The sequence below is a fragment of the Tachyglossus aculeatus genome, chromosome 5 (genome assembly GCF_015852505.1).
Source record: "Tachyglossus aculeatus isolate mTacAcu1 chromosome 5, mTacAcu1.pri, whole genome shotgun sequence".
In the NCBI taxonomy this organism is placed as follows: domain Eukaryota; kingdom Metazoa; phylum Chordata; class Mammalia; order Monotremata; family Tachyglossidae; genus Tachyglossus; species Tachyglossus aculeatus.
In genome coordinates, this window is record NC_052070.1 from 92,180,107 (window position 1) to 92,252,195 (window position 72,089).

The window sequence follows — 72,089 nt, forward strand, 5'->3', positions numbered from 1 at the left end:
AGTCGGGATAGGATGAGAGATTGAACCAGCAAGGTGGAGGTTTGGATGGAGAGGAAAGGGCGGATCTTGGCGATGTTGCAGAGGTGAGACCGGCAGGTTTTGGTGACGAATTGGATGTGAGGGGTGAACGAGAGAGCAGAGTCGAGGATGACACCAAGGTTGCAGGCTTGTGAGTTGGGAAGGATGGTAGTGCCGTCTACAGTGACGGAAAAGTCAGGGAGAGGGCAAGGTTTGGGAGGGAAGATAAAGAGTTCAGTCTGTTAAGTTCTTACCATGTGCCAGGCACTGGGGTAGGTACAAGCTAATCAGCTTGGACATACATAGTCCATGTTTTACATGGGGCTCAAGTCTTAATCACAGTTTTACAGATGAGGTAACTGAGGCATGGACAAGCTAAGTAACTTCTCCAAGGTCACACAGCAGACAAGTGGTGGAGCTGGAATTAGAACCCATGTCCTTCTTACTTCCAGGTCTGTGCTTTATTAGGGAGCACTGCTTCTTGTAGTGCGTTCTGCATTCTCTGTCTTAAACTGTGAGAACCAGATGGAATAAGGACTATCTCTAATCTGATTATGTTGTACCAACCCCAGTAATGCTTGGAAAATAGTAAGTGTTCAACACAGACCAATATTATTATTGTCTTATTATCATTGTTGAACAGTGGCTTCAGTTTAGACTATTTCTTCCTCAACATGGCCCAGAAGCTTGATTCTGGATCATGAGAGAGATCCAGTCCAGGAAGTTGATTCACGTGTCCAGTGCTATTTGGGGTGTCAGCCGCAGGAACTGTGAGAGCCATTTTAGCCGGCATTTGAATGGGAGGGATTTGAGTGATATTTCTTATTTTTAAGTCATTTTATTAGATATAAAGGATACCAAACTGATAGTGGGGTAGTGGGGTCAGCAGCTCATCAATCCATCAATGGCATTTATCGAGCACTTATTGTGTGCAAAGGACTGTACTGGGTGCTCAGGAGAGCAGAATAGAGCTAGAGAGCATGAGCCTCTCCCCCCAAGAGCTAACAGCCTATCCTAGACAGAAGGGGCCTGACAGATTCAGTGCTGGAGGCAATTAGTTGATTCCCTTTCCTCCACACCACCTTGCTCTCTCTCTTTCCCCTCCTCCCACTCCCATTCCTCGACTTAAGAATTCAGGGCATCAACTGTTTCTCTTATTTTCTTATTTAGTTCTCTAGTTTTGCTGAATCAGCATGACCTAGTGGGAAGAGCACAGGCCTGGGAGTCAGAGGACCTGGGTTTTAACACGAGCTCTGCTACTTGCCTACTGTGTGACCTTGGGCAAATTACATAACTTCTCTATACTTCTCCATACTCCTCATCTGTAAAAGGAGGATTCAATACTCATCCTCCCTCTTAAACTATGACCCCCATGTGCGACAAGGACTGTGTCTAACCAGATTAACTTGTACTTACCCCAGTGCCTAGAATAGTGCTTGGCACATAGTACATACTAAAGAAATATCATTATATTATTATTATAATTGTTGTGTTTTGCACACAATAAACACTCAATAAATACCATTGATTGGTCCTGAATCCCTACAATCAACTCCACCCAGTTCTTCTATATTAATACACTGCACCCATGAGAATTAGTGAGTTAATCTCGGGAAAAATCAAACCAAGCAAAAGAGACCCCTTCCTGTCTAAGATTGTCTCCCTTCTAAGTGCAACCTATGACAGTTCATTAAGTTATCGGGTCTGGGAAGTTAAGACAACTTTTGAGCTTTCCCTTTCCTGCTAATTCAGCACATGGCCACTTTAAAGCTACAGACCATAAACTTGTTGTGCGCAGGGAATGTGGCAGTTATATTGTAGTGTTGGAGGCGGGTAGGGGGGAAAGACCTACAGTTCCTGCTTCGTGTCACCCCCTCCCCACACTGATGCTTTCCAGGGTGGTGGCCATTTTGGGCTCCATTTTCACAATGTCCCAATAAGCAGCCATCTCTGAATGTACCCTCTAGACTATAAACTTGTTATGGGCAGGGAATATGTCTGCTAATTCTGTTGAATTGTACTCTCCCAAGAGCTTAGTACAGTGCTCTGCACACAGTAATCACTCAATAAATACAACTAATTTATTGATTGATAGGAGACCCAGGCAAGTTGGAGCCCGAGAAAAGGTGCTCTTTTTCAGAAAAGAAGCTACATATCTTAACTAGTCTGACTCATAGCAGGGCCAGATTAAGATTCTGGAAGAGGGAGAAGTCTTGTCCTCCATCCTTCCCATTGGCCAAACCTGTGCTCCCAGGCCACCATGTCAGGTCACAGTGGAGCCAAGAATTAAGGAAAGAATGTGGTAAGCCTCATGAGTCCACTTGGCATTAACGGGTCTTTCTAATCCCTCATGGCTGCAGGAGGCTACACTATGGAAGAGCATCCAAGCCATCATCTCTGTGTCCAGGGATTCGAGCCTAAGGCAGCCAGTTTGTCGGTGTCATATCGGAAGGTCCAGCTTTCAGCAGGCCTGTCTCCTGTCCTGTACTGACATGGCACCAGATACTCTGGGGTCTGATATTTTTTTAAATACCTATCTGCCCACTCCACCCCAGCAACTGCCCTCAAGTTCTGTGGTTCAGAAGTATTTGTAGGAAACCAAGAGGGTAAGAGCATGGGCCTGGGAGACAGAAAGACCAGGTTTTAATCCCGGCTCCACTGCTTGGCTGCTGTGTCACCTTAGGTAAGTCATTTCACTTCTCTGTGCCTCAGTTCTTGCATCTGTAAAATGGGGATTAAACTGTGAGTCCCATGTGGTACAAGTAATTAGCTTGTATCTACCCCGGGGCCTGGAACCTAGTAAGCACTTAACAAATACCATAGAAAAAGAGGAATGTTCCAGGGGTCTCTTTGGGGAGTCACACTCAAGGTTCTGTGGATTTCCCTATAAGGTGTCATCACACTACTTCGTGTAACTTACATAATGTCTGTGACAACTACTTCCAGAGTAGAAAAGGGATGTCTCCTATTTGTGGTCATCCTATTTGACAAGTAGGAGGAGAAACTTTGAAATATACTATTGCTGGAGACCAAAGCTTTTTTGGACACAGTTATAACTGAATACTATCAAGATTGCTGCAAAATTGGCTCCAGGAGGTAAAGTGAAGCCCCACAGATTTTGACCCAGCCCAAATGATTTTGGGATATCGTTTGCTGATTGGCCTGAGAACATTCCTTACATGTCATAGTAGGCAAAAATTCTGTAATCCCAATATAACCCAGATGGTTATGCCAGCTGATAATTCCTTCTTGTCCCTCTACAAGTTCCGGAACTCCACTGTAAACTGTGGGTTTGAGGCTGGTCATTAAAAAAATCCCCATACCATCACCTTTAGGCAGACAACTCTGGGAAAAAGTGACAGAAGTGGGCTGGACCAATGCAAATTCAATAGTTGAAGCAGTAAATTCTAGATTTATCTGAAAGACTCCCCCAGTTGCTCCTCTGCTCATCCTTGGAAGGCAAAAGAGATGTAATAATAATAATAATGGTATTTGTTAAGAACTTACTATGTGCTAGGCACTGTAGTAAGCACTAGGGTGGAATCAAGCAAATAGGTGTGGACACAGTCCCTGTCCCACGTGGGGCTCACAGTCTCAGTCACCATTTTAAAGATGAGGTAACTGAGGCACAGAAAAAGTGAAGTTTCCTGAACTATGGTCAGACAGCAGACAAGTGGCAGGGTTGGGATTAGAACCATGACATTCTGACCCCCAGGCCCGTGCTTTATCCACAACTCCATACTAGGAGCCTATTTCAGCCAAGAGAGGTAAATCATGTACCCAAGGAGGGAGTAGGCCAGAATGGTTAAGGATAGAATCCTCGGTCCAAACTACTTAGATGGTGGACTTGGATCCCAGAGAGAAGGAACTCCCCACCTTCAAAGCATTGCTAAAGTCATAAGGTTCAAGAAGCCTTCCCCGAATAAGCCGCCTTTTCTCTGGCTTGCTCTCCTTTCTGTGTCATCTATGGACTTTACTCTGTGACCTTTGGACACTTGATATTCACCCCCTCCCCAACCCACAGCACTTATGTACATATCTTTATATATTATTAACTATTTGCTCATATTAATGCCTGTCTCCTTTGCTAGACTGTAAGCTTTTTATAGGCAGGGAATGTGTTGCTAATTCTGTTGTACTTTCCCAAGTGCTTAGTATATGTTTTGCACATAGTAAGTGCTCAGTAAGTGCAATTGATTGAGGAGAGGTTAGTCTTTGGAACAAAAGGTCTGTCTGCAGTTATGTGGTGGGTTCACATCCCCAAAGACTGCAGGAGAGGCCGCTGCCATAAAGACTGAAATTTAGGAAACTTAGTTGGCTTTGGTATTTCAGACCCCAGGTTGACCTTTGTTTCCATTCTCTGGTGGTTCACATGATGATGGATGAACAGGTCTAATCTCCTGGCATCAGCAGGAAACATATTCTAGGACTTTGCTTTGAAACACCATTTGGAAAAAAATAGAATAGCTTTTTCTGACCTTGGAAGTTCATCTCCCCAAAAAGTATCATCAAGCATGCATGAGACATTTTAAAATTTATCTGAACTCCAATGATTCAGCTGTAGCTTTATTTTCACAAAAATAATGTGACTAAAAGCATATGAATAAAATTGTACGAGCATTATCAGAGAGATAATATACTAAAGAGAACAAAAAAATTCAAACAGCTGTTTAAGAAAGCAAAATATTTCATTCCATGTTAAATTTGGAGTTATGGCAGAATAAATAGCAAAGTAAATATTGATGAATTATGTGCAAACCTTCTCTTTATATAAGGTATAAAAAGAATAAGCAACTAAACTGTGACATTAAAAAAACAAACAAACCCTGGCTCTCAAAATTAGTTAATGTCCCTATTTTTAAAAATTGTATCATGTAAACTGTGAATTGACAATTACATTGAAAATTACCAGTTTCTCTATGAATTTAATATACATATAGTTAACCACCTGCTTGACTGTTATAGTGAGCAGTTTAAAATGTGCAAATGGTTGTATAAATGTTTTAATGGTTTTGAACCAAACACATTAATTGTCAGTCTGTGTTAATGGAAACATATGAAATGATTCCAATATTCCTTTCAGTTGTAATAAATATGACTGAATCTTTTTCAGATTTCCTATTCAAGTATCAAAAAGAGTCTTTAAAAGATAAGTTAGGAATGGGAGTGGGGACTACAAGAAGACTGAAAGGAAAGGGCTAGAAACCTGACAATGCAGCTGGAATTGCAAATATTCCTGAAAATGATCTATCCCCAAGTTTGGATCTTTGGGAGGCTAACTGCTTCACAATTTAGCTAGCGGTCAAATCTGCAGAGGTACAGTTGTCCACCTACAATGACCATAAACCTGTCTCATTGACTAGTCAGTGATACAGGCATTTGCTACCTGAGATATTTGTCTCAGTACAGCATGGAAGGTAGAGGTCAAACAGATAGGGTTTATTTTTCTTCCAAGATTAGGTCTTGGGGTGTGGTTCCTGATTAGGAAGTCTTTCTCTATCTACATTTGTTTCCTACCTCCTTCCATGACTCCTGTGTTTACCTTTCCCTTCAATTTCATCCTCACTCTCTCCCCAGTCCCTGCCTCTTTCTTTTGATCTCCCCAGTGCTCAGCACATTGTAAATACTTAACAAATTACAGAAATACTAAACATCTGGGAAACTACTATGCTGGTTTGGGGCTGAGGTTGGTTTGGTGGCAATATACAATAGTATTAAGTGCTCACTACGGGACAAGCACTGGGATAGAATCTGCTGAGGTCTGAAGCTTCAACATGCTTTTTCCTCAAATATATGGTTCTATAAGAAAGCATCATAGGAGAACTGGGTATATGTATATGTGTCACCTGCTTTGTTAATGAAGATCATTTTTTCCTCCACAACATTTACAGGATCCACCTCTTCTCCATCCAAAAGGCCACCGCACTGTCCAGACATTTGTCATATCCCAGTTTGACAACTGAATCAGCCACCTCACCTCACTGGTCTTCCAGCTTCATTACTCTCCAATACATACCTCACTCTATACAAACTTTAAATGGTTCTCTACATCAAGCAGAGACTCCTAACCAGGGGATTTAAGGCGTACTCAATCAGCTATCTTCCCATCGATCAATCAGTGGTATTTATTGAGCCTTTACCATATGCAGAGCACTGTACAAAGCACTTGGGAAAGTATACTACAACAGAATCAGTAGGTATGTTCCCTTCCCATCCACTCTCCTCTCTGGCTACACCCCAGCTCACACTCTTCATTCCACTCAAACTAACTATCCTCTGTGCCTTTTTCTCATCAGTCCTACCATCAACCTCTTCATCACACCCTTCCTCCCTATCTGAAATTTCCTCCACCTTCAAATCCGACACACCAAAGCTTCTCCTTTGCTTCAAAGCCCTTCTGAAATCACTTCACCTACAGAGGCCTTCCTCAATTCACTTTTAATTTCCAGTTTGCATCCCAACTGCCACTTATGCATCATCCAAGCACCTACAGACACATATTACTTGTTCTGTTCCTTAAATATTAACTAACATAAATATCCCCCTTTTCCTCTTCCTCCTATTTGTAAAATATTTTAATATCTGTCTCACTGCTGGATTGAAAATACCTTGAGGACAGGTTGATGCAGTAGTCAAACAGAGATATGCAAGTGCCTGGATCAGTGTGGTGGCCTATGGGCGAGAGAAATAGAAAATAAATAATAGGATTTATTAAGTGCTTAACTGGGTGTAGATCACTGTACTAAGTGCTGGGAAAGAATACATGGGTGAGAATTAGCTCCTATCACTCAGGATGCTCATAGTCTTAAAGAAAGGAAGAGTCAGATCCTGAAAATGTTGTGGAGGAAAAAATGATCTCACACACAGTAAATGTTTACTAAATTCCAGATTGATATCAATTCTGCTCAGGGTCTAGTTTTTGGCTTTGCCCCATTAAGGGGCATTAGACTGTGAGCCCCATGTGGCACAGAGATGGGCCTCTAGTACAGTGTACACAGTGGAAATAGTAAGTGCTTAACAAGCATGGCAATCATTATGATCATCTAGGAGTACCAGTGATTCAATGACTTCAAGTGATCTAGCCATCTTCAGCTTCTGTGGGAGGTATTGGGCCTCCTCAGTGGCAACCAAAAGCTCTAAAGAAGTTGTCCTTTCATTTTTTTTTAAATGGTATTCATTGAGTAATCACTATGTGTCAAACACTGGGCTAAGTTCTGGGGAAGGTACAAGCCGGAATTAGAACCCAGGTCCTTCTGACTCCCAGGCCTGTGCTCCTTCCACTAGGCCGTGCTGTACCCAAAGATTTTTAGTTGTCATTCGCAAGGTTTTGTATTGCATTATTTAGTTCTGTCCCTGTTCATCTCTTCTTATAGCCAAATGAAATTCTGGTGTGAAGAGTTTGTGGAGAAAAAGTATTGTATGGATTTAATCAGTGGAGAAAAGAACTATCAAAGAGCAGCATGGCCTACTGGTAAACCACAGACATGGGAGTTAGAAGGACCTTGGTTCTAACTCTGCTCTGTCACTTGTCTGCTGTGTGGCCTTGGGCAAATCACTTAACTTCTCAGGGCCTCAGTTACCTCATCTGTAAAATAGAGACTGTGAGCCTCATGTGGGACAGGGAATGTGTCCAACCTGATTAGCTTGTATCTTCCCCAGTGCTTGGTACAAAGCCTGACAAATAATAAGTGCTTAATAAATACCATTAGAAAAAGAAAGAAGAGCTATCCTCTTTGAACAGTGTGCAAGGAAAACTGATATGGGTTAACAGAACTCAGCTCAATTCTAGTTCCATATAACAAATCATCCTTGGATAGAAATGAGTTAAAACTTGGAAAAAAGATAAATACTGTGCTTATCTGATTCTAAAAGTCTTTAACCTAGTTAACCAGCTGTTACAGTTTTGAAACTTTAGATTTGAAAGATGTGGCATCCCTCGACGGCATGGGAATTTCAGGTTTGGTTTTCAGCTGTTTGGTTATCTCTTTGGGCATCAATCGTCTTACCTGAAGTACCTGAAGCTAGATAGAATGGCCAGATGGTTCAGTGATGGAGAAATTTAAGAATTAACTTTTGGCCTTAGTGGATAGGGTTACTCCCAGGAGGTTTTCCAGTAATCACATATGCTTGCTTTTATCCTGTGATAATCAAGAAATTATACACTCCCTCCTCCCCCAGTTTTTTTGCTCATTTCCTAATTCTCCAATTGGCTTTCCCAAAAAGCACACAGAAAAAGTAGATTGAGACCACATTTGTTCCCACACAGTTCTTCCTTCCCACACAATACAGGATCAGCTGCTTACCCAACCAGATTTAGAAAATGTTTACAATGTGTGAAGATGGCAACAGCATTTAAATAGTCTCCTAAACACCCTTTCTTCTAGAAAAGGTGAGGCTCTGTAAAATACAGAAAGCCTACTAAAATGTAAACTATATCCCAACCATTACAAAAGTAAATAAATCAATGGTATTTATTGAGTGATTATTGTGTACAGAGTCTATATTAAGTGTTTAGGAGAGTACAATACAATTGAGTTGGTAGACAAGGAGTTTGTAATCTGGTGGGAGACACAGACATAAAAATAAATTATGGATTGGGGGAGCAGCCGAGTATATGGATACGTACATAAGAGCTGTGGGGCTGGGGGTGGGGTATCAAAGAATTTAGGGGGCACAGACCCAAGTCCCCAGGAGATGCAGAAGAGAGTGCGAATAGGATTAGGAGGTGAGATTAGTTAGGGAAGGTTTCTTGGAAGAGATTTGATTTTAGTAAATTTATTCATTCATTCATTCAATCGTATTTATTGAGCACTTACTGTATGCAGAGCACTATACTAAGCACTTGGGAAGTGCAAGTTGGCAACATATAGAGACAGTCCCTACCCAACAGTGGTCTCACAGTCTAGAAGGGGGAGACAGAGAACAAAACATATTAACAAAATAAATAGAATAAATATGTACAAATAAAATAGAGTAATAAATACATACAAACATATATACATATATACAGGTGCTGTGGGGAGGAGAAGAAGGTAAGGTAGGGGGGATGAGGAGGGGGAGAGAAAGGAGGGGGCTCAGTCTGGGAAGGCCTCCTGGAGGAGGTGAGCTCTCAGTAGGGCCTTGAAGGGAGGAAGAGAGCTAGCTTGGCGGATGTGGGGAGGGAGGGCATTCCAGGCCAGGGGGATAACGTGGGCCGGGGGTCGATGGCAGGAAAGGAGAGAACGAGGCACGGTGAGAAGATTAGCAGCAGAGGAGCAGAGGGTGCGGCTGGGCTGTAGAAGGAGAGAAGTGAGGTGAGGTAGGAGGGGGCGAGGTAATGGAGAACCTTGAAGCCGAGGGTGAGGAGTTTTTGCCTGATGTGTAGTAAAGCTTTGAAGATGGGAAAGTGGAAGTCTGTTGGATCTGACAGTGGAGGAAAGAAAGAAAAGAGGAAGGTACTGTAAATGATAGTAATAACAGTGGTATTTGTGTTATGTGTCAAGCACTGTTCTAAGCCCTGTGGTAGATACAAGCCATTCAGGTTGGACACAGTCCCTGTCCCACATGGGCCTCACAGTCTTAATCCCCATTTTACAGATGAGGTAACTGAGACATTCATAATTTAAGAGACTTGCCCAAGGTCGCAGAGCTGACAGGGGCTGGAGCTGGAATTAGAACCCAGGACCTTTTGACTCTACCCATTAGGCCATTCTGCTTCAAGTGGGTTGGTTTTAGAGGAGTGAAGTGTGCAGGCTGCACTGTAGTGGATGATGAGTGGATGATAGGTAGGAGGGAAAACTGATTGAGTGCCTTAAAGCCAAATATAAGGGGCTTGTTTGATGTGTAGATGGATGGGCAACCACTGGAGGTTTTTGAGAGGGAAGATGTACACAGACTGATTTGTTTAGAAAAGTGATCCAGGCAGATGGGTGTAGATAAATAATAGAAAGAAGCCCGGAAACAACCCTTGAGGGATCCCCACAGTTAAGGGTTGGGAGGCATTTCCCAAGACAAAGCCCCGCACTTACGTAAGTAGCCTTATACTCTAGTATTTCACCTAATTTAATATCTGTCTCCCTCTGAAGACTAAAAGTTCATTGTGGGCAGGAATCATATATTGTACTTTCTTCAAGTGCTTACTTCAGTGCTCTGCACAAAGTAAGCATTCATTAAAACCATTGATTCAGAAATCAAAAAGTGTTTTGGCTGGATGGCATTATCCTGTTCTGAAGTTAACAAAACAAAAAATAACAATTCCATTACCAAGAAGGGATGGAATTTGGTTCTTCAAGTTGTTCACTGCTCCTGGCAGAGATGTCTGAGAATGACCTGCCAGTCACCTGACAAATGCTCCCAAGGCAATGGTAGAGGCACCTGTCTGACCTGCTTTCCGGGAGTGGGAAGGCATTTGGGTCATGTGACACCTTCCACACCTCTGTTGGCTTAGCTCAGTTACCCAATAGAAACACTTCTTTATTGTAGCTAAAAACTTTGCAACTGCAATTACATAAAGTCAGGTATGTTAGTACAGTAACCAGATAATTAAGGCCTAAAATTACTGGTTGGTCTTAATGATACACAAATTATGTCCCAAAAGCCTCACTTTCACATGAAATAGCCAGATGATGGAAGTTAAACTGCGGTTTGAGTGGGCTGCTGGAGACCCCAGCACACTGTTCGTGTCTGTGACTGAAATCTGCCCTTTGTAAACAAATGGTCCAATTTTAGCCTCTTAACCATGCTCTAATTTTAGTTGTTTTAAAAATTGTTTTTAGTTTTTTGTTTTAGTTGTTAAAATGGAGTGCCTCCAAAAACCACTGGCAGGTCTGAGCTCTGGCAACACTAAATAAGTTGAACTCTTCTGAGCCTAAGGCTACTCTGCAATGATTCCAAAGTCCTACCCGCTCCACACCGCGGTTTGGGGGGAAGGAGGTGAAGCAGTCTTTGAGGAATGCTTACTGGGGCTAAGTAGTGATGTGAGGTTTTTGAACTAAGGAATCTGAAAATGAACAGGCAAGGAAGGAATATGGAAAAACGTTGACTGTTGAAGATTGTCTAGGGCAATGCAGGCCAACATTGGAACTATGCTGGGGTCATTTTGGATGTTGTACTTACGCTGGCACACTCACATTCATTTAGTCATATTTATTGAGTGCTTACTGTGTGCAGAGCACTGTGCTAAGAGCTTGGGAGAGCACAATATAACAGACACAGTCCCTGCCCACAGTGAGCTTATAGTCTAGAGGTCCCTTGCAGGCCCTTGTCCAACTGCTCATTTGTTCATTCACTATGCCGCTGAGAATGTTATTTGCAGGCTTAAGGGAACAGAGTGGTACTATGCTATGCAAATCACTAGCAGTATAAGCAACTCCTTCACACAGGTTCTCAGCCCCAAGCTTGGTTATCTGCCTGCACTATGGCTTTCATTTGTGATGGAAGACTCATCATCCGTGATATAGCACAGTGGTTTACATTTGAAAATGCATCATCTCCATTTTCAGTGGAATAGAATTGTATATAATCTATCAACTTAATTCACCTGCTCAAGGGACCATAAGAAAACTAGAAATTGTTGTTCAAATACGTTTCTGGGACTTCTGGAAAAACCCCAAGATATTTAACAATAATAATGTGAAATCATTCACTTTATTCTAGGATCAACAAGGAAAGGTTTATCTCCACCTTATGGCTCGTTTGCTCCCATCTCTATGAGGTTGAGTCTTAAATCTACACCTCCAGCCCTGATCTATCTCCTTCTCTATGGACTTGTATTTCCTCCTGCCTTCAGGACATCTCTATTTGGATGTCCCACCAATACCTCAAATTTAACATGTTCAAAACAGCACTCCTTATCTTCACACCCAAACCCTGTGTCCCGCATCCCCAACTTTCCCATCACTGTAGACAGCACCACCATCCTCCGCCTCAAAAACCCATAATCTTGGCATGATCCTCGACTCATCTCTTCATATAACCCACATATCCAGTCTATCCCCGAATCCTGTTGGGTTTACCGTCATAACATTGCTAAAATTTTCCCTTTCTTCTCCATTCAAACTGCTAGCATATTATTCCAAGCCCTCATTCTATCCTTTTTTGATTACTGCATTCTCCTCCTTGATCACCTCCCTGCCACCTGCCTCTCCCTACTTCAGCCCATACTTCTCTCTGTTGCCAGATCAGTTTTGTACAAAATTGTTCAGTCTATTTACCCACTCTCCTCAAGAACCTCCAATGGTTGCCCATCCACATCAAATGGAAACTGCTTACCCTTGGCTTTGAAACACACTCAGTCACTTTGCCCCTTCTTACCTTACCTCTCTGATTTCCTACTATAACCTAGCCTACCAACTTTGCTCCTCTAATTCCAACCTTTACTGTACCCACTTGTCTACATCACCTCTGGCCTGGAACTCCCTTCATATCTGACAGACAACTACTCACCCCACCTTTAAAGCCTTATTAAATCACATCAAGAAATCTTTCCTCCTAAGCCCTCATTTCCTCTTCTGCTCTGTCTTACCCTTACATTTAGATTTGTACCCTTTATTCTCCCCACAGAATATATTTACATATTCATTACTTATTTATATTTATGTCCTTCTCCCCAGCTACACTGTTAGATCCTTCATCATCATCATCATCAATCGTATTTATTGAGCGCTTACTGTGTGCAGAGCACTGTACTAGGCGCTTGGGAAGTACAAGTTGGCAACATATAGAGACAGTCCCTACCCAACAGTGGGCTCACAGTCTAAAAGATCCTTGTGGGCAGGATGTCTACCAACTGTTGTATTATACTCCCAAGTGCTTAGAACAGTATTCTGCACACAGTAAGCACTCAAATATGATTGGCTGTGATTTTTTTTTTTTTTACAGAATTGGAACATATGTGAGCTAAACACCTTGATAGAGTTCAGAGTCACCAATTAATTCTCAATGGGCACATTTAATGTGAAGAGATCAAGAAAGGACCTTTGGAGGGCCAAGATATCCTTGGTCAGAATAAGACACTGTGCCACCAACTAAGCATTAATCTTCTTTGCATAGGCAAGGTAATGTTACTTGGGGGTAAATAGCCTATCAGTTCATAATCCACATTGCAACAATACTATCAGTCACGAGTCAGGAAAGACCTCAGAGTCATTTTCATTCATTAGACCATAAGACCTCGGAGTCATTTTTATTCATTCAATTGTATTTGAGTGCTTACTGTGTGCAGAACACTGTATTGAGCACTTGGGAGGGTACACATACACATATTTCCTGCCCACAATACACTTACAGTCTAGCAAGGGGAGCATTGTTGAGGGTTTTTAAAATCGTCCACTCAGTGTGAGGCAGCAGCCCCAAAGAGTGAGTGGAAAGTGTCTATTAAGGCAAGGGGACCAATAAGTGTGAGAAGGGCAGGATCCAAACCAGGAGTGTCTGGAAGGAAGGTGAGTTTGGGATGGTTTTGAATTGGATCCAAGTCTGACTTGGGGTTTTACGGGCCACCATGGAGAGCGGGGAAATGTCATTCATTCAGTCATTTATTGAGCACTTACTTTGTGCAGAGCACTGTACTCAGCGGTTTAGGCCCCTCAGCCCCCAGTCCCCTGATTTCTTCACAGTTGGCCTGCAGACCAGGTATGGTCAGTGACCTCAGTGGCCAAAATAAGTGACAGTCCTTAAAACAAGCAAAAGGAAACACTTCACCCAGCGAGTGGTAAATTCACCAAATTTGTTACCACAAAAGATGGGCACGCTGAAAATATAAATTCAGGTTTGGCAAAATTTATATTTCCTATAAATTTATGCAGGATCCACAATTGTTTACTAGAAGGTTAGGGATGTTAGATGATTGCGCCAAGGAGGCAACTATCTCACCTTTCCTTCAAATGTTCTGTCACAGGAGACAGAACATAGGGTTAAATGTACCATTTTTCTGATCCAGTCATGGCACTTATGCTCTTGTAAACAGGAAAGGTATGAAGGTGAGAGATAAAATGGTTAAAAATAGAAAGAACTGATAGGTTTAGAATAAATGAAGGTTGTTCGGGGACCAGATCGATGAAATGTTTTTACTTTGGCCGTTAAGGCTAGGGTCCCCTCTCACTGGAGAACAAGATCTAAAGTACTTAAAGGTTGTCAAGCTAGAAACCTTGAAAATCTTACTCCCCAGATTTCTATCACCACACAGTTCTGAAACACTTCCTTGCACCAGTGGTATAGCAAGCACTAGATTCTCTCCTATTCCCTCCAACTAGAAGTTCTGAATATGGAGCATTACCCAAGCATTTTTGGGTCCCCAGATACATTAACCTATTATCTTTAAAAGACAAAACACCACACTGGCATATAATTTAAATCTTTTATTAGAAGAAACCCATGGGGTTTACGCATTAATACAAAATACAATCACTTTTCCTGTGGGTTAACGAACTAACTCAAACATTTCTTAACTGTTTCACAGTTTTATCAAAAACAAACTTCTGTATATTGAGCTTGTTATTGTGCAAAAAAAAAACCCAAAGAAAAACATTTTTTACTCCCCAAAAGATGCACATTTTCCATTTCAATTTTTTTTCCCAGCAAACAAGTCTAAGGCCACGGTTTATTTGCAACCAAAACAAAAGGCAAAACATGTTTTTAAAGCACAGTGCAGCAGCATATTAATTCTTTCTTCATTAACAAACACCTTTGGTTGCATAAAGATGTTATCAATGACCTCCTCAGGTGACAATCCAGAATAGGCACCTGGCAATATTTCCAGAAGGCATGTATTTTTAAATTACAGTTTATGGCTGGCAGTGCAATTAGTCACACCACCAGTTCAATAAGGCAAATACTTTTTTTGGCTATTCTCTCTAAGTGCTGCAAATAGACCTCTGCATTGGTAATATGGGCTCTCCAGATCTTTAAAGTCATGTAAATTACAACTTTTGAGAAACATTTAAAAACATAAGGAATATACTATTTGAAGATGTTTCCAAAAGATGTAATAAAATTTGGTCAAAATTGAATTTGTCAGACCAGTTTGCTAAGAGGTGTACATTAAAAAAAAAAAATCAAAACGTTTAACATTTATCATAAAATTACAATTAAGTTTTAGATTGTTCTTTTATAAGCAGTTTAAAGTCAAAGTGCTAAAAATTCTAAACAAATTAAGAGACTTTTAAAATGGGGAAAAAAAAGGGAATACATGGATGTAGAAAAATCCCTGCGCTTAAATCATTAACTTTTAAATATAGTTATTTAAACTTACTGAAGCTTTACTATTTGACTTCAGTTACTGATTAAAATAACCACTAACCTTTTTCTCCAAATGATGATGTGTTCTGCTATGGTAGGGACCAGAATCCATAGCCAAAAATCTTATCGGTTTAGGGAAACTAATATTCTTTGTCATCCAAAAGATCAGATGTATATTACGAAAGGAGCAGAAAGATACATCCCAACTTTCTGCAATTTACAGCCAATATGCTATTATTCCTTGCAGGTGAGTTGCAGAGAAAAACAAACAATCTACTTGTAAGGGGAGCCCAAAAGGACATTGCCCATGCCTTATGAGCAAAAACAATCTTGCTGTTCTGAACGCCCTGAGGAAAGATGATATAGGGAAATATTGCACTGAACCACAGTCACAGTTTAGAAAAAGGCTGTATACTGAACAATGGGGAGAGAAACAAAGGGGCAATCAGCAAGCCAACTATCAGAGTTAAAGAGAGAGGACTTTTAGTCTTTTGGTTGAGGAATGTATAACATAAGTGATTCTGTCCTAGATATATGGCTATAACTAGTTTTTCATCTCCATCTAGTAAATTTTTAGTGGTGTGTAAATTTATAATTTCTAAATAGTGTTGTTTTACAAAGGATTTTCATCTGAGGTTTCTGACTCAAAACAAGTACGCAGTGAGTCCAGTCGAGGTAGGTTTAAGACTTTTGGAAATTTTTTGTAATCATTGTCTTTTCCAAGCATTTATAACTGCAAGGTTTTGTAACTAGAATTTCCTGATATTGGCCCCTCAAAAGAGCAAAAACAAAAACACATAAAAACCCATACCCAAAATAACATTAGCATGTTAATTAGCACAGGAGATCCCTTTGAAAAGAAAAAAGTGCATCAACTATCCTCAAGATAACCCTGAGCTATTTTTCAGGGTGAAATTTCTTATTTCATAATACTGCATAAACAGCCATCCTGACATGAATCTTAAATTCATTTGCTCAGAATCTTCTACAACTTCAGTCTTCTAGAAAAGTTACAGTCTACTAGTTAGGATTCCAACTCCAGTAACAGTTAGGAACTATTAAGGCCTAGACATCTGGGGTTTTCTTGCAAGATTTATATTTAGGTCCCTTGTTTTATGGCATTTCCTTGTCCTAGACTATGAAAAGAAAAATACAATTTTTTTCCCATGAAGCCTGAAAGGATATTGGGTTCACCTTTAAAAACCCTTACAGCTTTGAGTGTTTCCATTAGTTCTGGGATTACTTTCTTTCTGGTCAAGTCTTCTGCATGCTCAAGCTGCAGCTCCACTCAGTGCTTCTCATATCTTCATCCCATGATTTAAAGGGCATCCTAAGTAACAGGCAAACCAGTTATGGGGAATGCTTTATCCCAGAAGTCAACTCATTTTCCAGAATCTCCATCCATCTGCCTTCCTGCCCCATTCTTCATCCTTACAGTTTTTCCACCAGCAAGAAGTAGCAAGAAAAAGCCAATGATCTTAATTCATTCATGATCACAGTGATTTCAGCTTCAGAGAATGAATGAAACAGGTTGAATCTCTTCAGTGTTACTAGGATGTGGATCAACCTATGGGGGGGATTTTTGAACAACATTATTTTCAGGTATGATGGGAATAACTATGCAATTCACTATTTCCATTTGCAAATGAACAATCTGAAGAATGAGGTACCTCAGAATATAGAGGTGGAGGTTGAAACCGGAATTCCTGAATATAGGCCAACATAGGGCGACACATTTCTCTTTCACAGTCAAGTGGCTGAGGATAAGGAGGAATGTGTCTAGCATATTCTTCTTCTGATACCACATCTCCATAATTCGGTGGTGCTGTGGAAAAAAAAATAGGATCTTAATGATGCTAAGAACACCAGCATTTTCCATGCAATTTTTGGATCCTCGATGATGGACATAAGAAAAGCAATCCCTTCATTTCACATGGACACTGAGATGTTTTCCCTGCGGTTCAGGAAATCTTGGGTCAACTATGGCCAATGAGTTGCAAACGATCCTACCTGAAATTATCTTAACACTAGATATATATTCCTCTTAAGTATTTCACTTCTAAAACTAAATTATTCCATTGTACATATTCTGGAATGATACACAAAATTGGACACAATTCAGAATCCTCTAGCACCTTCAACTGCTCACTCTCTAACTGTGGGGGGTAGGGAGAAGGTCCCTCAAGGTTCAATTCCATGTCCCCTTCACTTCTCAATCTACGGCTTTCATGGCTCCATCTACTATCTTCAAGTGGATTACTCCAAAATCTACCTTAACTAGCCCTGACCTCTCAGCTTCTTCCAGGACCCCTCTAAAATGAATGCCCCACCTGCACCTCAAACTCAACATGTTCACAAATTTACACCTCATCATCAGCCCTCCTAAACCCTTTCTTCCTCCTAACTTGCCCAACACAGATGACACTACCACCACCATCACCTTTGTGTCTCTAAATATGCAACCTTGGTATTATCCTCTATTCCTCCTTCTCTTTCAGGCCCCAAATGCAGCCTGTGACCAAATCCTCTTGGTTCTTTCTCTACAACATTTCCAGAAATCAGCCCCTTCCTTTCCATCCAAACTTCCACCACACTCATCCAAGCACTTGTTCAACACTAACTACTGCATCACCCTCCTCCCTCTCAAGTCCGTTTCATTTTACTACCTGTACCATTTTCCTACAACATCATTCTTTACATATTTCTCTTCCTCAGAAACCTCCAAAGGTTGACCGTTGGCTTTAAGACCGTCAATCAGCTCTTTCCTCCCTCACTCCTCTCCCACTTCACCCCAGCAGTCAAACCAATCTACTTTCTGTGTTCTCACTCATTCTAATCTCTTTCACCGCTAACCTCATTCTCACACCCTCCTTTCTGCCCTTCTCATCTTCGAGGCCCTCACTGATTAATCTCATGTCTTCGCCTTATTCCCGTCCCTTTAATCCTTCCACATAACCTAAATTGGGTTACCCCCTTCCCATTGCAAGCATGGTTTTGACACCTGTCTACATGTTTTGTTTTCTGTCTCTCCCTTCTAGACTGTGAGCCCACTGTTGGGTAGGGACCATCTCTACATGTTGCCTACTTGTACTTCCCAAGAGCTTAGTACAGTGCTCTGCACACAGTAAGCACTCAATAAATATGATTGAATGAATGAATATCTTTAGACCCTATTGCTGTCTCCTAGCACTAATTTATTAATGTCTGTCTCCCCTGCTAGTTGTAAACTACTTGGGGGCAGGAAACATGACTATTAACTATTGTACTCTGCTAAATGCTTAGTACAATGCTCTGACACAACTAAGTGCTCAATAATTACTATTGATTTTTACCTTCAGGATGTTCTGGCAGTGTCAATGTCAACCAACTCATGTCCATGCTGAACTGACTAGCAACACTGGAGTTTCTGCTGCCAAATCCGTTGTATGGAATTGTGCCAATCACCAATGGTAGCTCTACCCTCAACTTCTTAGCACCAGGTATGTGTACATATACCTATATCAAAGACAAAAGTATAACATTAGAAATGATGCTAGTCAGGACACAAACTATAATTCATCATTTCAGGGAAATATGGTACATTTGAGTCTCCTCTCTGAACCTGCTTTGAAAACCCTGGCATCGGCAGGTTTTGCCTTTTCTGTTACTGCCCTCAAAAAATCTCAAAGAAGTCCTCAGAATCAGGAAATTGGTGGACAGTGGAGCCAGTACATGTGCTAGGTTTTCAGTCAATGTAATTGAGTGCTTACCAGAGTACACCAAAACAAAGTTGGTAAACACATTCTCTGACCACAAGAACCTAACAGTTTAGAGGGGCAGACATTAATATAAGTACATTACATTATGTACATAAATGCTGTGGAGGTGTGGATAAGGTGAATATCAAGTGCTTAATGGGTAGAGCTCTAAGTGCATAGACAGCACAGAAGGAAGAGTGAGTCAGGGAAAAGAGGACTTAATTGAGGAAGGCCTCTTGGAGATGTGATTTTTAGTAAGGCTTTTAAGGTGGTGAGAGGGGTGATTGGTCACAAACCGAGGGGGAGGGAATTCCAAATCAGCAGGAAGAAGTGGTAAATGGGTCAGCGACAAGATAGAGGAGATCAGGATAGAATGAACAACCTGGCAATAGAGGAGCAAAGTTTAGGGGCTGGGGTGTAGTAGGAAGTCAGCGAGGTAAGGTAGGAGGGAACAGTTTGTGTGCTTTAAAGCCAATGGTATGGAGCTTCTGTTTGATATGAAGGTGGGTGGGCAACCAGTGGAGGTTCTTGAGAAATGGGGAGACATTAACTGAACATATTTTTTTTTTTGAGAAATATGCTTCAGGCAGCAAGACTGAAGTGTGACTTGGAATGGGGAGAGAAAGAAAGCAGGGAAGTAGTAATGATTACTGATGCAGTAATCAAGGTGGGATATGATAAGTGCTTGGATTGGCATGTTAGTTTGGATGGAAAAGAAAGGGTGGATTTTAGTGATGTGAAGGCAGGACAAAGCATTTGGTGATGGGTTGAATGAGAGAGATGAATCAAGGATAAATGCTATGATTATGGGCTTGTAATATAGGGAGGAAAGTGCTATTGTCTACAGTGATAGGGAGGACAGGGTTTGGTTTCATTTAATTGAGTCCTTTTGTTAATTTTGATGAAAGATATAAAACAACTCCATTCTCATACTGCAAATTAAAAAATGTAATACATCATTTTGAAACATAAGGATAACCTGTAGGGAGATATTAATCTACCTGGTACCTCACTAAATTAAATGCAATTATTGGTATCTCACATCTGTTACATAGTTAATGTTCTCACAAAGAAGCTTAACTCACAGCTAAGAAGTAATCCACTCTGATAATAGAGCAGTTAAGGATGGATGGAGAAACAGGTGGGATTTTCAAAGTCTTGCCATTCCAAGTATCAGTACTTCCAGAAGCTATGTGGTTTCCTCGCACATTGGCAACCATTTGACGGACGGTCTTGGTCTTTCCACTGGCCAAGTATGTCTGTGTTTGGATGATGGCCGCTTTTGGAACAATTAGTCGGGAGGAGCAATTTTCAATTTCTGCATAGATTGGTATGGCCTCACCTACAAAATATGGAAATAGAAAAGCCAACATATATGCAGTTTATGGAAATGGGACAGAATTCACTATTTAGTTCCATAGATCCAATTCTTCTACGTTTGCAAAGTAAGAAACAGAGGCACTAATTGAAGGAATAAAGTAAATCCAGGGCGGTACAAGTACACTGGATGCCTTCTTGCCCATGATAAGGATGCTGTAAAAACAACTGGTAAAAACAAGACTGTGAACTTAGGTCAGATGGGTCAATTGACAGCTAAGACGGGGCTCTTAGATAACTCCTTTCAACCCAAGTGGAAGAGGGAGTGTTCAACCTGATGATCATGAATCTACCCCAGTGCTGAGTATAGTGCTTGGCACATTAAAAGCAGTTAAATACAGCTGTTAATTGGGTAGAAGATATGGGTTTGAATGAAACATTTTATAGGGAAAAGCAGTTAGTTTTACAGAAGCAGTTCCCAAGGACATTCTGCTAAGGCTGCATCTTTTAAAATGAGTGAAGTGCTCTAAAGTACACTTGGAAATCTAGTAGGTTGAGTGCTACACTGGAGAAAAATGGGTCTAAAGTTTATTGTCTCCACTTCCAGACTATTGGGTAGCAGCATTTTTACAAAATGCTGGATTGTTCAGTTAGTAATTTAAGATGGCACATAAACAACAGATAGTACAAATAAGAACAACATTTTATGGTGGCTTCCCTGTCCCTGAGGAATAGTCTGTTATAAATCTTATCTCAATACTCCTGAGATGCAGGAAGAGGCCCTTTTTGTAAATGATGTACTTTATAGATTGAAAGAATAAATGATTTGGCCAAGGTTAGAAAGACAAGGCTTGGCTCTACACAGCCCAAGTGAAATGGATAATTGAGAGTCCCCAAAATGGACTTATGTAGGCTGTCTACATGCAAAAGAGGAACTGGATATTTCTCAATACTCCACTTCACTTGATCCATGCAGATCGCAACGACCACACAGAACTAGAATCAAGATGTCTTGTCTTCAGCATTACAATTTAAGTCCAAAAAATAGTGTGACAAAACACATAAATCTGTTCTTATGCATGACAGGAAGCAGATGAAGATTTTAGGAAGCTCAGCAAACCACAGAGATAGTTTTTGTTAGAAAGGCGTTTAATTGCAGAACAGTAATTTCATTTCACATGCTATAGCTTTCTTTACTGCAGGGTTGGAGCAGAGGGCACCCTAGACACTAAGGAACTGCTGGTCACCATGTTACCACCACTCCGCCCCGAAGAAGTGGAAATCACAAGTTTATTAAAAATTTTAGATGTTGGAAACATTCTATTTTCTGGACTTGTAATGGGGAGAGAGCTGGCTAAAAGAACCTCACTAAACGACTCTGAGCAGAACTTATTTAAATCATATTAAATCACTTGTATAAGGATCTCTTTTATTCAATCCTGTATGTATGTACATTCTCAAGAGCCACATGCAGCATTACATGCATGTACTGTAGGCACTCCAATATTAATGATGATGCCGTGTTATTCTGTTAGGGACATTCTATTATAATGTTCCTCCATATGACCCTTTATGTCTAGGGTGATTTAAAAGCCTATCAGATTCATTCATTCAATTGTATTTATTGAGAAGTATTGTGTGCAAAGCACTGTACTTAGCACTTGGGAGTGCTAAAGATGACGGAAGGCAGGAGAGGGCCCACAGAACTTCCAGGAGGAGAAGTAGTTTGGATGAAATGGCAAGATGGATCTTTCTCAGGCTGAAGCTCTTGACTTATGAACCGGAATTTCTGCTAATCAACTAATACATTTTCTATGCTACTGGGGATGGAAACTGACACTCTGAACCTCTAAAAATTTTGAACTGAATTTATAAGATCAAATAAAAGTAAATCCCATTCTACATTTCAACAAAATTCCTTTATACTTCCTTTACAAAGAACACATTCATAAATAATGGCAGACCAATCTTTAAAAGTGTATCAAATGGCTTCTGCAAAAATCTCAAGCTTACATCTTATTGATGACCCTCGAGCCTGATCTTGTCTATCTCTTCACTTACCCCTTTTCCCTATCCTCCCTCTGGCCTGAAACTCTGCCCGCCACCGCCCCCACTATATGTGCCACCCCAACACTCTCTCCACCTTCAAAGCCTTAAGGTCATATCTCTTCCAAGCAGCCTTCCCCTATTTTCCCCAAACTTCCTCTCCTTTCTGCATCATCTGTGTGTTTGGATCTCTACCCATTGGGCACTTGGCATTCACCTCACCCTCAGACCCACAGCACCTATGTACATATCTAAATTATTTATATTAATGTCTGTCTCTGCCTCTAAACTAAGTTCATTATGGGCAGGGAACATGTCTACCAACTCTGTTGCACTGCACTCTTCCAAGCGCTCTGCACACAGTTAGCACCCAATAAATACTTCAGATTGATTGGTCAAACATGTTTTTCAGACTTCTACAAGACAAAAACAAATGTGCTTACCATTACAATATCCCTTTCTATCAATTTTGGCACTGAGAGAGACTAGCCCAGAAGCCAGAAAACAACAGCCCACCATTTTCTCTTGAGTCCTTGATATAGGGGTCTAGAAGAATAGAATAATAAAGCAATCGTCAGGAAATATTATTGCCACATTATTTTCCTGTAAAATTTACACACTTTAAAATATGACTTCATATACTGAACCTTAATCTTACAAATTGAACCTGAAGAGTGACTCTCCAACTCCACAGGTTACTGTAAGGGATTGGAAGAGATTGGCCATTATCAATCCATGGGCACGTGCACTGAATCCTTAATAAGGGGTTTAAATGGTGGCCACACACAAAAAAAGCCAAACCTTAGACTTTGTTGATACATCAGGTCTAGGAGATAAGGCTTAGTACTTAAATAAGCTACCAAGGTCAAAACATGGTTTCTTTGACAGCATCAGATTTAACCTGAGACTATGAAAACAAACACAAATAATATAATTAAGTATACACATTCATATTAGGGGCCATACTCATAACTAAAATCAAAAGACATTTTAAATTAGGGATATCAGTAGTGCAATAATATCCAGGTTTCAAAAAGACTTAGAATTGAAAATACAACAAGAGCTAAACATAGACAAAGTGTGCCCAAATTTGAACATCACATAAGGGAGTACTCTCAAATAGGTCTGAATAATAAGGAATATCCATTCATTTAATATGCTAAGACATTTAAAAAGTAAATGTCTCATACCACCATCTAACATCACTGATTTTAGTTTATTTTTATTTTTATCAAAAGGTGTCATTGAATCCAGAACAAAAGTTCTTATATATTTTTCCTTTATGGGAAAGGATTGAAATGACAGTTGAGCAGTCCATTTTTAAAAAGCAGAATTGAAATTTGCCTGCGGAATGCTGGGAAGAATACAAATCAAAAACAAACACGAAATCTAGGTCTGCTTGAGCAAAATTACTTCCCTAAAATGTCTGCAGGCCTCAACTATTTATTTATTTTTGCAACATGTTCCTGGAATGAATTATCACCCAACTACCTGCTTTAGGGCTAGGGTAAACTAACAACACTAGTTCAGGCCTAGTGCAGCTTAACTGGTCCCATGGCAGTTTGTCCTAAAGGAAAGGCCATATGCCCCAGCAGTTGGCAGACCTAGATTCTAGTTCTGGTTCTGCCACTGACCTGCTATGTGATATTATGCAAATTACTTAGCCTCTCTGAGCCTATTTCCTTACCTGTAAATTGGGATAATCACATTATCTCTTTATCTCAATGGGCTCTCATCTCCTTATCGCAATATAATGATAGAGTGGTATTAAGCTCTCCTCCTTCTAGATTGTAAACTTCTTACGGGCAGGGAAGGAGTCTGCCAACTCTGTTGTATCATACTCCTCCAAGAGATAAGTATACTACTACTAATAATAATTTTTGGTATGTTAAGTGCTTACTATGTGCAAAGCACTGTCCTAGCACTGGGTAGTACTCTGCTCAATAAATACCATTAATGTGCCAAGCACTGTACTAAGTCCCAGGATAGAATATAGGATAATCAAGTTGGACACAGTCACTGTATGTCTTCGGGCTCAAAAGTTAAGGAGGGAGAACAGGTATTTAATCCTCATTATACAGAAGAGAAAACTAAGGCACAGAGAAGTTAAATGACTTGCCTATGGTCACACAGCAGGCAAGTAGCAAAGGTGGAATTAGGACCCAGGTCCTCTGACTCCCGGGCTCTTTCCATTACACCCCACTGCTTCTCATCAGATGACTGATGCGAAAACAATATGGAAACCCAAAAACGCTCCAGAAATTCAATTTATTTAGGAATTGCTAATAAAATAATGGGTGTATGTACTGATGATAGATTTAAAACATTTTAGGTTATTTTGCATCTTATTGCTCAGTTTTGGAATACAGGAGCCTACACCTTTTCTAGTGGGAAAAACAATCTTCTGGTACAAAAAAATACATCTAGGACACATTGTATTATGATGGAAAGTTTAAATTATCTCGACATTTTCTGTGAAGTAAAAACCATTCATTTATATTTAAATGTAGAACCATTAGGTCCTAGTAGATTCATGAAAGTGCAAGGTATAATTTTACATTATTTTGATAATATGGGTTTAGATAAAAGAATCTAGCTCATTAGCTCGCATCTTGCCTATTCTGTTGTTACTTACAGTCTGATCTTTCTTACCACTCTACAGTATTTCTAGTGATTATTAGAAGTTCAATGCTTTAATGTGGCCAAATCTGTCATAAGGAAATGATAACTGAAAGGACTCTGAAGCAGCTGCATGCACTTACTTAATGTTAGAAAATGACATGCAAAATGGAAGGATACATAGCATAATGGCCTGAGCTTAAATAACAGGCTGAGCATGATTAATACTCTACTCTAATTACTGTTTCTCAACCTGCTATTATTGAAGAGTTTAGGACACTGCAGCCCCATGAATGTAGTTGTTCTGCTAAAAGTACGTACTTTAGGCTTGTGCATTATTATTATTAAGTCTTATTAATACGTTTTAAGCCTGCGTAACTTTTGGCAAAAGAAACCCTGAACAGCAGGGATATAATCAATGGCATTAACACAGACACATTTTCTCTCTCTCCCCCCACCACCGCCCCCCGCCCCCCCAGCCCCCATCTCTCATATTCTTAACCCTAGACCATCAGTGAAACTTTAACGACAGGACAATCATACTTTTTAAGGAGCAAGTGACAACTAATCAGACATCCTGTACATTGCTTGACATCTGGCTCTAAGCTGTTTTAACACCTGTTCAGTGTTTTCAAACGAACTTACTATTAAAGCTGGTGTATTGACATCGATATGGTTGATAACCTGGAGTTCTCGCTTCACGCTCTGATCAGGTGCTAAAGGTCGTTCCAAGATTGCTCTCACCCAATACTGAATACTGCCATACTTTCCCGTGAATGAGGTCACTAAAGGCCTGAAAAAGATAGACAACATACATTCGTTTATTGTGAATAAACTTGATATTACAGGCACACCTAGCGTTCAGAAAAACAGCAGATGTGCAAGTTTCCAAAGTAAATATTCAAGATAGGCATACTTAGACACAAGATGAAAATTAGTGGACTAAGTAGTTTTTGAGGAAAAACTAAGATATCAATATCAGATAGTTTCACTTACTCAGCTGGAAGTTGAAAACTAAATGGAAATTCATGTTTTCCAGGTTGCAACAAAATTACATCTTCACCTGCAACAGAGAAATTGGAAGTTATATTTTAACTAATACCATGCTCCAAAATTTAAAGAATGGAGAAGCTTGTATGTTTACATTTATGATGTATGTAGAAAGTTTATTACATAAATGAGGATAAAAATGTTTTGAGGTGTTACTGTGATTATGAAAAATTAAACTGGGAGGTTTTTTGTGAACTATTCTCATCAGACTGAATTCTTCATCAGAAATGGACGGGGAGAGGAGAACAAGAGGAAAAATGTTCTGAATACTAAGACACAGAGCTGTGCAATAAATAGGGTTATCTAAGTGGTGCCATGCTCTATTGTGAAATCACTGAAGAATAAAATGAACAGCCAAAAATATATACTTCCATTTTCCTCATTCATTTTGGTTTTGCAATAGAGGTAAATCTAGTTACAGGAGAAAAATAGTGCTACTTTCTTACCTACAATGTATTTACTCAAATAATCACCTCCTTCATACAACTGCCCAATTTTTGAGAAGAAATAGAAGAGAAGGAAGGGAAGGGAGGGGGAGAAAATTCTATGAGTGCCTGTTGTATGCAGCACTGGGGAGAATGAAATAGAAGAGAAAGTCTCAAGTATCCCCTTGTTTGTCTCAGTCCTCTAGTCTCCCCAACTTTCCACATCTTTCCCTCCCCTATTACAAGACTTTCATTCTCCTATCCCTTTTTCAATGTTGGAAAAATTATGTGGAAAAGCAGAACCATTATGCAAGTACATACAGATTTTTAATCTGATTTTCAGTTTAAATTTTAAGGATACAGACCCTCAGAAGATGTTTAACTTCTTAAACATTACACCTTTAATCAGTCAGTGGTATTTACTGAGCACTTCCTATATGCAGAGCACAATACTAAGCTCTTGGGAGAGTATGATACAACACAATTACCACACACATTTCCTGCCCCATAATACGTTTACAGTCCAGATGGGGGGACAGACATTAATATGAATAAGTAATTTATAATACATAATTTAAAGATATGTATATAAGTGCTGTGGGGTTGGGGGTGGGGCAAATATCAAATGTCCAAAGGTCACAGATCCAAGGCCATAGATGATGCAGAAGGGGAACGGAGCTGGGGAAGAGAAGGCTTAATTGGGGAAGGCCACTGGGAGAAGATGGTGTCCTTAATAATGTTTTGAAGGTGGAGAGAGTGGTCATCTGGCTTATATGGATGGGGAGGGAGTTCCAGGCTAGGGGGATAATGTGGGATAGGGGTTGGTGGCAAGACAGACGGGATTGGGGCACAGTGAGTAGATCAGCACTAGAGGAGTGGAATATGTGGGCTAAGCTGTTAGGAGTTCAGTCAGTCAATTGTATTTACTGAGCACTTACTGGGTGCAGAGCACTGTACTAACCCCTTTGGGAGAGTACAAATATAACAAACACATTCCCTACTCACAATGAGATTAGTGAGGTGAGATAGGATGGGGCAAGCTGAGTGAGTGCTTAAAAGGTGATGATAAGGAGTTTCTGTTGGACGTGGAGGTGGATAGGCAGCCACTGGAGGTTCTAGAGGTGGGATGATGTGGAGTGAAAGTTTTTTGCTGATAAATGATCTGTGCAGCAGACTGAAGTATGGATTGACGTGGGGAGTTTAGCTATGTAGAAGTAGTTTTTGTCCCTAGAAAACGGCAGACCCAAATGAACACTAGAAATTTCTGCCTGCATAATTGTCAGAAGATTTCTTAACCCATTTTATGCTGCATCCTTTGTTTTTTTTAAAGTGGTATTTGTTTATGGTATTGCAACTCAAGTGCATAGTGCCCAGGTGATATATTCATTCATTCATTCATTCAGTCATATTTATTGAGCGCTTACTGTGTGCACAGTACTGTACTAAGTGCTTGGGAAGTACAAGTTGGATATGTTAATAATCCTCTGGACTTTCACTTCTCCAGTTTTATAAGTAGTTCCATCCGTTCTCCCTTTCTGTTACTGAGCTATTAGAATAAATTCCACCAGTATTAATTTCTGTTGGTTAAATGACAGACGATCCTACTTATATCTGTCTTATGGCTTTTTACAGACATATTTTCATCCTCAATTAATTTTTAGTCCAGCAGAAGAATTTTTTTTTATCTTCCCAACCAAACCCTGTCCTTCCTGACAACCCAGAAATCTTGCGCTTCTCCTTGACATCTCTCTCATTCCACAATCAATCTGTCACCAAATCCTGTCGGTTCTACCTACTACACTGCTAAAATCTGCCCTTTCCTTTCCATCCTAACTGCTACCATGCTGATCCAAGCACTTATCCCATCCCACCTTGACTACTGCATCTGCATCTTCACTGATGCCTCCTGTCTCTCCTCACTCCAGTCTACACTTCATTCTGCTGCACGGATCATCTATCAACAAAAACACTCAGTCCATAGCTCCCCACTCCTCAAGAACCTTCACTGGTTGACCATCCACCTCCACATCAAACAGAAACTCCTTAGCATTGGCTTTAGGGCTCTCAATCAGCTCACCCCATCATAACTCACCTGACTAATCTCCCACTACAGCCCAGCCCATGCACTGAACTCCTCTAGCACCAGTTTACTCATTGTGCCCCGATCTCATCTACTTCATCACCAACCCCCTTCCCCCTAGCCTGGAACTCCGTCCTGCTCCATAAGACGCCAGACCACCACTTTCCCATCCTTCAAAACATTATTAAGGTCAAATCTCCAAGAGGCCTTTCCCGATTAAACCCTCATTTCCCCAGCGCTTGGTCTTCCCTCTCAGTCAGCTATACACTTGAATCTGTGACCTTTGTACATTTGATATTCACCCCACTCCCAGACCCACAACACTTATGTGCGTAGCACTGGACTAAGCTTGGGAGGCACACTACAGAGTCGGAAGACACAATGACTTAAATATGAACTCTCAAACATTTCCCTTTTTTCTTCTTCCCCCCTAGCTGTATGTTATCTTAGTGTATATCTCCCCTGCTAGATTATAAACTGCTTGAGTGCAGGGATTATATCTTCTAACTCTACTGTTCTCTTAACACTGGCTCTGCAAACAGCAGGTGCTCAATAAATACTACTGACCTATTAGGTCAATGCATGGGAAGGCTCCAAGACTATGCAATTTCCCCACCCCAGTGAGAAGAAAAGACCTGTTCTTCCCTTTAAGTGAAAGCAGGAACAAATCTCTCCAACTACAGAACATTGGGAGGGTTGGGCTATTTAGACCAAGGACGTCCCTGACTGAACGGTGAGAAGTTCAAGGATTATTATTGCCTCCCAGAAAAAACGTTCTGCTGCTCTTCTTGTTGTCATTGTAGTACTGTTTTTGAGTGAATTTGTCCAATTATTTCTATTCCAGTGTGTCCTCATAGGATTGACAATCTAAAAGATGGATGAGAACAGAGAGTTGATTCAATAACCTTGTACCTCCCCCCGCCCCTTTTATTTTCCTAATGGTATTTGTTAAGCATTTACTATGTGCCAGGCACTATTCTATGTGCTGGGGTAGATACAAGCTAATAGGGTTGGACACAGTCCCTGTCCCACATGGGGCTCAGTCTTAATCCCAATTTTACAGATAAGGTAACAGACACAGAGAAGTTTAAGTGATTTGCCCAAAGTCACATGGCAGACATTTGGCGGAGTCAGGATTAGAACCCAGGTCCTTACTCCCAGGTCCATACCTTAACCACTAGACCATGCTGCCTCTAAGCTCCCTTTTCAGGTACTTAATCCATGCTTCGTTTCTGAAGAATTCAGGGGTATCGGTGTCAGAACCAGACCTAATCTCATCCGTCTCACTGCCGACCTCTTGCCAACGTCTTGCGACTGGAATGGCCTCCCCCTTCACATCTGACAGATGGTTACTCTACCCCCGTTCAAAGCCTCATTAAAAGCACATCTTCTCCAAGAGGCCTTCCCAGACTAAGCTCTCATTTCTTCTTCTACTTCCCTCCTTCGTCCTAGCACTTGGATTTGCATCCTTTATCCAAAGCCCACCTCAGCTCCACAGCAGAGATCCATAATTTATTTATATTAATGTCTGTATCCCCCTCTAGACTGTGAGCTCATTGTGAGCAGAAAACATGTCTACCAACTGTTATATTGTACTTCCCCGAGGGCTTTGTACAGTGCTTTGCATATAGCAGGCACTCAGAAAATACAACTGATTGATAATCATTTCAGTAACTATACCAAAGTAGTAAAAACACAGACCTGCCAATCAAGCAATCAATGATATTTGAGTGTTTACTACTGTGCCTGGAACACAGTAAACACTTGGGAGAGTATACACAGAGTTAGAAAATACAAACCCTACCTTCAAGGAGTCTATAGACTAGAAACCTACCATCTATGGGGGAGACAGTAGACACAGTGGACAAATATACTGTAGTTGAGAAAGGACATAAATCATAGACAAGTGAATAGATAATAAACACAGATAAATGAGTGCTGAGCTGGCTAAAGGCATAAAGGAGAAAGTTAGATGGGATTAATTATTCAGGGAATGCTTCTTGGAGATTATTTCTTAGGAAAGCTTTCAAAGTGGAGTGAGACAAGGTTTAGCAAAGCTGAGGATGGAGGTCCTTCAAAGCAGGGAGGTAGGTTTGAATAATGGATGGAGATAAGTGAGTGGAGTGAGGTACAGTTAAGAGGCTGCATAAGAAGAGTAAAGACTGCACGAGCTAGAGTGTAGTGAAAGAAGAGGGCAGATGGCTAAGAGTGAATCGATTAACAAAGAAACTCAAAACCAATGATTGGGAAATTTTGTTAATTCGAAAAATAACACAGAGCACAGTTTACATGGGTAAACTTTGAGTACTGGAGAATGCATTCCAATATTGGCAGTGAAAAGGCAGGTGAACATGTTTGCGATATAGAATGAAGAAGACAAATGCTAGAGGTTAGGAGAAGCTGTGATAGTAGTTCAGCCAGAGGGCACTGAGAAGATCCACGGCACGGTGGTTTTGAGGATGGAGTGGGAGCGGAAGAGCTGCCATAATTAGAAACAGACAATGTGAGAGAGAAATCACAGAAGCACCAAGGTTATGTGGAATGATAAGAAATTCAATTTTATGCAAATTAAATTTACTTTGCCACCACATCACCCAGATGGAGCTCTCCTGAAAGCGGAAGAAAATAGGAGGTGATAGAGCACGAGAGCTGTAGATTTTGGAAATCATTAACATAGAGGTGGTGGCTGAAATGATCTGAACAGATGAGCTCCTGATAGAATACAAATGAGAAAAGTCAAGGACCTCAAACTGAGCCTTGTGGGACACCCACTGTGAAAGGATGGTGAGAGGAAGAAAAGCCAGGAAAGGAAACTGAGGAGGACTGGTCGACACAGAGTGTTCCTGGTGGAGTACGGGACTCTGATCAACTCACTCAGTATTAGGATGGTGTGCTTTTCAGACAACCGTCTCCTTGCACTGACTCTGTTCTGCTGCTGTCCCACTGTGCTCACTGTTCTGCTGCTGCTCACTGTGAATTGGGACAGTCCTGGGCCTTGCTTCCCAGGAGACTTGCTTCTTCAGGGATGTGGGAAAGCTCTCCCATGTCAGGCTGTAGAACTGGTGATTTGGGCTCCCAAGGGCTCCTGCCCTTCTGATGTTACTGGGTACAGAGGTATACCACCCATCAGGCATTAGCCCTGGACTCCAACCCGCCTGATGGGTGGTATACCTCTGTACCCAGTTGGAGAGGTAAGATGAAAACCTGGGGAGTACCCGCTGTTGGTTAGGGACCGTCTCTATGTGTTGCCAACTTGTACTTCCCAAGCGCTTAGTACAGTGCTCTGCACACAGTAAGCGCTCAATAAATACGATTGAATAAATGAATGAATGAATGAATACAGGACTTAGAGAAACAAAGCTGGAGAGTGCTTCCAAAGGAGAAGACAGATCAGTCAGTCAATCGGATTTCCTGAGTGCTTCCAGGGTGCACAGCCCTGTACTAAGTGCTTGGGAGAGTTCAACATAATAAACAGACACATTCCCTGCCCACAATCAACTTACAGTGCAGAGTGAGAAACAGATATTAATATAAATAAATAACTATAGGTAACTATCAAAAGTGGTAAAAAGATCAAGGGGCATTAGGGCAGAGCAGAGGCTCTTTTCTCCAGTTTAGAGATGCACCCATAAGTTTAGTGATTTGCCCAAAAGCTATAAAACAAATCTATGGCACAGCCTAGCCTGGTATTCAGCCTGACAGCTCAATCGAGCACTTTCCCCTCTAGTCTGCTCTATAATAGAAAAAAACAAACACCAAACTTGCTTGCCAATTAAGTTTCAATAACGTTTTAAGAACAATTAGGTTTGGAATTAGCTTTTAAAATGTGATCTTTCAGTTAACATGGGAAAAGAATATACTTTGACAAGAGTCAAAATGGTGAGCCTGTTTGATGTAGGGTAATACAATGGGGGAAGAAATGGTTTGTGTGTAAGTGTGGCATTCCACAACACAAATTTTCCTTAACATGGGTTTCGCAAGAATGAAACCCTTCAGTTATAGGAAAGCTGGACATGTTTACTTAAGATAACAGGTGGGTCTCAATCAATCAATGGTATTTACTGGGTTCTTGCTGCATGCAGAGCACTGTACTAAGCACTTGGGAGAGTACAATGCAATGAAGTTGGTAGGTGGGTTCTCTGACCGTGAGCCCCATGTGAGACATGGACTGTGTCCAACCTGATTAGCTCGTATCTATCCCAGTGCCTTGTTTTGTTTGTTTTGTAGTACTTCTTAAGCACTTAGTATATGGCAAACACTGTTGTAAATGCTGGGGTAGGTACAAGTCACTTGGGTTGGACACAGTCACTGCCCTGCCTGGGGAGGAGGATAGGTTTTGAATCCTCATTTTACAGTTGAAGAAACTGAGGCACAGAGAAGTTAAGTGACTTGCCCAAGGTCACATAGTTGGCAATTACCAGAGCAATTGCCAGAGCCAGGATTATAACTCAGGTCCTCTGGCTCCCAGGACCTGACTCCCATGCCCATGCTTTTTTTCCACTAGGCCACACTCCTTTATTCTGTCTGGCACATAGGAAGCACTTAAATACCAAAAAAACAAGGAGTAAACAGTTAATCAATGGTATTTATTGAGCACTTACTGTATGCAGAAAACTGTACAAAGCACTGTACAAAACGGAGTTGGTTCTCTGCCCACAAAAAGTTTGCAGATAGAGGGGATGACAGACATTAATATAAATTAATTACAGATATGTACATAAACGTTGTGGGGCTGCGGGTGGAGTGAATACCGAATGTCCAAGGAGTATAGATCCAAATGCATAGACGACTTGGGAGAGGATTTGGGGAAAAGAGAGCTTAATCTAGAAGAGGGGAGAACAGTGTAGAGGGGGAGATTTTAATGTTGCAAACTAGGATCCTTTTCTATGGCTTTGGTTGGAGGCCTGAATGACAAGCACTGAACTTACAGCACTTTAACATATCCAGTCTATGTTCAAATGGCTATTCCATCCCTACAATTAGCACTAAAATGAGGTAAATTAAATTTGAAGGTGAAACAATGAATACTCTCAAGCAAGGGTCCAAATGAAATGGAGTCAGTTCTTACAACAGGAATTTTCAATACTCACTTTGAGTACTGTGATATTCTGGATCATTCTTCCAACAACAGACATATATTTGGATATACCCAGTGCATTTTTGAAAAAAAAAAAAACAGTTGTGCACATGTTCGTAAGGTCAGGCTTGGTGTGTGAATCATATGTGGGCTTCACTTGGAGGTGGCCATGAACATAACCTTGGAGTGCTTTAGCATTATTTAAAAATTATATTTAGGGTGCACAGGTGGCATTTCACAAGAGCACAAAGAGGGTGGTTGGAAAGAAGGGCTTGAACTCACTGAGGAAAAACGAACTTGATAACGATAATAGGTTACAATAGGACAAATCTACTGGTAGTAATTTGCTAGAAAGATATTTTGACTTCAGCTAGGGAAAAGGAAACCTCACAAACTTCAAGGGCTGGGAGAATTCATCAGTATGATTATGAAACACCAGTTATATTTATAATTGGAAGCCAGTGCCTACATAGTAATGGTTTATTTTCTAACCCACTCATCCAACCTTGGCTTCACAGACTCCGTCCTCTCCTGGTTCTCCTCTTATCTCTCTGGTCTTTCATTCTCAGTCTCTTTTGCAGGCTCCTCCTCCCCCTCCCATCCCCTTACTGTGGGGGTTCCCCAAGGTTCAGTTCTTGGTCCCCTTCTATTCTCGATCTACACTCACTCCCTTGGTGACCTCATTCGCTCCCACAGCTTCAACTATCATCTCTATGCTGATGACACCCAAATCTACATCTCTGCCCCTGCTCTCTCCCCCTCTCTCCAGGCTCGCATCTCCTCCTGCCTTCAGGACATCTCCATCTGGATGTCTGCCCGCCACCTAAAACTCAACATGTCCACGACTGAACTCCTTGTCTTCCCTCCCAAACCCTGCCCTCTCCCTGACTTTCCCATCACTGTTGATGGCACTACCATCCTTCCCGTCTCACAAGCCCGCAACCTTGGTGTCATCCTCAACTCCACTCTCTCATTCGTCCCTCACATCCAAGCCGTCACCAAAACCTGCCCGTCTCAGCTCCGTAACACTGCCAAGATCCGCCCTTTCCTCTCCATCCATACCGCTACCCTGCTTGATCAAGCTCTCATCCTATCCCGTCTAGCCTACTACATCAGCCTTCTCTCTGATCTCCCATGTTCGTGTCTCTCCCCACTTCAATCCATACTTCATGCTGCTGCCTGGATTGTCTTTGTCCAGAAACGCTCTGGGCATGTTACTCCCCTCCTCAAAAATCTCCAGTGGCTACCAATCAATCTGCGCATCAGGCAGAAACTCCTCACCCTGGGCTTCAAGGCTCTCCATCACTTCACCCCCTCCTACCTCACCTCCCTTCTCTCCTTCTACAGCCCAGCCCGCACCCTCCCCTCCTCTGCCGCTAATCTCCTCACCGTGCCTCGTTCTCGCCTGTCCCGCCGTCGACCCCCAGCCCACATCATCCCCGTGGCCTGGAATGCCCTCCCTCTGCACATCCACCAAGCTAGCTCTCTTCCTCCCTTCGAGGCCCTACTGAGAGCTCACCTCCTCCAGGAGGCCTTCCCAGACTGAGCCCCCTCCTTCCTCTCCCCCTCGCCCCCCCTCGCCAGCCCCCCGTCTTACCTCCTTCCCTTCCCCACAGCACCTGTATATATGTCTGTACATATTTATTACTCTATTTATTTTACTTGTACATATCTATTCTATTTATTTTATTTTGTTAATATGTTTGGTTTTGTTCTCTGTCTCCCCATTCTAGACTGTGAGCCCACTGTTGGGCAGGGACTGTCTCTATATGTTGCCAACTTGTACTTCCCAAGTGCTTAGTACAGTGCTCTGCACACAGTAAGTGCTCAATAAATACGATTGATTGATTGATTGATCCTCTATTAGAGCTCCTTCCCAAAATAATAATAGTAACAATTAAAATAAAAATAAAGGCCATTAAGTGCTTAAATGTTGGGGTAGATACAAAGTTATGAGATCAGACAGTCCCTGCCCTACAAATCTATTTATCTCCATTTTCAAGACAATAAAACTGAGGCCCAGAGGATTTAAATGACTTGTCCAAGATCAGACAGTAAGACAGGGGTAGAGCAGTCCCATGGTCTCACGGTCTATTAGACCCTGCTGCAAAAGAAGGCTTTGAAATTGATAAGCATGTCAATGAATCATGACGAGTTGCATATTCGAAGAGTACAAATAAAAGCTTCTTTAAAACAGAGATAAATTACTTTTTCTATACATTAATGGATTAAAGTATTAGTACTATGGAAGTAGTGTTGCCTAATGGAAAGAGCACAGGCCCGAGAGTTAGGAGTCCTGGGTTGTAATCCTGGCTCTGGATTTTGTGCAAATCACTCAACATCTCTGTCCTCAGTTTCGTGATCTGCAAAATGGGGGTAAGATTACACGTTCTCCCCTCCTTAGATTATGAGTCTCATATAGAACAGGTATTATTCTGATCTGTTTATATTTTTATCTAGCCCAGTGGCTGGCACATAGTAAAAACTTAAATACCATAATTACTATTGTCACAGCTAAAAGAAACATCAAGATCATATTACATAAACACAAAACATCCTTGCTGTCTTTGGAAATTTGTTTATATTTAAGGTGGAAACAAAGGCTGCTCTGAACTATAAACAAAGTTTTGCATAAAAACTTTAGGCTAGTGTGCAAAAGCACCATGACATGCAACAAGTAATTCATTTCAAATAATTAAATAATTACAGGTAGGAGGCTGAATAAGAAAGCAGACCTCTTAGTAAAGCTTCTAACAAATCATCTTTTGATTTAAGGGTTGGAATGTCAGTAATTTGTATGCTACCAAGGGTTTTATCGTTGAAAAACTCACACACACACACACACACACACACACTAAAATCCTACACTTTCTTATTCTCTAACACAGGCCCCCTGACTATAGAAATTACCACTTGTACCTACCAAGGCCAGTTTAAATATTTGCCTGTACTTTTTACAATACCTCCAGATTGGAAAATATTACTACTGCTTAGTTTATAACCTGTACCCTAAAAGTACTACCCTGGGGTCCATTTGGTTAAGTGAGACTGAGGGAAAAAACCCAGAATCGCAGGAAATCACAACTGCTATTTCAGTTAAAATTGTTTTTATTTAGCATACAACTACTTATTATAAAAGTTACCTTGTGATTTTATAGTCCTGCACCACAGTACTTACCCTTTCCAATCTATAGATGAGAAAACAGAGAGCAGGTTGTCACTTAGGGAAGGTCACAAACCAGTAGCATAATTGGGGTTAGATCTCACACCACTTATAATCATTCATTTGTATTTACTGAGCGCTTACTGTGTGTAGAGCACTGTACTAACAAACAATAACAATAAACAGATACATTCCCTGCCCACAACGAGCTTACAGTCTAGAGGGGGAGACAATGATATGAATAAATAAATAATCATGCTCTGTCTTGGTACAGAACCCAAACCACTCTTGATCAAGGCAGGCTCTGTGATGAACTCTTTTCAGGGCAGAAAAAAGCCAGAAATCCCGCATTACCTTCACTCCATTAAATTGTACTTACTGAGTGCTTACTGTGTGGAGCACTGTACTGAGCACTTAAGAGTTCAATACAAGAATAAACAGACACATTCCCTGCCCACAACGAGCTTACAGTCTAAAGGGGGAGAGAGACATTGCTATGAATAACTCATCATGCTCTGCCTTGGTACGGAACCCAAGCCACTCTTGATCAAACCACTCTGTGATGAAGAACACGTTTCAAGGCAGAAGAGAACGAGAAAACCCTGCATTACATCCACTGCATTCATTCATTCAATTGTACTTATTGAGCGCTTACGGGATGCAGGGCACTGTACTGCGCACTTGGGAGGGTACATTACAAGAATCAAACAGACACATTCCCTGCCCACGATGAGCTTACAGTCCAGGTTCTTTGCCTTTCGCACTTGTCCAGGAAAATTCATTCAATCGTATTTATTGTGCGCTTACTGTGTGCAGAACACTGTACTGCGCGCTTAGGAAAGTTCAATGGAAGAATCAACAGCCACATTCCCTGCCCACGACGAGCTTACAGTCTAGAGGGGGAGAAATACATTGATATGAATAAATAATCATGCCCTGTCTTGGTTCAGAAACCAAGCCACTCTTGATCAAACCACTCTGTGTTGAAGAACACTTTTCAGGGCAGAAGAGTACCAGAAAACCCTGCATTACATCCACTCCATTCATTCATTCAATCGTATTTATTGAGCGCTAACTGGGTGCAGGGCACTGTACGGCGCGCTTAGGAGAATCCAATGCAAATGAATCAACAGACACATTCCCTGCCCACGACGACCTACAGTCCAGATTCTTTGCCTTTCGTACTTCTCCAGGAAAATTCATTCAATCGTGCTTATTGAGCGCTTACTGTGTGCAGAGAGAGCACTGTACCGCCTGCTTAGGAGAGTCCAATGCGAATGAATCAACAGACACATTCCCTGCCCACGACGAGCTTACAGTCTATGTTCTCTGCCTTTCGCATCTCTCCAGGAAAAAGGTCCAAGCTCGGATCAATCAATCAATCAATCAATCAGTCGTATTTATTGAGCGCTTACTGTGTGCAGAGCACTGTACTAAGCGCTTGGGAAGTACAAGTTGGCAACATATGGAGCCAGTCCCTACCCAACAGTGGGCTCACAGTCTATCAATCAATCAATCAATCGTATTTATTGAGCGCTTACTGTGTGCAGAGCACTGTACTGTACTAAGCGCTTGGGAGGTACAAGTTGGCAACATACGGAGACAGTCCCTACCCAACAGTGGGCTCACAGTCTATCAATCAATCAATCGTATTTATTGAGCGCTTACTGTGTGCTGAGCACTGTACTAAGCACTTGGGAAGTACAAGTTGGCAACATATAGAGACAGTCCCTACCCAACAGTGGGCTCACAGTCTAAAAGGGGGAGAAAGAGAACGAAACCAAACATACTAACAAAATAATAATAATCATCATCATCATCAATCGTATTTACTGAGCGCTTACCGTGTGCAGAGCACTGTACTAGGCGCTTGGGAAGTACAAGTTGGCAACATATGGAGACAGTCCCTACCCAACAGTGGGCTCCCAGTCTAAAAGGGGGAGACAGAGAACAAAACCAAACATACTAACAAAATAAAATAAATGGAACAGATATGCACAAGTAAAATAAATAAATAAATAAATAGAATAATAAATATGCACAAACATATATACAGGTGCTGTGGGGAAGGGAAGGAGGTAAGATGGGTAAGACAGCCCCCAACCAAACCAGCAGCCCGGCCCCATCCTCCCCTGCCTCTGCAGCTCTCGACCTTCAGAAGGCCATCATCAATCATCATCAATCATATTGATTCATATGATATCAAAAGTCAATCATATCAATCAAGGCAATCATCAATCGTATTTATTGAGCGCTTACTATGCGCAGAGCACTGTACTAAGCGCTTGGGAAGTACAAATTGGCAACATCTAGAGACAGTCCCTACCCAACAGTGGGCTCACAGTGGGAGTAATAATGATGGCATTTATTAAGCGCTTACTATGCGCAAAGCACTGTTGTAAACGCCGGGGGCTGTTTCCTTTTCGATGGCCGAGGTCCGGCGGGGCTCACCTGGGCCGGGCTCCCCGAGGCTCCGCCGGACGCTGAGACAGGGCACCTCCCCGGTTGGGGCCCGGGCCCGGCCCCGGGCGCGGGCCCCGCCGACGGCCTCCAGCCGCAGAGCCCGGCAGGCCAGCGGCTCGGTGGCCTCCAGCAGGACGTGCCCGGCCACCGTGTCGCCCGCCGCGTAGCCGTTCTTCCGTTCATCCTCGAACAGCAGCCCCAGGCTCTTCACCTTCTCGCCCCCCATCCCGCGCCTCGGGTTCGGCCGGGACCGCCCGCGCAGCGAAGCCACCCACCCGCCGCGGACGGCTGCTTTAACCACCCCGGCCGGGACGCTCGCCGATTGGCTAGCGGCCGCGGACGGGCCCTCCCCGATTGGCTGCCGCCGGCCGGCGCGCGACGTGATTGGCTTCCCCCTCCCTCTGCCTCCCGCCCTCCTCCCCGCCCCTCCGCTTCGGGGGCCTCCGCGGAGCGTGGACACGGAGCGCCCGCCAATGGGACGGCTGGCGGAGGGGCGAGGAAGCACGTGCGCGCACCGCTGATTGGATGGGGGGAAGCGCGGCGTCGGAAGACGGCCAATGGGACGGCGGAGGGCCCATGTGGACAGGGGCTGGGAAACACATCGGTTGGGCGGGGCGGGGCGGGGCGGGGCGGGGCGGGGGGGATTCCCCGCTCCGCGGCTTGAAGCTTGTCGTCATGGTAACTCGCCGGGGCGGAGTGTCAGTGTCGCTGGCAGCTGTGGTATCCGCGGCCCGGTTTGGGACACCGGACCGACCGGCTTTTCGGATCCGGAAAGTCCTGAAACCCCTTGATTGCGCAAAAGTCTGAAGACGGATTTCCTAAAATGCCGAGGTTTTGAGGCCGAGACTGGCCACCTGGGAAAACCAGTGCGTTCAAAAGTATTCATCGAGCGCCTACCGTGTGCAGAGCACCGTACTGAGCGCTCGGGAGAGTACAGAGCAACAATCAACAATCCCCCGGGCTTGGAATGCCCTCCCTCTGCCCATCCGCCAAGCTAACTCTCTTCCTCCCTTCAAGGCCCTGCTGAGAGCCCCTCTCCATCCTCCCCATCTTACCCCCTTCCCTTCCCCACAGCACCTGTATATATGTTTCTACATATTTATTACTCTATTTATTTATTTATTTTATTTGTACATATCTATTCTATTTATTTTATTTTGTTAGTATGTTTGGTTTTGTTCTCTGTCTCCCCCTTTTAGACTGTGAGCCCACTGTTGGGTAGGGACTGTCTCTATATGTTGCCAATTTCTACTTCCCAAGCGCTTAGTACAGTGCTCTGCACATAGTAAGCGCTCAATAAATACGATTGATGATGATGATGATGATCAACAGACACATTCCCCGTCCACAACGAGATTACAGTCTTGGGTCGTCAAGCGAAGGAAGTATCAGGGACTTTTATTCCTCAGGACTATTCATCCAGTCATTCAATCGTTTTTATTGAGCGCTTAACTGTGTGCAGAGCACTATAATAATAATAATGATGGTGGCATTTGTTAAGTGCTTACTATGTGCCAAGCACTGTTCTAAGCCCTGGGGGGATACAAGGTAAACAGGTTGTCCCAACCTGAAGACAACAGGTTGTCTTCTAGACTGTGAGCCCACCGTTGGGTAGGGACTGTCTGTACATGTTGCCAACTTGTCCTTCACAAGCGCTTAGTATAGTGCTCTGCACACAGTAAGCGCTCAATAAATACGATTGATTGATTGTCCCACATGGGGCTCATAGTCTTAGGCCCAGAGGAGTTAAGTCACTTGCCCAAAGCCACACAGCTGACAAGTGGCAGAGTCGGGATTATGTGTGCAGAACACTCTAATAATAATAATAATGATGATAATGATGATGGCATTTGTTAAGCACTTACTATGTGCCAAGCACTGTTCTAAGCACTGGGGGGATACAAGGTAATCAGGTTGTCCCAGATGGGGCTCACAGTCTTAGGCCCAGAGAAGTTAGGTGATTTGCCCAAAGTCACACAGCTGACAAGTGGCGGAGTCAGGATTGGAACCCACAACCTCTGACTCCCAAGCCCAGGCTCTTTCCTCTGAGCCACGCTGTACTGAGCCACTCATGGGTTTGGGCTCAGCCTCTCCAGAAACCTGACTGTCCGGTTCACAGGTCTGTCACATTCATCCCCTCCATCACCATCCCGGAATACTTCCTGGCCCCACAAATTGCATGATGGACTTCCCCACCCTTAAATGTCATTCCGAGTTGTTATTCCTAATTTCACTCCCCACTCAATTGCCCTAGCAAGCATCCCCTTACCATTCTCAGCTTTCATGTCCAAATATTCTTCCCACCTTCCCCAAACATCTCTAGTTTTCCCAGGATCCAGGAGGAGCTCGCTATTGATGCCTGTCTACTTGTTTTGTTTTGTTTTGTTGTCTGTCTCTCCCCTTCTAGACTGTGAGCCCCATGTTGTTGGGTAGGGATTGTCTCTATCTGTTGCCAAATTGTACTTTTCAAGCGCTTAGTACAGTGCTCTGCACATAGTAAGCGCTCAGTAAATATGATTGAATGAATGAATGAATAAAAAACAAAAATGTTTCAAAGGCCCCTTAGACTGTGGGCAGAGCCAAGTCCAGGGTCTATAGTGTGGAGCCTGGCCTAGGGTGATCCACTCACTCAACTACAGGAGACAAAGCATAGGCCCGGAAAACTCTCTAGAAGGCATCCTGGCAACTGAGAGGGTAGCATAGAGGAGAAGCAGCATGGCATAGTGGATAGAGCACAGTCCTGGTAGTCAGACGGTCATGGGTTCTAATCCTCATTCTACCACTTGTCCGCTTGGGATTTGGGTAAGTTGCTTGACTTCTCTGGACCTCAGTCAGCTCATCTGTAAAATGAAGATTGAGATTGTGAGCCCCAAGTGAGACAGGGATTGTATCCACCCCAGCACTTAGTACAGTGTCTCACATGTAGGAAGCACTTAACAAATGCCATAATTATAATTATTATTATTAATTGGCCATGGTTAGCCATGGTGCTCAGGCCTGGGTTAGAAATTTCTGTCAACTTATGACTAGTAGCAACAAATGCAAAAGACCACAGAAAGGGGCAACTTCAGGCCAGTTTGGGGAATTTGTTAGTCCTGCTGAGTGGACAGCCGAAATTTCTTGGTGTGTTATACCACTCCCCAGGGAAGACCTCTTCTAAGCTTGAAACCAGGACAGCTTCCTTTCCCCATGTTCATTTTCTGCCCTCCCATAAAGATGGCCCAGATCACTAATGAATTTCCACTTTTTGTGGCACTTGTCAAACAATTACTATGTGCCAACTACAGTTCTAAGCACTGGGTTAGAAACAAGTTAATCAGGTTTGACACAGTCCCTGTCCCACATGGGGCTCACAGTTTTAATCCCCATTTTACAGAAGCAGAAACTTTGGCACAGAGAGGTAAAGTTACTTGCCCAAGGTCACACAGCAGACATGTGGCAGAACTGGGGTTAGAACCTGAGTCTTCTGACTCCCCGGCCTCAGTTCTTTCCATTAGACAATGCTGCTTGCTGCTTATCCATTTGCTAATTTCAACTCTTACTTCTTGGCAGCTGAATTCACTTCTTACTAGCTTCTAATGGGCAATCAGAAAAGTAAACCCCTGTCCCTTAATCTTCGTTCTCGTTATTACTGGTCTGCCATTCTCAGCCTCAGAACTACTGCCACAATCCGTCACTCCCACTCATGGTTGTAACTTTAACCTGTATTCTGAGTGAAATTTAGTACAGAAATAAAAAAGTCTGTTTTAATCCCGCCCAAATCATGTACGCCCTTGCTTAGATATTTATGTTTCCAGAATTTTTAATTCTCATTCTTATGGCTGTTGAGGCTGTTGACCAATACCAGTTTTTGGCAGATCTATTAACTATGAGGCTGAATCTGATTTTTCAATAACCTCTCCTCCCCCACATTCAAGTTGGTGAGGTTGGAATGCCAGGTCATCTTTACATGGATGTCTCGCTGGCACACCAAGCTCAACACAACCTAAACTGAACACCTCACCTTCTTTCCCAAATCCTTTCCTATCGCTATTATCAGCACTATCCTCTCTGTCTCTCAAGCCCACAAACTTGGCATTGACTCCTCCCTCTTTCAACCTGCATAATTCATTCAGTCACAAAATCTTGCTGGCTCTTTGTAACATCTCCAGAATCTTCCCCTTCCCCTCCATCCAAACGTCCACCACACTGCTCCAAACACTTGCCAACATCCCGGTTCCACTACTGTATTAGCCTCCTTGCAGACCTCTTTGCCTTCACTGTCTCCCTTTTCTAGTTTTTTTATGGCGTTTGTTAAGCACTTACTATGTGCCAGGCACTGTACTAAGCACTGGGGTAGATACAAGATGATCGAGTTAAACATAGTCTATGTCCCACTTGGGGCTTTCAGTCATAACTACCATTTTACGGGTGAGATAACTGAGGCCCAGAGAAGTTAAGAGACTCACCCAAGGTCACACAGCAGAGAAGTGATGGAGCTGTAATTAAAGCCCAGGCCCAGGCTCCTTTCATTAGGCCATGATTTCATTCATTCATTCAATCATATTTATTGAGCACTTATTGTGTGCAGAGTACTATATAAAGCCTTGGGAGAATACAATGCAGCAATAAACAGACACATTCCCTGTCCACAAGGAGCTCACAGTCTAGAGGGATGAGCTTACAGTCTACTTTACTCTGACCACTCTGCTTCAGAAGCAGAGGGGGCAGAAGCCAGATTTCAGGAAGTCAAGAAGAGAATTGGAGAAGAGGTGTTTGGAAGTGGGTATAAACAACTTTTTTGAGAAATTTGGAAAGGAAGGGTAGGAACGAGATGGGACAATAAGTCGGGGGAACCACAAGTTCAAGGGAGGGTTTTTTTTTTCCAAGGGAGTGGATAAATAAGCATATTTAAAAGCAGTGGGGAAGGAAAAGCTTCAGAATCCACCCCTTCCTCTCCATCTAAACTGCTCCTATCCTAATCTAAGGTCTTATTCTATCCAGCCCCCCGTGGAACAACTTGATCACCTTGTATACCCCAGCTCTTAGAACAGTGCTTCGTACGTAGTAAGCGCTTAACAAATACCATCATCATCATCATCATCCAACTTTGACTACTGCATCAACCTCCTCAATGACTTCTTTCCCCACTTTCCCTGTCCACTTCAGGCCATACTTCACTTCACTTCCTGGATCATTTTTCTCAAAAAAAAAATTTTGGTCAACGTTTTCCTACTCCTCAAAAACCTCCAGTGTTTGCCAGTCCGTCTCTGCATCAAACAGAAACACCTTTCCATTGGCTTTAAAACCCTCAATTAGCTCTTCCCGCCCTAGTTTACCTCTCTGTTTTCTTACTCCAACCCAAGCCCCACAGTTCGTATTCTAATGCCAAGTCACTCCTTGAACCTCAGTCTCATCTTTCTCACTCCTAACCCCTTGTCCTCAGCCTCCTTCCAACCAGGAACTCCCTTCCCATTCGTAACTGACAGACTACCACATCTTCAAAGCTCTACTAAAATCACATCTCCTACAAGAGGCCTTCCCTATGTTCTCTCTTCCACAATTTACTCTCTTCTGTATCACTTGCCCTATTTTTACCCTCTCTTCTGTGTTACTTCCCCTAGTTTTGCCCTCCCTTCTCTTCATTTTCCTTTTTTCCCACCCTTCTCCATCACCTATGCACTTGGGGCCATAACCCCTAAACACTTTGATTTTTACCCCACCCCACAGTGCTTATGAGGTTTATGAACATGTCCATCTGTAATTTATTTTAATGTCTGCCTTCCCTTGTAGAATGTAAACTCTTTGTGGACAGGGATAGTGCTTACCAACTCTATTGTAGTGTACTCTTCAAAGTGCTTCATAGAGTGCTCTGCATAGAGTAAGTGCTCAATAAATATGATTGAGTGAGTGATAATTTTAAGATGGAAGCAGGGAGGGAAAAATGAAGGGGGCACATATTTTAATGAGGTGTGTAGGGAAGGAGTCATAGGTGAGGTGAAGGAGGTAGATTTTGAGAGGAGGTAGAAGATCTCCTCTTAAAAACTGTTGGGAAGGTTGGGAGAGTCAAAGAGAAGGTAGGAAGAGGGTGAGCAGGGTAGATTGTAGTGAGATCATACCAGATGGTTTCAATTTTATAGATAAAATAGTTTTTTATGGTATTGTTAAGCACTACCAAGTTCTGGGGGAGATACAAGATCATCAGGTTGGACAAAGTTCCCGTCCCTTATGGTGCTCACACTCTAAATTGGAGGGTGGAAGTTTTAATCCCCCTTTTACAGATGATGAAACTGAGGCACAGAGAAGTTGAGTGACTTGCCCAAGGTCACACAACAGGCAAGAGGCAGAGCCAGAATTAGAGCTCAGGACTTTTGACTCCTAGGCCCATGCTCTTTCCATTAGGCTATGCAGGTTCCCAAATTGTTGGCAAGGACATTAGGGGCAGTTGGCCAGGTCCAGTTCAATTTATTTTACTCAGCAATGCTCAAAGATGCAACCAAGAGACCTGGACACAGGAGTTCAAATAAGCCTCGGTCCCTCTTGGAAACTAGTCCAACTCAACAGACTTCGAGATTCATCCAGAGGCATAGAGACAGCCATTCAAGAATTGCTGTATATGGATGACTGTGCCTTAAAGCTCCACACCCAATAACTCATGTAAATGCTTTCAATCCTATTCATTATATAAGTAACATGTTAAGGGCTGGCAATGAGTCTTTAAAAATCAGAGATGAGGCATCAGCCTTCACCAGCCAAACCAGGCACACCATCAGAATCTTATATTGGCAACACAAAGCTAAACTTTGTCACATCATTCTGTTATCTGGGCAGTGTATCAATGATATAATGATGGACAAGGATGTAGAAAATGAATCAAAGAAGACTGGCACAATGCTTGGCAGACTGTTCAATGGAGTGTGGGGGTAGTGAAATATCAGGTGCTAGACCAAAGCAGCTGACGTAGTGGAAAGAGCACATACCTGGGAGTCAGAGGGATCTCAGTTCTTACAATAATAATAATAGTAATGTTGGTGTTTGTTAAGTGCTTATTATGTGCCAAGCACTGTTCTGAGCACTGGGAGGGATACAAGGTGATCAGGTTGTCTCACGGGGGGCTCACACTTTTAATTCCCATTTTACAGATGAGGTCACTGAGGCCCAGAGAAGTGAAGTGACTTGCCCAAAGTCACACAGCTGATAAGTGGCAGAGCCGGGATTAGAACCCATGACCTCTGACTCCCAAACCCGGGCTTTTGCCACTGAGCCATGCTGCTTATCCTTGCTCTGCACCTTGTCTGCTGTGTGTCCTTGAGCAAGCTGCTTAATTTCTCTCCAATCCGATTAGTTTGTACCTACTTTAGAGCCTACTACAGTTCTTGGCACATAGAAAGTGCTTAACAATCAATCAATCAATCGTATTTATTGAGCGCTTACTGTGTGCAGAGCACCTGATGGATTTAATTTTGTTAACAGATACCATTATCTGTGAGCTCCATGCTGGCCAGGGACTGTAGGGCCTTAATGGGAATAAGAAAATCCTAGGGGGCTGGAGTTGTCAGTTTAGAATATCCAAAGGGGATTTGTTTGAGAAAAGGTACCTCTCCCTCAAGCAAAGGGTTGCTTCCCTCAAGTAAATGGTTGCCTAACTCAATGAAAAGGCAACGCCCTCAATCAAATAGTTTGAAATTGCAAAGGAGGTAATTGGAAAGAATTTGCAATTGCTCTCAGGCTAGAAATGACTGAGATGGCGATTTAATCACTATTTCTGAAATTCAACTGCCTTATATTTTGCTAAATTAATAAAAGCAGTATATAAGCAAGTCAAATACAAACTATATAGCAAGTCTTATGGTATAGTTGGAAGAGCCCAGACCTGGGAGTCAGAGGACCTGGGTTCAAATCCCAACTCCTCCACTTGTCTGCTGTGTGACTTTGGACAAAGCACTTGACTTCTCTGTGCCTCCGTTACCTCATTTGTGAAATGGGGATTAATACTGTGTGCCCCAGGTGTGACAGGGACTGTGTCCAACCTGATTTGCTTGTATCCACCCCAGCAGTTAGTACAGTGCATGGCACACAGTAAGCGCTTAACAAATACCGGAATTATTATGGCAAGCACGTAACAAATGCTATTAATAACAACTGTGAGCTCCATGCAGGACATGGACTGTGTCTGATATGGTTAGCACAGTGCTTGACACATAGAAAGTGCTTAACAAATACCATTAGCTGTTAGCTCCATGCAGGACAGGGATTCTGTCCAAACTGATTATCTTGTACCTACCCCAGTGCTGGCATATAGCAGTCTAGACAGTCTAGTCTTCTAGACTGTGAGCCCGTTGTTGGGTAGGGACTGTTTCTATGTGTTGCCAACTTGTACTTCCCAAGCGCATAGTACAGTGCTCTGCACACAATAAGCACTCAGTAAATATGATTGAATGAATGCACGAATATGGTAAGTGCTAACAAATACCTTAAAAAAAAACAACCCAACAGCAACCTACTTCACCTTAGAACAGTGCCTGGCACATAGTAAGTGTTTAAGAAATACCATAGAAAACCAAATAAAAATAAAAGTAATCAAAAATTTGCAAATATGTAGTAGTAATAGTAGTTTTTTTTAACGGTATTTATTAAGCGCTTATTACGTGCACAGCACTGTTCTAAGCGCTGGGGAATTTACAAGGTGATCAGGTTGTCCCATGTGGGGCTCACAGTCTTAATCCCCATTTTACAGATGAGGTAACTGAGGCCCAGAGAAGTTAAGTGACTTGCCCAAAGTCACACAGCTGATGAGTGGCAGAGCCGGGATTTGAACCCATGACCTCTGACTCCAAAGCCCGGGCTCTTTCCACTGAGCCATGCTGCTTAGTAGTTATTACTAAGGGTTTATGGTGTGCAGAACACTGTACTAATTGCCAGGAAAGAATATACAGGAGGGAATTTAGACCTGTCCCTGTTCCTCGGGAGGGGAGGTCCCACCATTGAAGAGCTGTCCAACTTTATTTACAGCTCTGTACTCCACAGAGGACCCCTTCCAGCTTCTGGAGCAGTTCGATTAATGTCCGCTTATGGGATCAAATGGAGGCAAGAGGAAATGTGAAATTGCAGGTTCGATGAGAGGACAGGGCTAGAGAGATAGATTAAGAAATCGACTATGTAGAGGAAGTGTATGAAGCCCTAAGAGCAGATAGGCACCCTAAGAAAGTGGTTGTAGAGTAGAAGAGTAGAAAAACAGTACCAATCAATCAATAGTATTTATTGAGAGTTTTCTGCATGCCGAGCACTCTACTGAGCATTTGGGAGAGAATATTACAATAAAGTCGGTAGATATGTTCCCTGCCTCTAAACTGTAAGCTCACTGTGGGCAGGGAACATGTCTACCATCTCTGTTCTACTGTTATATTGCACTCTCCCAAACACTCAGACCAGTGCTCTGTGCACAGTAGACACTTAATAAATTTGATTGATTGATTGATAAGGCTATGTACATAGGTGCAGTTGGCCTGGGGGGTGGAGTGAATATCAAAATGTTTAAGGGGTACAGACTCATGTTCATTGGCAACCCAGAGGGAAGACTAATAAGGTAGGGAAAATAGAGGTTTGTTGGAGAAAACCTCTTGATGGAAATATGATTTTACTAGACCTTGAATCAATCAATCAATCAATCAATGGTATTGAACTCTTACTATGTGCAGAGCACTGTATTAAGCACCTGAGAGAATTAATATAACAGAATAAATATATAACAGAATTAGTGGACACATTCCCAGTTCATAATGAGCTTTCAGTCTACAAGGCACTGAAGATGGGGAGAGTGGCGGTCTGTTGGATATGAAGGGAGAAGGAGCTCCTGGCCAGAGGGAGGACATGAGCAAGGGGTTACTTACTACACCCCAACTGGTATTATTTGCTCCTTTCATGTAAATAGAACTGTTCCTCATGCTTGATTGTGCCATTTCCAGCCCAGTGCTCACACCTCTCCCTGCCTAGGACATTCTCCTTTAAATGTGCCAGCTATGCCCCTCCCAATCTCCTGATAAAGCCCCCTCTAACAGTGATTGTCCGTGGTCCTGTCAGCCCATCAGCCACCCTGAGCATTTATGTGCACATCAGTTATTAAGTGCTCTCGATTGCTTTTTATGTTATTGGTTTAATCTTCTTTTTCTCAAACTCCTATTGAGCCTGGACAATCTGTCTGCATGTCCCCTCCACCTTCTCAAGGGCACAGACAGAGATCTTACTTTTATTAGAGTCTTCAAAGTGCCTAGTTCATTGCTTGGCATCAGATAGCCACAAAATAGTATTTAATGAATTGGAGGTGCTGTGAAGTCTGCACCAAGAACCCCAAGGCCCAGAAATTCAATGGTGGCACATGCAAGCCATTCTTGGACCACCAGTAGGATGATGGTTAAATTGACTACTGATCTACTTAAAGGCACAACCTGTTTCTGACCTTTAATAAATGAAGGACAGATAGTTCATTCTACAGTTGCTTTTTCCACCACATGATTCAGGAATGATTTCACCGCCCCACCCCCCACCCTCCACCTGACAAACCTGAAACAAAGTTTTATTTTGTTTACCCTAGTGGTTCATGATGAAAGGTCTATTTAGAAGAGGCCTATTAGCCTTACTTCTAAAAATATCAAATGCCAATTAGGTTTTATTACTTTATTGTAGGTGTATAATCCTTACCACAAACATAATTAAGATGAAAAAGATAAACAGTGATGACTGGTAAACTGGGTCAAGAATTGGTAATCAATCAATCGTATTTATTGAGCGCTTACTGTGTGCAGAGCACTGTACTAAGCACTTGGGAAGTACAAGTTGGCAACATATAGAGACAGTCCCTACCCAACAGTGGGGTAATAATAATGATGGCATTTGTTAAGCACTTACTATATGCCAAGCACTGTTCTAAGCGCTAGGGGGATACAAGGTAATCAGGTTGTCCCACATGGGGCTCACAGTCTTAATCCCCATTTTACAGATGAGGTAATTGAGGCACAGAGAAGCTAAGTGACTTGCCCAAAGTCACACAGCTGACAAGTGGTGGAGCAGGATTAGAACCCATGACCTCTGACTCCCAAGTCCGTGCTCTGTCCACTGAGCCACGCTGCTTCTAGATTTTTGGAATTTTTAACCAGGGAAAGTCCTAAGGAAGGAAAAACAGCAACACTCGATTCTTAAAATCAGAAAATGAAATTGGCCACAGGCATATAGAGCTTGATTCAACAGATCATAATCCTGAAAAACATAATCGGGGCCCATTTTCCCGTACACTTACAGGACAGAAATTAGGATCTGCTCCAAAACTTCTGCAAAAGTCACATGAAATATTTTTAAAAGTGTGTAGGCAACACAGAGGGGAAAGAGAGTAGGGAAAATGAGGGCTTAGTTGGGGAAGCCTTTTTGGAGAATATGTGATTTTAATTAGGCTTTGAAGTTGGGGAGACTGGTGGTCTATCATATATGAGGAAGGGAAGAGTTCCAGGACAGAAGGAGAACAGGGACAAGGAGTCAGGGGCCTGATAGATGAAATTTAGTTATAGTGAATAGGTTGGTGTTCGAAAAACCAAGTGTGCAGAATGGGTTATAGTAGGAAATCAGCGAAGAAAGGTGGGTGGTGTGCGGAATGGGTTATAATAGGAAATCAGTGAAGAAAGGTGGGTGGTGGTGGGTTATAGTAGGAAATCAGCGAAAAAAGGTGGGTGGTGTGCCGAATGGGTTATAATAGGAAATCAGTGAAGAAAGATGGGTGGTGGCAAGCTGACTGAGTGCTTTAAAGCCATTGCTAAGGAGTTTCCGTTTGATGTTTAATTAGGCCCATTTTACAGTCCTTCCACCACAGTAACAAAGTGGTCTGAACAAGGAACTTGTCTTTGCAAATGAACTAACACCAGATTATATCACTATTACTAAAAACAAACAAACATGAAAAAGAGACATGAGAGATAAGTAACAATTAAGGGTCTTAAATAAATACAATTATGTCTACGAAGGACACAGAATCAATGAGAAAATCTCATCTGTGACCAAGCATTATTTGTTCTAGATGATTGCCCTTTAATATCTTTTTTCCCCCCACAAGGATTCATCCTAATTGAAATTATCACGTGATAAACGACCCTATTATCAACTTCACAATAACAGCCTTCTTGCAAATATTTGGATGCACATGAGGAATTCTAATTGAATAACATGATGAAGTTATAGCATGAATTATGGCAATTGTATATATAAGAGTATTATTAAGCTCTAAAACTCAGAAACCAGGGCTTTACACTATGGAAGACAACTTTACAGGGTGAGAGAGAGGGAATAGATGGTGGAAGATAATCTAAACATACTAAACCTAATTTGGAAAACAGGATGGTAAACAAAGATTCAAATATATTGCTAATTCTAGGAGGAAATTTGAGAGTTGGGAAATTTGTCCTAGGTAGAGTTATTCCCTGAAGATATATTCTGCTTCACGGGTATCTTTAGACCTGCAATTAGTAATAAAGATACAAGAAAATAGTCAGAACTAAATCATATAGCCAATTTGGCTGCACAGTTAAAATTTTATGAGTAGTTAATCCCCGTAAAAATGTCCCATACTCTTAAAACACAATCATAGAATCCACTAAAACATTCATGGACTACTTCTGGAGAAAAAAGAAGAAATCTCAGTACACAAGTTCAATAATTTCCCATTCTATCCAGTGATCTCCTATTACAATGGAGATCACTTTCATAATTACATCAAATATTGTGCATTGCAAATGATCAAAATTGAAATAATAATAATTGTATTTTTCCTCTCTTTTTCATGATCCTCACACAGTTCTACCTGAAAAGAGCAGGTCCTTTCTTGTTTGAAGTGTGCAATGCTGCTGTGTATGTTAAACTTGCCTCCCAGTTTTCTGCTAAGATCTCCTGTTGTCTTAGTCTTCACTTTGGTGCACTCTAAATACTTTTCCACTGTTCACCTTGTTTTTCAGTCATCCACTTTCTGTTCACTGCATGGCATCTGTTTTAGTATCCTATGGTTATGCATACCCAGTAAACATGGGCGGAGGGGAGCATGGCTTCAGTGCTAGTCAGTTAGCCTTGACTAGATGTTCACTGAAGATCTGAATGGACAAAAATTGTGTACCAATCTACCTTTGCCAAATCCACCAGAAAGGATGAACTACTTTCCAATGAAATCTATTTTAGCTTAATGAAATGTTAATTATTATTAATCATGGTTACCTTGTATTTATCCCAGTGTTAGTACAGTTCTTGGCACATAGTAACCAATATAATGATAATAATAATAATAATGATTAAAATTATTAACATGCTGGTCAAGTTTTTTAGTGCTAACACTTAATAAAGGACTGACTTTACTCTTCAGAAACACTTGAAGCAGAATTTGTTATTTATTCCTCTAGAATGTAAGCTCATTGTGGGTAGGGAACATATCTACTAATTCTGGTGCACTGTATTCTTCCAAGCTGTTAGTACAGTTATCTGTTCAAATATAATCAATATATCAATCAATCATATTTACTGAGCACTTACTGTGTGCAGACCACTGTGTTAAGAGCTTGGGAGTGTGCAATATAAAGGAGTTTGTAGATACATTCCCTGCCCACAACAAGCTTATTATGATTGATTGATTGGTTGATTGATTGATTTCTGTGCACTCTCTGGGACCATGTTAGTGGCAATAGTACTTAATAGTATTTCTTGAGTGTCTACTGAATGCAATGCAATGTCCTGAAAACTTGGGAAAAGTACAATATGACTCTTCTAGGTTCAATGGCACTCTACTAGTCACCCTACAGGTCAGAGAGAAAATATTGTATTTTTTGTTTGTTTGTTTTGGTATTCGTTAAGCACTTACTATGTGCCAGGCACTGTACTAAGCACTGGGGTAGATACAAGCGAATCAGTTTAGGAACAGTCCCTGTCCCACATGGAGCTCACAGTCTTATGTCCATTTTATAGTTGAGGTTCCTGAGGCACAGAGAAGTGAAGTGACTTGCCCAAGGTCACACAGCAGACACGTGGCAGAAGCAGGGTTGGAACCCAGGTCCTTCTGACTCCCAGGCCAACGCTCTATCCATTAGGTTGTGCTGCTTCTCATGTTCTGCCATGAATCTGTTCGTGTTAGAATCAAGTGAGATTTTTTTTTCCCTTGAAAGATTGAAATTGGAGCTTACCAAGAACAAGGATCAAAATCATCCACCCTGTATTTGGGCTTACTATAGGAAGATATGGAATGAGAAAATCCATTTGGGATCCGATAGAGAGGGCATAGTAGAGCAAAAGAAAGGAGTTTAGCCTATTAAGAGCATGGGCCTGAGAGTCAGTAGACCTGGTCTCTAATTCCAGTTCTGCCACTTGTCCTCTGTTTGACCTTGGGCAAATCACTTAACTTCTCTGTGCCTTAGTTCCCTCATTTTTAAAGTGGGGATTCAATACCTGTTTTACCTGCTACTTAAACTATGAGCCTGATGTGGGGCCTAATTATCTTGTATCTACCCCAGTGCTTGGTACAGTGTTTCACATATAGTAAGTGCTTGATAAATATTCGTTCACTCATTCAATCATATTTATTGAGTTCTTACTGTGTGCAAAGCACCGTAGTAAGCACTTGGGAGAATGCAATATAACAGTAAACAGACACATTCCTGCCCACATCGAGCTCACAGTCTAGAGGGGGAGACAGACATTAATATAAATAAATAGATAAATAAATAAACAAATTACAGATATATACATATGTTCTGTGAGGATGGGAAGGAGGATGAATGAAGGAGCAAGTAAGAGCGGCACAGGAGGGAGTGGATGAAGAGGAGAGGAGGGCTTAGTCAGGGAAAGCTTCTTGGAGATGTGCCTTTAATAAGGATTTGAAGTGGGGGAGAGAAATGATCTGCCTGACATGAGGGATACTGCAGTTATTATTGTTATTATTATTATGTTTACAGATTTTTACAGAAAGGATAACAAAGCGTTAGGTGGCAAAGTCAGACTAGGCAGGCAAATAACGTCCCCTACCACGACAGTTCAGAATATTATAAGAGCCCCCAGAGCCAGTTGGCATATTCCTGGATGAAATGTTAATTTCTTGGTCAACAGGGGCAAAGCTCCAAATGACTTAAAGAGAGATCTGTGCTCTCTTAAGAGCAGAGAGAAGGGAGGGAAGGCAATGGAGATTACTGTTGTCTGTGCTTTGTGTTGCTACCTATTCTCCCTAAAATCCAGCATAAAGTGGTCTCCACATGATCATTTATTTCTCTTTACTTAAAGCATGCCTGGGGTTAAAAAGAAGCAAAAACCTGTTGATTTGGTTATCTTAATTTAGGGATTATCTTCAACTAACCCTATTCCCCAGATTTTTCCGCAACCCATCCACATAGTTAATCAAATCCTGGCCTTGGGTTTGCTAATCTTAAAGCCTGTTGCCTGTAATTATTAGCTTGCAAATCTCATCTTTCCTATTTTCCGTTGTTATCTTTTCCCATTTGAGTTACTAATTAAATCCCAACTTTGACTTTCTCTGGGGCCCACACAACACTCTCAATGGGATCCTGGTTGGAGTTACTCAGTCCATATCTTCTTTTAGTAATCCCAAATACAGGATGGATTATTTTGATCCTTGTTCTTGGTTTGCTCCCATTTCAATCTTCCGAGGGGGAAAAAAAAACTCATTTGAGTCTAATACGAACACATTCATGGCAGAACATGAGAAGCAACTTGCCTAATGGATAGAACATGGGCCTGGGAGTCAGAAAGTCCTGTGTTCTAATCCTGGCTCTGCCGTGTGTCTGCTGTGTGACCTTGGGCAAGTCACTTAGCATCTCTGTGCCTCAGTTACCTCATCTGTTAATCAGGAATTAAGACTGTGAGCCCCACGTGGAACAATCTGACTACCTTGTATCTACCCCAGCGCTTAGGACAGTGCTTGGCCCATAGTAAGCGCTTAACAAATATCATCATTTTTATAATTATTTCCTGTGCCTCAGTTATTTCAAGTGTTAAATGTGGATTAAGACTTTGAGCCCCATGTAAGACATGGACTGTGTCCAACCTGATTATCGGGGATCCACTTCCACTGCTTAGGACAGTGCCTGGCACATAGTAAGTGCTTAATAAATACCATTTTAAAAAAATATTGGGCACATGCCTCAGGGATTGCAGGAAGGGGCAAACTCTGAAACTGGGCTCTCACTGACCCAGGGCCATCAGACCATCAAATGAGCCTTGTGAGGATGTAAAGGCATATCTACTGCCCTCCCAGCCCCACCTCCAACTTCTTTAACGACTTTGACCCCTTCCTCACCTTCCTTCTCTCCTTCTCCATGCCCACTCTGATCCTCGGAGACTTCAACATCCACATGGATATCCCTGATGACTCCTCTGCCGCCCGCCTTCTATCTCTCCTCGACGCTGCCAACCTCTTGCTCCACCCCACCTCACCCACTCACCAACTTGGTCACACCCTCGACCTCATCATCTCCTATCGCTGCACTCTGTCCACCCTCACCAACTCTGAAATCCCTCTCTCTGATCATAATCTTCTCACCTGCCTCCTCACTCACACTCCTTTCCCCTGTAAATCCATATTACCCCCTCACAGAGATCTCCGCTCTCTTGATCCCATCCATCTTTCTGAGCGCCTCACACCCCACCTCGCCTCCATCTCCTCTCTACCCAATCTTGATGATCAGATTACTGCTCTCAACTCTACCCTTTCTACTCAGCTAGACTCACTCGCTCCCCTTTCCCTTCGCCGCTCTCGTACCACTAACCCACAGCCCTGGATCACTGCCACTGTCCACCTCCTTCGCTCTTATGCTCGAGCTGCCGAATGCTGCTGGCGAAAGTCTAAACACCATGCCAACCTCGTTCACTTCAAGTTCATCCCTTCCTGCCTTAACTCAGCCCTCTCCTCTGCCAGACAAAACTATTTCGTCTCCCTTATTGACACCCATGCCCATCACCCCCTCCAGCTCTTCCTTACATTCAACTCCCTTCTCAGGCCCCCGGTTCCTTCCCCTCCTCCTTCCCTCACCCCTAACGATCTGTCCTCCTACTTCATTAACAAAATTAAGTCCATCAGGTCCGATCTCCCCAATGTCCCTTCCCCCCCTTCTCCAACCCCCTAGCTCTCAACACTCTCTGCTACTCTCCCATCCTTCCCAGCAGTATCCTCAGAGGAGCTCTCCTCCCTCCTCTCAAGTGCTACTCCAGGCACCTGTGCTCCAGACCCCATTCCCTCTCATCACATGAAATCTCTCACTCCATCCCTTCTCCCCTCCTTAACTTCCATCTTCAACCACTCACTCTCCACTGGTTCCTTCCCCTCTGCCTTCAAACATGCCCATGTCTCTCCCATCCAAAAAAACCCTCTCTTGACCCCACCTCACCTTCTAGTTATCACCCCATATCCCTCCTACCATTCCTTTCCAAACTCCTTGAACGAGTTGTCTACACGCGCTGCCTCGAATTCCTCAACACCAACTCTCTCCTCGACCCCCTCCGGTCTGGCTTCTCTCCCCTACATTCCATGGAAACTGCCCTCTCAAAGGTCACCAATGACATCCTGCTTGCCAAATCCAACGGCTCATACCCTCTCCTAATCCTCCTCGACCTCTCAGCTGCTTTTGACACTGTGGACCACCCCCTTCTCCTCAACACGCTATCTGACCTTGGCTTCACAGACTCCATCCTCTCCTGGTTCTCCTCTTATCTCTCTGGTCGTTCATTCTCAGTCTCTTTTGCAGGCTCCTCCTCCCCCTCCCATCCCCTTACTGTGGGGGTTCCCCAAGGTTCAGTGCTTGGTCCCCTTCTGTTCTCGATCTACACGCACTCCCTTGGTGACCTCATTTGCACCCATGGCTTCAACTATCACCTCTACGCTGATGACACCCAGATCTACATCTCTGCCCCTGCTCTCTCCCCCTCCCTCCAGGCTCGCATCTCCTCCTGTCTTCAGGACATCTCCATCTGGATGTCTGCCCACCACCTAAAACTCAACATGTCCAAGACTGAACTCCTTGTCTTCCCTCCCAAACCCTGCCTTCTCCCTGACTTTCCCGTCTCTGTTGACGGCACTACCATCCTTCCCGTCTCACAAGCCTGTAACCTTGGTGTCATCCCTGACTCCGCTCTCTCCTTCACCCCTCACATCCAAGCCGTCACCAAAACCTGCCGGTCTCAGCTCCGCAACATTGCCAAGATCCGCCCTTTCCTCTCCATCCAAACCACTACCCTGCTCGTTCAAGCTCTCATCCTATTCCGTCTGTACTACTGCATCAGCCTTCTCTCTGATCTCCCATCCTCGTGTCTCTCCCCACTTCAATCCATATTTCATGCTGCTGCCCGGATTGTCTTTGTCCAGAAACGCTCTGGGCATGTTACTCCCCTCCTCAAAAATCTCCAGTGGCTACGAATCAATCTGCACATCAGGCAGAAACTCCTCACCCTGGGCTTCAAGGCTCTCCATCACCTCGCCCCCTCCTACCTCACCTCTTTTCTCTCCTTCTACAGCCCAGCCCGCACCCTCCACTCCTCTGCCGCTAATCTCCTCACCGTACCTCGTTCTCGCCTGTCCCGCCATTGACCCCCGGCCCACATCATCCCCCGGGCCTGCAATGCCCTCCCTCTGCCCATCCACCAAGCTAGCTCTCTTCCTCCCTTCAAGGCCCTACTGAGAGCTCACCTCCCCCAGGAGGCCTTCCCAGACTGAGCCCCTTCCTTAGCCCCCATCTTACCTCCTTCCCTTTGCCACAACACCTGTATATATGTATATATGTTTCTACATATTTTTTACTCTATTTATTTATTTATTTATTTATTTTACCTGTACATATCTATTCTATTTATTTTATTTTGTTAGTATGTTTGGTTTTGTTCTCTGTCTCCCCCTTTTAGACTGTGAGCCCACTGTTGGGTAGGGACTGTCTCTATATGTTGCCAACTTGTACTTCCCAAGCGCTTAGTACAGTGCTCTGCACACAGTAAGCACTCAATAAATACGATTGATTGATTGATTGATTGATTGATTGATTTTCTCCTCAAAGGTGATGCTATACGGTGAAGTTTTAAACACTTGGGTGAATGTATGTTTAAAAGAAAATCAGTGAATGACTGATTCCATGGTTCCATGCTATGAACACAGAACCAAAGATTTTTGTTGGGCTGGTGCATTTGCTCTTGGCAATGCCTGATGCTTTTTACAATTCTGCCTTTTGCAATCACAATCTTCCCAAAGCCTCCGCCCTCAAAGAACCACCCCATTTCGGAGTGCCCCATGGTAGGTTGGAGTGTCTCCCTCTTTTTTCTCCTAGCAGTTTCTCTGTTCTGTCTCATCACCCCAGATTAGGCTTCACTGAATCTTAAGCATGTCTTTCATTCTCCTGTTTACCACTTCCCCCATTTCATGTCACAAAGAGCAGCAGGTTAGGTATCCTTCTGCCATTCACTCTCCTCCCATGTCCCTCCCAGTGAAACTGCATTGGAATGAGCAATGAAGCTTTCTTGTTGGTGATTCTACCTCGTCATTTGTTATTCATTAATGGATGACACCAAACCAACTGCCTAAGAAGTCAGATTTAATATAGATCCAGGTCTTGCAGCCATAAAAAAGGCTGTATATTGCAACATTTCAGTCGATTGTGATTTGGTGTGGTTTGAAGCTTGATATCATGAACAAAACAGTAGAAGTAGTAGTAGTATTTATTGAGCACCACTGAATGCAGTACACTGTACTAGGCCTACCACAGGGAGCTAAGTAAGAACCACTCCCACTGAACATAGTGAGTAAGATTTTCTTGGTGTGCAATATCAAAGAGTCATTGACTCTGTGGACAAGGCATGATCCTGAGAAAGGTATTTTACCCAACTCCACTACAGCCACCCACACACTTCACTCATCCAATACCAACTTCACTATCCCTCAGTCTTGTCTCATCCATCATTAACCCCTTTCTCACATCCTCCTTTCTTCCTGGATTTACTTCCTTCTTGTCTGTCAGAGCAGTAGTAGCCCCATCTTCAAAGCTCTGCTGAAATTAAATCTCATCCAGGAAGCCTTCCTGGACTAAGCTCTCATCCCTCTCCCCTATTTTCCCTCTCCATTGCCTCACCAATGCACTTAGGTCCTCATTCCACTCCCACCCCTACAGCACTGAAGGCCATATCCTTATACTCGATCATTTCCCTTCCCTGTAATTTATTTTGATTTATGTCTCCCCTGCTAAACTGCAACATCCTTGAGATTGTGTTTACCAACTATATTGTCCTCTTCCAAGAATTACACTCCTCGTAATTAAGTAAGTGCTCAATAAATTCCACTGAAGGATTGATCACCTGATGTCTAGGGAGGGCAAGAATGGTAAGATCCAGACCGTTTGCTCGTCCGCCTGACTGTAAGCTCGGTGCGGGGAGTGAACGCATCTACCAACACGAGAAGTAGCATGGCTTAGGGTATACAGCATGGGCCTGGGAGTTAGAAGGACCTGGTTTTCTAATGTCATCTCCACCACCCATCTGTTGTAAGGCCTTGGGCAAATAACTTCATTTCTCTGTGCCTGTTACCTCATTTGTAAAATGGGGACCAGGACTGTGAGCCCTGTGTTGGACAGGGACTGTATCCAAACTATCTTGTATCTACCATGGTGCTTAGTACAGTGTCTGGTACGTTGTAAGCTCTCAGTAGAGCATCTGGTACATAGTAAGCATTTAACAGATACCTTTTAAAAAAACAAAATGACCTCAAAACTCCGTTATAATGTACTCTTCTAAGTGCTTAGTACAATGCTTAGCATACAGTAAATGCTCAATAAATATAATTGACTAATGAAGAAGCTAATGACCCTTTCCAAGGTATCTGGGAATATTCCTAATCATTTCCACAGTAACTTCCAGCCATATTATGATGGAGGTCCTTATGCCTTAACCTACACCCCCTCTTTGAGAAAGGCAGGGGGCACAGCCCAAGGTATAATAGGCTTGGAAGTCCTAGAGATAGTGGAAGGGCAGTTATGGAAAAATCAGAAAATGGAGTGACTCAGGGGAGTGGATCTGCTCTTTTAAATCCCCTGTTCCTGAAGCTTCCTGATCATAGTCATCATCATCATCACCATCTTCACCATCATCATCATAATTACTATCATTATTATTATATATGTTAAGTGTTTACATTTGGGTCAAGGACTCTTCTAAGCCCTGGAATTGATACAAAGGCTGGACACAGTCCCTGTACCACATGGGGCTCACAGTCTAAGTAGGAGGGAGAATGGGAATTGAATCCTGGAAGGCTCTTCTCTCTAGGCTTTCCATGGTAAGATCTCACTCAGCCATTTTGCTTTTTAGGATCCAGGCAGGAAGTCAAATTCTCTTTTGAACATATTGATATAAGTAAGGTTTTCCCAATCCTCAGCTCCTGTCTCATTCACAGGAAATCATTTCAAATTAGGGGATATTGCCTCAGTGAGCAATATTTGCTTAGATTTCAGCAGATCACAGGCATTGAATTTGGTTCTGTAAAATCAAGAGATCATGTTAGGCTGCTGTTCTTGTGGGAGGAGAAGAATGCTGAAAACCACTACTGCTAGGATATGCTACATAGGCAAAAAGTCAAAGAAGCGGTGAACTGAATATTTACCTAAATGATTTGGTCAATGTATACAGTTTAAAAGTCCACTCTTTCCTTAGGGAAGTTTTCTTTCCCTCACCAAGCTTTAGGATTCTCAAACTTAGATTTAGATGAGGCCTCAGATCATTTGATTATATTATTTAGAATGAGAATGCATTCAATTAAGTAGTATTTTATTGAGTGCTTACTGTGTGCAGAGCACTATTCTAAGGGCTTGGGAGAGTACAGTATAACAATAAACACATTCCCTGCCACATAAACCATGATTTTTTTTAAAAGGATGAAAAAGAATGATGCTATTCTTCAGTTATACTCTTCAAGAAATCATCATTCAAATTGGGAAGAAAAAAAATGTATCCTTTTTCTTCAAACAGGCTGAAGAAACATAACCTAAATTTCTAGGCCCTTGAACATATACTGTATTTATATTCTTATGAATACAGTCTAAAATTTGCCACCTTGTGGCAAGACAAGGGAAAATGTACCCACAGAGTAAAATAACAAAGTTACCTGTCAGCAAATGTAGGGGGAATAAAGTGTGACATTGCCAGGAATGCTAGAGTGTAAGCTCTCTATGAGCAGGGACGGTGTCTGCTATTTCTGTTGTATTGTACTCTCCCAAGCACTTAGTCCAGTGCTCTGCACACTGGAAGCACTCAGTCAATACCATTGACTTAATATGCAGCAGCATGGCCTAGTGGGTACAGCACAGTCCTGGGAGTCAGAAGGACCTGGGTTCTAATCCTGATTCTGCTGCTTGTCTTCTGTGTGACCTGTAAAATGGGGATTAAGACTGGGAGTGTCACGTGGGACAGGAACTGTGTGCAACCCGATTTGCTTGTATCCACCCCAGCGCTTAGTACAGTGCCTGGCACATAGTAAATACTTAACAAATCCCATAATTGTTATTATTATTATTATTGTCTTTTTCTGACTCCTCTTCCATCTCTCAACCCCTTAACTGTAAGTTTTCCTTATACCTCTGTTCTGGGTCCAACTTTCTCACCTGGAACTTATTTCTTCAGGAAGTTCATCCTCACCCATGGCTTTAGTTATCTCCTCTCCTAACTATCATCACAGCCCTTTTGCACTACCTTCCTTCTTCTGCACTTACTACCTCCTCTTGCATTTTGGTATACATAAGTTTACACATTCATCTAGTTAAGCAGTTTATATTAATAATATAAGCACGTAAGTGCTAAGTATGATGCTAAGTAGTACAGTGTTTTGCAAACAGTATGTGCTCAACAAATCCCATTGATTAATAACATAAAGAGAGGAGACCCTTGTTCAAAGGTTTGCTAAGCAAAGCTTAGGGCACTATTTCCAGTTCACAAACCTGAGGGAGTTGAATCTGGGTAGGGTGACAGTCCAGTAGCAGTAATAATTAACTATGGCAGTTAATAAAGCACTGGCTATGTGCTAAGTGTTGGGGTAGATACAAGATAATCAATTTGTGCTCAGTCCCTGCCCTGCATGAGACTCAAGATCTAAGAATTATGGAGAATGGATATTTTAACCCTATTTTATAGCTGAAGAAACCGAGGCACAGAAAGGTTAAGTGACTTCTTTATGGTCACCCAGCAGGCCAGTGGCAAAGCTGAGATTAGAACCCCAGGTTCCTGGATCTCAGCCCCTCGATTTTTTCCATTAGGCTACACAGAAGCAATGGCATTTATTTAGTGCCTACTGGGTGTTTCACATGGTACTAACTACTTGACAAAGTACAAAAGAGATAATAGGTATGTATCTTACCTGCAATGAGATTGCATTCTAGTGGACTGAGTCCAAGCTTCCTTATCGACATGGTCACTGGGGAGCAGTGAGTTCTAGGTAGGCTGCTAACTCAGAACCAGCATCAGTGTGTGTGTGTGTGTGGGGGGGGGGGGGGCATGCGCATTCATTCTTTCATTCATTCAATCGTATTTATTGAGCACTTACTGTGTGCAAAGCACTGTACTAAGTGCTTGGAAGAGTATAACGGTAAACAGATACATTTCCTACCCAAAATTTGCTCAGTGGAAAACCATTAGTTGGAAGCCAATTGAGATCAGTGGCAGCATCAGTAGTGAGCCCACACACAACAATGAACAAAGCCAGCAGCACTGAGGTAGCAACTGAAAAGAAAATCTTTTGCCTCAAGAAGCAGTAGAAGCTGGTAGGCAATGAGAATCTCTCTTAGGGAAATGGAGCCCATAGATTTTTTGAAAGGACTAGATAGCCAGGCTATGGGAGGGAAGGAGAGAAGGAACTGATTAATTCCTTGTGTTGTTTGGTTAAAATCATTTTTCTCTAAGAACTTGTCTCAACTTCAAAATTGAGGCATGCTTGTCTAATAGCACAACTAGTTTGCATTAACTCCCTTTATCCCCTCTATCTCTGGCAATCTGGTTTATTGCCAGTTCACTGCCCATCTGGTTGATAATCCTCAGGTTCAATTATAAGGAACCGGTTCCTGGAGATTCCAGCTGCTTACACCAATGGCAGATCTTCAGAAAGAGCCCAAACTGGCTGCAGAACACATGGCTCTTCAGTTAAGTGATTTGCCCAAGGTCACCCAGCAGGCAAGAGGATTTGTTGGGATTAGAATCCAGGTCCTTTGGCTCTCAGGCCTGTGCTTTATCCACTAGGCCTCTCTGCTTTCCTTATGATGCTATGACATAATTCATTATCATCATTATCAATGGTATTCATTGAGCACTTACTATGTGCAGAGCACTGTACTGAACCCTTGAGAGAGTACAATACAACAGAGTTGGTAGACACGTCCCCTGTCCACAACTTCTTCTATATACCGCCCAACTAATGCACTCCAGAACTGCATTTCAACCCACAGAAACCACTAACAGGTCTGACTTCTGGTGCAGTTTATCTCAGTTTAGCCATTGAAAAATTCAATCTCTACTTTGGTCACTCCTGATGGCGGTGTGGATCAGTAAAGAAACAGCACCAGCAGAAAGCGGATTGATTTAATGTTTGATGCCAGGAATGATTGTAAAATAACTTTGCAATTGATGGAAGAGTGGAGTCAGCAAGCTGTAGCAGCCATATGTCATTAAGAGGCAGCAGGCCTGAGGCAGTTGCAGTATGCAGGCTAGATCTGAATATTCAGCCCAATTGCCAACACTTTAACCTTCCCTGGAACATAGTGAGGCTGCTAAATGGGAATACCAGGTAACTAGATAATTGCTTCATACATGAGAATTTCTTTTTTGGACTATTTACTCCATTATTGCTGGTAGTTAACTTTTTCTTAAGGGAAGAATCTAGAATCTGGAAGTGTACCAGCTACGAAACAATCAATAATTTGTATTCATTGAGCAATTACTATGTGCCGTCACTGTACTAAGCTTTGTATAATGTAACAGAGTTGGTAGACACGTTCTCTGCCCACAATTAGGTGGAGGTTTGGCCCACAAAAATGTTTATTCCATGTCTCTCCACTCCTCAAGAACCTCCAATGCCACCCATCCACCTTTGCATTAAATAGAAACTCCTTATTATCAACTTTAAATCAGTCAGTCAGCTTGCCCCATCATTATTAAATAAATTACAGATATGTACATAGGTGTTGTGGAATGGAGGAAGGGGTGAATAGAGGGCATAAATCCTAATGTGAGGGTGATGCAGAGGGAGTGGGAGAAGAGAAATTGAGGGCGTAGTTGGGGAAGGTGTTTTTAATAAGGCTTTGAAGGTAGCGAGAGTGATCATTTGTCAGATATGAACAAGGAGGGCATTCCAGGGCAGAAGCCAGAGGCAGGATGTGGGTGAGGGGTCCGTGATGAGATAGACAAGATCAAGGTACAGTGAATAGGTTTGCATTAGAGGAGCTACTGGTCAAGCAGTCAGTCAATCAATTGTATTTATTGAGTGCTTATTATGTGTAGAGCACTGTACAAAGTACTTGGGAGAGTACACTATTAACAGATACATTCCCTGCCTATAACGAGCTTATAAGTCTCTATCACTGTCTCTCATCTGTTAGGCCTCTTTCCCCATGACCTAGCTGTCGTTCTCCACTTCTCCTTACCGTTCCTCGTTTTCGATTCTCCTGCCTCCAATACCTTGTTCATGCCTCTGCCTCCTCTCCACTCCAGCAGCTTGACCAAATAAACCTCTCTTTTCCTTCAGAGCTTTTTTGAAAAGGAACTACCTGCATGTGTCTCCAACTTCTTGACGGATCTCCCTACCTTTCTAGTCATGACTCTCTCTTAACCACCTCAGGACACATACATATCCCCATTTATTGATTTGTCACTGATTTATTTTCCATTTGTGTTGATTATTTTTATTAATTTTTACTGTCAAATTATTGGACCATAAATTTATGTGAACTTGTCTTTCCTATGGGATTGTAGGCATCTATAAGTCAGGGTATTTTTTTTAATGGTATCTGTTGAACACTTACTGCATGCAGAGCACTGCACTGAGTGCTTAGGAACATACAATACAGCTGAGTTGGTAGCCACATTCCCTGCTCACAACTTCTACTCATTTTCCAAGTACCTTGAATAGTGTCTTGGGCATAACAGATGTTCAGTGGTAATAATGATGATACAATTGTGCACCTCTTTTCTACCAAGTGCTTAGTACAGTGCTCTGCACAGTTAGTGCTCAATAAATACAATTGATTGATTGATTGATTGATCTTCTCTAGGATAGCCCTTCCTGAAAGGGTAATGGAGCCTGGAATGCATTTATTCTTGGAAAGAAAGGGAATCTGATCTCTGAGTAGGGGAAATTAGCTTCCATCTGAATGGTAATGATGAGAGGAGTTTTTCAGAATTTCCCCCACAGTTGGAGAGAACTGTTTTGCCCTTTCCCAAATGATATTTGCTTGGGATTTAAAAAGTCATTTCTAGCCCCCTTTTTTTCACAGGATTATTCTTTAATTTCATCTTTGCACCTCCCATCATAAGTACAAAGCCGGCTCTTTGTCTGACAGTAAATTTCAGGTTAATCTTCACAGACTTAGGCTTTGCCTGACAGATACCATTGTTGAAAACATTAGTATGCGCTACCTGTTTTTTCTCTTTTCAAAGGAGCAATCTCAGAAAGTACTTCATTTATTTTTCTAAAAACTTAGTCCCACCAGTGTCATTGCTATTCTCTCTGAGTGTGTTTCTAAATTGGACATTAACATTAACTGATTCTTCTGAATACTCTTGGAAGACTGTTTTGTTAATATTTTACAGCTATGAGACTTTGAGAGATTCTCAATTTGAATTCTCTCAATGCCTTCTCTCTCCTGAATCTCCTCTTCAATACCTGCTTTTCAAGGAGAGAGTAGCTCTGGTATTACAACTACTCAATTGCTTAAATAAAAAGCAAATAAACAATTGGTTAAAATTTTGGCTTTAAATGACTTCTTTAACCATAAAAAGTGCTCAGGTCTAAACAAGTGAAGCAAGGACAGTTGTTCCCGAATGTCAAAACAAAAATCTACAGTGTTTGGGCTACACACACAGGTATATAATTTTTTTAAATAGAAATCCCTTATTTATTTGGATGAAATGGAATTATTTGTGTAAAATACTAAGCTCTTGAGAAGTGTATTATCACCTTTAGTTAGGTTCATTCATTCGTTCAACCATATTTATTGAGCACTTACTGTGTGCAGAGCACTGTACTAAGCTCTTGGGAAGTACAAGTTGGCAACATATACAGATGGTCCCTACCCAACAGCAGGCTCACAGTCTAGAAGGGAGAGACAGACAACAAAACAAAACATATTAACAAAATAAAATAAATAGGATAGTAAATATGTACAAGTAAAATAGAGTAATAAATCTGTACAAACACATATACAGGTGCTATGGGGAGGGGAAGGAGGTGAGGTGGGGGGATGGGGAGGGGGAGAGGAAGGAGGGGGCTCAGTCTGGGAAGGCCTCCTGGAGGAGGTGAGCTCTCAGTAGGGCTTTGAAGGGAGGAAGAGAGCTAGCTTGGCAGATGCGCAGAGGGAGGGCATTCCAGGGCAAGGGAGGACGTGGGCTGGGGGTCGACGGTGGGACAGGTGAGAATGAGGCACAGTGAAGAGGTTAGCGGCAGAGGAGCAGAGGGTGCGGGTTGGGCTGTAGAAGGTAAGAAGGGAGGTGAGGTAGGAGGGGGCGAGGTGATGGAGAGCCTTGAAGCCAAGAGTGAGGAGTTTTTGCCTGATGCATAGGTTGATTGGTAGCCACTGGAGATTTTTGAGGAGGGGAGTAACATGCCCAGAGCGTTTCTGCACAGAGATGATCTGGGCAGCAGCGTGAAGTATAGATTGAAGTGGGGAGAGACAGGAGGATGGGAGATCAGAGAGGAGGCTGATGCAGTAATCCAGTTGGGATAGGATGAGAGATTGAACCAGCAGGGTAGTGGTTTGGATGGAGAGGAAAGGGCGGATCTTGGCAATGTTGCGGAGGTGAGACCGGCAGGTTTTGGTGACGGATTGGATGTGAGGGATGAGCGAGAGAGCGGAGTCGAGGATGACACCAAGGTTGCGGGCTTGTGAGATGGGAAGGATGGTAGTGCCGTCAACAGTGATGGGAAAGTCAGGGAGAGGGCAGGGTTTGGGAGGGAAGACAAGGAGTTCAGTCTTGGACATGTTGAGTTTTAGGTGGCAGGCAGACATCCAGATGGAGATGTCCTGAAGGCAGGAGGAGATGCGAGCCTGGAGAGAGGGAGAGTGAGCAGGGGCAGAGATGTAGATTTGGGTGTCATCAGCATAAAGATGATGGTTGAAGCCTTGGGAGAGAATTGGTTCACCAAGGGAGTTAGGTTGGTAGGTTAGGTTTAGGTAGGTTCATGAGAAAGGTAGATCTTTCTGAGCAAAAGCCTTGCAAAGATTGGGATACCATGAAACAAGGTATGAAAACTGACAAAACCAGTATGGGACAAGCCCACAAAAGGCAGCAGAGTTGAATTCTAAGTACACACAATGCAGCATGGGGCAATTGGTCTTGTTGCCATTTTTTCAGTCAAATTCACACACAAGCATTAGATTTTGCCATCAGTAGCGTCATCTTTGAAAACTGTGGTCAGATGTGTGTATGTATGTGTGTATTTGAGAGAAGGATGGAAGAGAGATCATAGATAAGTCTCAGTCCTAAGCCTTTGGGACCAAGAAGCTGTACAGAGGAACTGATTGGTGTGCTAATCTTATTCTCTTGTTCTTGTCAGTCTTTTACCCTCTGGGGCATGGAGTGCAACAAGGGACCTGGCAGGGATGCAAAACTTATTTAAAACAGAACTCTTCATCTTCCCAGCCAGACCTTCTCCTTCCCCTGACTTTCCCTTTACTGTAGACAGCACCACCATCCTCTCTGTCTCACAAGCTCATAACCTTGGCATTATCCTTTCTCACTTCCCTCAATCAACCCACATATTTAATGTCATGAATTAAATTGTTGGTTCCCCTTTCACAGCACTTCTAGAATCCACCCTTTTCTCTCCATCCAAACTGCTACCAAACCAATCCAAGCACTTACAGCCTGCTTTAACTACTGCATCATCCTCCATGCTGACTTCCCAGCTTCCTGTCTCTCCCCTCTCCAGTCCATAGTTCACGCTTACTCCCTGGATCATTTTTTGGAAAAGCCATTCAGTTATCCTCATTCCTCCCCTCCAATGATTATCCATCACCTCCACATCAAACAGAAACTACTTCTCATCAGTTTTAAGATATTCCATCAGCTCTCTTCAACCCCCTTTACCTCACTGATCTTATACTACAACCTAATCCACATGTTTTGCTCTTCTAACACAAACCTACTCTCTTTACTTCAATATCATCTATCAATCCACACCCTCTCTCTGGCCTGGGTCTCCCTCCCCCTTCATAACTAACAGTTCACCAGCCTCCCCACTTTCAAAATCCTCCTGAAATCACAACTCCTCCAAAAGGTCCTGCCTAAGCCCTCACTTCCCATATGCACCCTTCCCTCTGGGTTGCCTAAGCACTTGGCTATATACCCCTTCAATACTTTATACTCATCCCAGACTCACAGTGTTCATATTCAATTGATCAGTGGTATTTATTGAGTGTTTACTGCGTGCAGAGCACCATACTAATCGCTTGGGAGAACACAGTACAACAGAGTTGGAAGACATCTTCCCTATCCATAATGAGCTTGCAGTATAGATGAGGAGACAGGCATATCTTTATATACTATTATTTCCCTTACCTGTACTTCATTTTAATATTTGTCTATCCCTGTAAAGTGCACCTCTATGTAAGCAGGGATCAGGTCTACCAATGCTACTGCATTGCACTATCCCAAATGAGAGACAGGAAGAGAACTAGGAGAGGACAGTGTGTCAGTAAAGCTAATGCTGGATAATGTTTCCAGGAGAAGGAGGTGGTCCACAGTGTTGAAGGCAGCTGAGAGCTTGAGGAGGATTAGGATGGAATAGTGGTCATTGGATTTGGCAAGAATCAGTCCGTCAGTGGTATTTATTGAAATCTTACTATGTGCAGAGTACTTTACTGAGCACTTGGGAGAGTACAATACAGCAGAATTAGCAGACACATTCCCTACCCATAATGAGCTTATACTCTAGATGGGAGTTTACAGATGTAGAAGGGAGGAGGTTATTGGTGAATGGTTTCAATAATAACTGTGGTATTTGTTAAGTGTATAGTATACACCAAACACTGTACTAAGCACTGTGGTAGATACAAAATAATCAGGTTGGACACAGCCCCTGTTTCCATGGGACTCACAGTCTAAATAGGATTTCCTCATTTTACAGATGAGGAAACTGAGACAGAGAAATGCCTAAGACCACACAGCAGACAGATGGCAAAGCTGAAAATAGAACCCAGGTCCCCTGACTCCCAGAGCTGTGGTCTTTCCACTAGGCCACACTGATTTATGGCATGGTCATTGGGGGCAAGAGATGAGGGGTGCTGGAACAGCAGGTTTGAGGAGGAAGTTAAAAATTTGAAAGAGCTGTTGCAGATAATGGGTACCAGAGTCAAAAAGGATGGAAGAGTAATGTTTTCAGGTGGAGTAGAAGGCAAAGTTAAGGCAGGTGGGAAAAAATTTGTGATGGATGAGGTTGGCCTGGTGTTTGGATTCTGCCAGCCATGCTCTGTAGCTCTTGTGAAAGAGTGGAGGAAGTGTACTGTGGTAATGATCCAGGGTTGCATGTTAGTGATAAGACATAAGTGGAGGGATAGGAGAGTGAGGGAGCTGAGTTCAGTAGAGATGGGGGTGTTGAGGGCAATGGATTTATGTTTCAAGAGAAGGTAGGTTGGGTAAGAAGACCAAATGGGCAAGATGACTTTGAAAAATGGGAGGGGTTAAAAGATTAGAGGTCTCTGTGGGGGAACCAGACAGATCTGGCAGGGGGGTGGGGTGTAAGGGAAGGAAGACAGGTGAGGAGGTTGTGGTTGGATAGAAGGATTTCAGAGTTGGTTAGGGTAGGTATTGTACCGTGACTAGAGATAGTGAAATTGAGTGAGTGTCCAAATTAGTGAGTGGGTGAGTTGGGGAGGAGCAGAAGTTGGTGTAAGTGAGCAGCGGAAAGGGGGCATTCATGAAGGCGTTGAAGTCTCAAGGATTTCTTTCTGGTAGTCATAGTTGTGGTATTTGTTAAGTGCTTAGTAGGTGCCAAGCACCTAGTACTAAATACTGCACACTAAGTACTAAACATTGGAGTAGTTACAAGATTGTCATATACAGACCTTATTTGAGATACAACTCACAGCTTAATTAGGAAGAAGAACAGGTATTTAATCCCCATTTTACAGATGAGATAACTGAAGCACAGAGAAGTTAAGTGACTTTGCCCCAAGGTCTTGGAGCAGGCAACTTAGTACAGTGCCTGGCACATAGTAAGTGCATCACAAATACCATTAAAAAAAGTTGTGGTCAGGAGTGGAACTCAGGTCTTCTGACTCCCAGGCCTGTGTTCTTTTCACTAGACCATGCTGCTTCTCTCTTTCTGCCCTTTAACCCTAGCCCTGAAATCTGGTGACCATAAATAGGATTGGCCTAGGAATCTGGTCACCTTATCTGGGCACTCTGGGTCTACTGAACCCTACACCTCCTGGGTACTGACCAAAGGGGCATGTGGGAATGGTATTATGCTCAAATTCATTTATTCAATCATATATATTCATTCATTCATTCATTCAATCGTATTTATTGAGTGCTTACTGTATGCACAGCACTGTACTAAGCACTTGGGAAGTACAAGTTGGCAACATATAGAGACGGTCCCTACGCAACGACAGGCTCACAGTCTAGAAGGGGGAATAAGGATGTCCCTGGATCTACCTCAACATGGTGCTGCCTAGGGCCAGAAGTAAAACAGAAATGTGCCCGCACAGGGACAGGGTATAGAGGACTAGTTGTTGATCGTTTTTTGTCCTTGTTTTTTTTTATAGTACTTGTTAAGCACTTACTATGTACCAAGTGCTGTTCTAAGCACTGGGATACAAACAAGTTAATCAGGTTGGACACAGTCCCTGTCCCACCTGGTTTTCACAGTCTTAATTCCCACTTAACACATGAAGTAACTGTGGCTCAGAGAAGTTAAGTGACATGACCAAGGTTACACAACAGATAACACGGCAGAGCCAGGATTTGAGCCCAGGTCATCTGACTCCCAGGCCTAGGCCCTTTCCACAGGCCAGACTGCTTCTCTCATTCTAGAGACATTACTTACCTCAGCATGGCACAGACCCCCTAAAAGTTGACTCTGAGTTGGCTTTGCACTGTACAGATGCTGTTCACAAAGGTAGCATTCCTTCAGGTCAACCCTTATTGAAAATACTTCTCATTCCAGGCAGTCCTCTTCACAGTCCTGATTGGTTGATTTTCCTTGAGAAAGGACTATACCATGAGGCATGCATAACTTTGTTGCTAATAAAGTATTGATTGAAAAACAAGAATATTTGTTTTTCAAAAAATGCTGGCCACAGCCCTACAATATTAGGGAAATTCCCTCCAATTTCCTCGACAACAGCAGCCAGAGTTGTGTGAGCACAGTTTGTGATTATCCTTCATGTAGCTGTTAATTTCCACTTCCTCTGTTGCTTCCACCTTCTGCCCAGTGCCACTGGGGAAATGCCAATGTTGTTTGTAGTAGTTTCAGAAAAAGAATTAATTCAGAAAGGCTGACAAATCTACAGTTGGCCATTATCTGCAACGAAAGAACATTTCTGAACATCTCTATTTCTGATATTCAGGAAATTGCTTGAGGTTGACACAAGTTCAGCCCCAAGTCAATTAATTCCATGACAAATATTTTCAGAAATTGACATCTCAGGTC

At 42.5% G+C, this 72,089-nt stretch overlaps 1 protein-coding gene across 1 annotated transcript; it reads right to left on the reverse strand.

Moving 5' to 3' along the window:
* Positions 1-14,336: 14,336 nt before the first annotated feature.
* ARRDC4 (arrestin domain containing 4) lies at positions 14,337-39,448 on the reverse strand. Its single transcript, XM_038746431.1, has 8 exons — positions 39,197-39,448; positions 25,947-26,013; positions 25,596-25,743; positions 22,775-22,877; positions 20,054-20,310; positions 18,564-18,726; positions 16,902-17,056; positions 14,337-16,798 (listed from the first exon to the last, which is right to left on the reverse strand). The coding sequence occupies exons 1-8, from the start codon at positions 39,432-39,434 to the stop codon at positions 16,742-16,744; spliced, it is 1,188 nt and encodes a 395-aa protein (XP_038602359.1). The 5' UTR covers positions 39,435-39,448; the 3' UTR covers positions 14,337-16,741.
* Between the last annotated feature and the right edge of the window lie 32,641 nt (positions 39,449-72,089).

Excerpts from the sequence above, each read along its gene's own strand:
- ARRDC4 (XM_038746431.1), bottom strand. The coding sequence starts at position 39,434 with ATGGGGGGCGAGAAGGTGAAGAGCCTGGGGCTGCTGTTCGAGGATGAA. Across the intron at positions 18,727-20,053 it reads GAGTGGATTACTTCTTAGCT|GTATATGTACACATACCTGG; the intron begins GTGAGTTAAGCT and ends TCTTTGATATAG. Across the intron at positions 16,799-16,901 it reads CTCCACCTCTATATTCTGAG|GTTGATCCACATCCTAGTAA; the intron begins GTACCTCATTCT and ends TCCCCCCCATAG.